This window comes from Rutidosis leptorrhynchoides, chromosome 3 (genome assembly GCF_046630445.1).
Source record: "Rutidosis leptorrhynchoides isolate AG116_Rl617_1_P2 chromosome 3, CSIRO_AGI_Rlap_v1, whole genome shotgun sequence".
In the NCBI taxonomy this organism is placed as follows: domain Eukaryota; kingdom Viridiplantae; phylum Streptophyta; class Magnoliopsida; order Asterales; family Asteraceae; genus Rutidosis; species Rutidosis leptorrhynchoides.
The window spans coordinates 72,611,129-72,683,217 of NC_092335.1; positions in this window are offsets into that span (position 1 = coordinate 72,611,129).

A 72,089-nucleotide genomic window follows, 5' to 3' on the forward strand; every position below is an offset into this window, starting at 1 on the left:
CGAGGGTTACGTAATGTCCAACAGTCCCGTAATAATCTAAAAACCTCATTTCTTACCCCAATTACCGACTCCGTCACTTGTGGAAACGTTTTGTTTAATAGTTGTAGCCCGATGTTCTTGTTCTCACTTTGGTGAGAAGCGAACATTACTAATCCGTAAGCATAACATGCTTCTTTATGTTGCATGTTAGCCGCTTTTTCTAAATCACGAAGTCCAATATTCGGATATATTGAGTCAAAATAATTTCTTAACCCGTTGCGTAAAATAGCATTTGGGTTCCCCGCAATATATGCGTCAAAGTAAACACATCGTAACTTATGGGTTTCCCAATGTGATATCCCCCATCTTTCAAACGAAAGTCTCTTATAAACCAAGACATTCTTGGAACGTTCTTCGAATGTCTTACAAACTGATCTCGCCTTAAATAGTTGTGCCGAAGAATTCTGGCCGACTCTAGACAAGATTTCATCAATCATGTCTCCGGGTAGGTCTCTTAAAATATTGGGTTGTCTATCCATTTTGTGTTTTTAAACTGTAAAATAGACAAGAGTTAGATTCATAAAAAAAATACTTATTAATACAAGCAATTTTTACATATATCATAAAGCATAAGAACACTATATTCCATATATTACACCACACGAATACAACTATCTTATTCCGACTCGCTCGTTTCTTCTTCTTCGGTTTTGGTTCGTTTTGCCAAGTTTCTAGGGATATATGATGTTCCCCTAATACGAGCCGTCGTTGTCCACATTGGTTTAGAAAAACCTGGTGGTTTAGAGGTTCCCGGGTCATTGTTACAACTTAAGGACTTCGGGGGTTGACGATACATATAAAGTTCATCGGGGTTGGAATTAGATTTCTCTATTTTTATGCCCTTTCCCTTATTATTTTCTTTTGCCTTTTTAAATTCAGTTGGGGTAATTTCTATAACATCATCGGAATTCTCGTCGGAATCCGATTTATCGGAGAATTGGTAATCCTCCCAATATTTTGCTTCCTTGGCGGAAACACCATTGACCATAATTAACTTTGGTCGGTTGGTTGAGGATTTTCTTTTACTTAACCGTTTTATTATTTCCCCCACCGGTTCTATTTCTTCATCCGGTTCCGATTCTTCTTCCGGTTCCGATTCTTCTTCCGGTTCCGACTCTTCTTCCGGTTCCTCTTCGGGAACTTGTGAATCAGTCCACAAATCATTCCAATTTACATTTGACTCTTCATTATTATTAGGTGAGTCAATGGGACTTGTTCTAGAGGTAGACATCTATCACATAATATCAAACACGTTAAGAGATTAATATATCACATAATATTCATATGTTAAAAATATATAGTTTCCAACAAAAATGTTAAGCAATCATTTTTAAGGAAAACACGGTCGAAGTCCAGACTCACTAATGCATCCTAACAAACTCGATAAGACACACTAATGCAAATTTTCTGGTTCTCTAAGACCAACGCTCTGATACCAACTGAAATGTCCCGTTCTTATTGATTAAAAACGTTCCATATTAATTGATTTCGTTGCGAGGTTTTGACCTCTATATGAGACATTTTTCAAAGACTGCATTCATTTTTAAACAAACCATAACCTTTATTTCATCAATAAAGGTTTAAAAAGCTTTACGTAGATTATCAAATAATGATAATCTAAAATATCCTGTTTACACACGACCATTACATAATGGTTTACAATACAAATATGTTACAACAAAATAAGTTTCTTGAATGCAGTTTTTACACAATATCATACAAGCATGGACTCCAAATCTTGTCCTTATTTAAGTATGCGACAGCGGAAGCTCTTAATAATCACCTGAGAATAAACATGCTTAAAACGTCAACAAAAATGTTGGTGAGTTATAGGTTTAACCTATATATATCAAATCGTAACAATAGACCACAAGATTTCATATTTCAATACACATCCCATACATAGAGATAAAAATCATTCATATGGTGAACACCTGGTAACCGACAATAACAAGATGCATATATAAGAATATCCCCATCATTCCGGGACACCCTTCGGATATGATATAAATTTCGAAGTACTAAAGCATCCGGTACTTTGGATGGGGTTTGTTAGGCCCAATAGATCTATCTTTAGGATTCGCGTCAATTAGGGTGTCTGTTCCCTAATTCTTAGATTACCAGACTTAATAAAAAGGGGCATATTCGATTTCGATAATTCAACCATAGAATGTAGTTTCACGTACTTGTGTCTATTTTGTAAATCATTTATAAAACCTGCATGTATTCTCATCCCAAAAATATTAGATTTTAAAAGTGGGACTATAACTCACTTTCACAGATTTTTACTTCGTCGGGAAGTAAGACTTGGCCACTGGTTGATTCACGAACCTATAACAATATATACATATATATCAAAGTATGTTCAAAATATATTTACAACACTTTTAATATATTTTGATGTTTTAAGTTTATTAAGTCAGCTGTCCTCGTTAGTAACCTACAACTAGTTGTCCACAGTTAGATGTACAGAAATAAATTGATAAATATTATCTTGAATCAATCCACGACCCAGTGTATACGTATCTCAGTATTGATCACAACTCAAACTATATATATTTTGGAATCAACCTCAACCCTGTATAGCTAACTCCAACATTCACATATAGAGTGTCTATGGTTGTTCCGAAATATATATAGATGTGTCGACATGATAGGTCGAAACATTGTATACGTGTCTATGGTATCTCAAGATTACATAATATATAATACAAGTTGATTAAGTTATGGTTGGAATAGATTTGTTACCAATTTTCACGTAGCTAAAATGAGAAAAATTATCCAATCTTGTTTTACCCATAACTTCTTCATTTTAAATCCGTTTTGAGTGAATCAAATTGCTATGGTTTCATATTGAACTCTATTTTATGAATCTAAACAAAAAAAGTATAGGTTTCTAGTCGGAAAAATAAGTTACAAGTCGTTTTTGTAAAGGTAGTCATTTCAGTCGAAAGAACGACGTCTAGATGACCATTTTAGAAAACATACTTCCACTTTGAGTTTAACCATAATTTTTGGATATAGTTTCATGTTCATAATAAAAATCATTTTCTCAGAATAACAACTTTTAAATCAAAGTTTATCATAGTTTTTAATTAACTAACCCAAAACAGCCCGCGGTGTTACTACGACGGCGTAAATCCGGTTTTACGGTGTTTTTCGTGTTTCCAGGTTTTAAATCATTAAGTTAGCATATCATATAGATATAGAACATGTGTTTAGTTGATTTTAAAAGTCAAGTTAGAAGGATTAACTTTTGTTTGCGAACAAGTTTAGAATTAACTAAACTATGTTCTAGTGATTACAAGTTTAAACCTTCGAATAAGATAGCTTTATATGTATGAATTGAATGATGTTATGAACATCATTACTACCTTAAGTTCCTTGGATGAACCTACTGGAAAAGAGAAAAATGGATCTAGCTTCAATGGATCCTTGGATGGCTCAAAGTTCTTGAAGCAAAATCATGACACGAAAACAAGTTCAAGTAAGATCATCACTTGAAATAAGATTGTTATAGTTATAGAAATTGAACCAAAGTTTGAATATGATTATTACCTTGTATTAGAATGATAACCTACTGTAAGAAACAAAGATTTCTTGAGGTTGGATGATCACCTTACAAGATTGGAAGTGAGCTAGCAAACTTGAAAGTATTCTTGATTTTATGAAACTAGAACTTTTGGAATTTATGAAGAACACTTAGAACTTGAAGATAGAACTTGAGAGAGTTCAATTAGATGAAGAAAATTGAAGAATGAAAGTGTTTGTAGGTGTTTTTGGTCGTTGGTGTATGGATTAGATATAAAGGATATGTAATTTTGTTTTCATGTAAATAAGTCATGAATGATTACTCATATTTTTGTAATCTTATGAGATATTTCATGCTAGTTGCCAAATGATGGTTCCCACATGTGTTAGGTGACTCACATGGGCTGCTAAGAGCTGATCATTGGAGTGTATATACCAATAGTACATACATCTAAAAGCTGTGTATTGTACGAGTACGAATACGGGTGCATACGAGTAGAATTGTTGATGAAACTGAACGAGAATGTAATTGTAAGCATTTTTGTTAAGTAGAAGTATTTTGATAAGTGTATTGAAGTCTTTCAAAAGTGTATAAATACATATTAAAACACTACATGTATATACATTTTAACTGAGTCGTTAAGTCATCGTTAGTCGTTACATGTAAGTGTTGTTTTGAAACCTTTAGGTTAACGATCTTGTTAAATGTTGTTAACCCAATGTTTATAATATCAAAAGAGATTTTAAATTATTATATTATCATGATATTATGATGTACGAATATCTCTTAATATGATATATATACATTAAATGTCGTTACAACGATAAACGTTACATATATGTCTCGTTTCAAAATCATTAAGTTAGTAGTCTTGTTTTTACATATGTAGTTCATTGTTAATATAATTAATGATATGTTTACTTATCATAATATCATGTTAACTATATATATAACCATATATATGTCATCATATAGTTTTTTTTTACAAGTTTTAACGTTCGTGAATCACCGGTCAACTTGGGTGGTCAATTGTCTATATGAAACCTATTTCAATTAATCAAGTCTTAACAAGTTTGATTGCTTAACATGTTGGAAACATTTAATCATGTAAACATCAATCTCAATTAATATATATAAACATGGAAAAGTTCGGGTCACTACATCAACCGTAAGAACGGTGGTTGCATAGCATGGTCGAAGACAGGACCTTGTGCCAGACCGAAAAATCATAAGGGTGAGCTTTACTATTGCTCCTACAAAGGATAGTAATTGCGTCCGACACGTTATAGACCATAATTAAAAGCATGTCAGGGGACATTGCCTTAACAGTTGCTTGTTCAATGCTTTCCTTTATAACCGGACGGTAGTTTACCGAAAGGTAATATACGGAGCAAGTATACTGGATGTGTTACTTTCCTAATACAAGGTTAGCAAGTGGGTGACACAAAACCACAAGTTTTGAGCTAAAATTTTCAAATCTGAAACCCACAAGCCCACAAAAATATTTTGCAAACACCGGTGAAGGGTTATTCCGGAAAACTTATCTAGGGTAAAAACTAGATTTAATTTTCAAAAGATCAAATGTTTTCATAAAGATCCAATTTCCTTAATGGATCTAAATTTTATAGTCATGTGGGACTGTAAGCCACATCGTTACTACCATGTTTATACCGCCGTAAAGAAATCACTGATGTACAAGTGTGAAGAATAAAGAAGTGATTCTAGTATTTCAAGACTATATTGCTTGAGGACAAGCAACGCTCAAGTGTGGGAATATTTGATAATGCTAAAAACGAACATATATTTCATAGCATTATTCCTCAAGAAAGACAAGCTTTTAATTGCAATTGTCCTATTTACAAGTGATATTCGTTTAAATAATAAAAGGTGAAGACAAAAGACAGATTCGACGAATTGAAGACTCAAACGACCAAAAAGCTCAAAAGTACAAAATACAATCAATGAGGTTCCAATTATTGATAAGAAACGTCTCAAAATTACAAGAGTACAAGATTCAAAACAAAAAGTACAAGATATTAAATTGTACGCAAGGACGTTCGAAAATCCGGAACCGGGACCAGAGTCAACTCTCAACGCTCGACGCAACGGACTAAAAATTACAAGTCAACTATGCATATGAATATAATATGATATATAATTAATTCTTAAAATTAATATATATATTATATTATATTTAAATAAACGTCGGCAGAAGAAAACAACCAAAAGTGGCTCTCCCCAGCTGGCCATGCAATCGCATGGCCTGGAAGGCATAAATCCATGCGATCGCATGAGCCCCTTTTCCAGATCACAGGCCTATAAAAATCGAGCTTTGGTGCACCATTTTTCCATCCATAATATCAATCTCTCTATCTATATACGTAGTATATATTTATATTTATATTTTAATTTTAATTTTAATTTTAATTCTAATAATAAGGGTATGTTAGCGAATGTTGTAAGGGTGTAAGTCGAAATTCTGTCCGTGTAACGCTACGCTATTTTTAATCATTGTAAGTTATGTTCAACCTTTTTAATTTAATGTCTCGTAGCTAAGTTATTATTATGCTTATTTAATCCGAAGTAATCATGATGTTGGGCTAAAAATATTAAAATTGGGTAATTGGGCTTTGTACCATAATTGGGGTTTGGACAAAAGAATGACACTTGTGGAAATTAGACTATGGGCTATTAATGGGCTTTATATTTGTTTAACTAAATGATAGTTTGTTAATGTTAATATAAAGATTTACAATTGGACGTCCCTATAAATAACCATATACACTCGATCGGACACGATGGGCGGGGTATTTATATGTACGAATAATCGTTCATTTAACCGGACACGGGAATGGATTAATAGCCACTAGAATTATTAAAACAGGGGTGAAATTATGTACAAGGACGCTTGGCATAATTGATAACAAAGTATTAAAACCTTGAGTTACACTCAGTCGACATCCTGGTGTAATTATTAAACAAAGTATTAAAATCTTGTTACAGTTTAAGTCCCCAATTAGTTAGAATATTTAAACTTCGGGTATAAGGATAATTTGACGAGGACACTCGCACTTTATATTTATGACTGATGGACTGTTATGGACAAAAACCAGACGGACATATTAAATAATCCAGGATAATGGACAATTAACCCATGGGCATAAAACTAAAATCAACACGTCAAACATCATGATTACGGAAAGTTTAAATAAGCATAATTCTTTTATTTCATATTTAATTTCCTTTATTTTATATTTAATTGCACTTCTAATTATCGCACTTTTATTTATTGTTATTATATTTAATTGCAATTTTAACTATCGTACTTTTTAATTATCGCAAGTTTATTTTATCGCACTTTTATTTATCGCAATTTCATTATCGTTATTTACTTTATGCTTTAAATTAAGTCTTTTATTTATTTAATATTTTACATTTTGTTTTAACTGCGACTAAAGTTTTAAAATCGACAAACCGGTCATTAAACGGTAAAAACCCCTCTTTAAAATAATAATATTACTTATATATATATTCGTATTTTTATAAATTAAACTAATATAGCGTTAAGCTTTGATTAAAAGATTTTCCCTGTGGAACGAACCGGACTTACTAAAAACTACACTACTGTACGATTAGGTACACTGCCTATAAGTGTTGTAGCAAGGTTTAAGTATATCCATTCTATAAATAAATAAATATCTTGTGTAAAATTGTATCGTATTTAATAGTATTTCCTGCTAAAATTTAATAGTATTTTATACCCCTTAGCTTTAACCATCAACTGTAATAAAAATTCTTTTGTACAAAATATTACTTGTGAAATTTTATTTTAACGGGTAGGTAATACCCGAGAAATACTTAAGTTCACATTAATATGTTACGCTGATGTTTTGACAATTGTTTGAAGGTATTTCGTATGCCCGAGAGACATATTAAATTAATGTGGCTGACGTGTTATGATCCAAGTCGGGTCATACCCAATAACAAACTTACCGACACCTTATTTGTATTTGATTTTAACGATTGGTTCATTGATCAAATACGCGACACTTGAACTTTAAGAAAAATGGTTTTCTTAAATATTATTTGATGTGTATTATATAAATTATGGAATAATTTATATATTATGGATTTAATTATTTATAGGTTAAATAATTAATTTATTTATGTTACATTTTATATATAAATTGGTTTTATATAATAAAATGTATATAATAATATGGAAGTTTTATAAAACTAGTTTTATAAAATTTAAATTTTATAAAAACTATTCTTTATAAAATATAATGGGAGTGACATGGGAGTTAGAGCACACATGCTAAGATCCCTTTTCTTGGTCAATTACAAGGGCCATACTTCTATAACATGCAAGACTTGAATTATTCCAAGGACACTCTTGCACATACACATCAAAAATAAAGAAAAAAAAACTGCACAAAACCCTTGTGGCTGCTGCTGAATGCCGTAGCATTTGAGGGGTCAAAGAGGGTTCAAGTTTTGATCTTTGCAAGCTAAACTCAAGTGTTAGTAAATCCTAACCAAAGTACAAGGTGTTGGTGACAAGTTTGGGGTATTACAACTTGAGGTTTCATAGTTTTGGAGCTCCATTCATCATCATCTTCATCATCATCTACCAACAAGCTAGGAGAAGGTATAATCTCTTTACTTGCTTGTAGTTTGTAAGTATGTTTCACAACTTGATCATAATTGGGATTTAACTTTAATTGGTTAAAGAATAACAAGTATCAAATTGGTAATTAACATGCTTCCGCTTTCTTAATTCTTAAAATGGTTTAAGTATATTATGAACTTGTTAAATCTCAACAATGGTATCTAGAGCCGAAGTTGTTGAAATATGCTTCGAGATGATTATTAAACCCACTATAATTTTGCATTCTATGAACATGCATGAAGTAGAATGTAAAATTTTCGGTTTTGGGTGGTTGTCATTTTGGCCAAAATCACTTGTGATTCTGCATTCTGTACTGCCAATCACTTGTGATTTTGTACTGCCAATCACTTGTGATTCTGTACTGCCAATCACTTGTGATTCTGTGTTGCCGATCACTTGTGATTCTGTATTGCCAATCACTTGTGATTCTGTGTTGCAGATCACTTGTGATTCTGTGTTTCCAATCACTTGTGATTCTGTATTGCCTATCACTTATGTTGATGATGTTCACAATCTAAGCCTTGACCTTGTGTTTGGTTGCATGCATGGTTGATTGATATTTATTCAATTGGTTTGTAATAATATTTATTCATTTGACATGTAATAATTCATTTGGTTATGTAATTTATTTTATATTTGGTATGTAAAATAGATTAGGTTGTAATTTCATTTTTTTAGACAAAATGTATTAGGATATATTTTGTAAAATGATGAAGAATGATGAAGACTTGAAGAACACATGAAGAAGCATTTGGATGCAAGGTTAAGTGGGAGATTTGAAATCTCCTACTTTGTGTTATAACCCCTTATCCGGTGGCATTTGTTTTCGGCTAAACAAATGTCTACCAAAATGGCTTGATTGTGAACATTTTTGTTTTGCATGCATAGTTGTTTATTGTATGATTGTGGATTGTATGGTTGTATGCTACAAGTTAATCACACAAGTTAACAACAAGCAAAATGGCAATTTAATTGGTTAAATTATACATTAATTAACGACATGCAAAACGTCAATTTAAATGGTTAAATTAAAAATGGCTAAAAGGACATTAATAAACGGTTATTAAGATCATGATTAGGATCATATATATATAAAATGGTTTATAGACATGAAATTGGCTTTTCATAATGAACTATACACCAAATGCATGTTGGTGTATGGCAAATGTTTTCTTAAACTAGAATTTATGAAAACTTAAAATCCCTTAACTAAAACAAGGTAAACAAGTTAAACGCCATCCTTTTGTGGAAACACTTAGACATATTAGGAATCTCTTGATGGGATAAAGGTCACCTAACCGTCATGAGTGAACTAATATGAATAAGGTACACTTCGCATACATGTGGGATAAAGGTCACCTAACCACTTGTATGTTAAGTCTACATGTTTACACAAGTAGGACGACTTGATTTAGGAATCATGAACTTAGGGTCACCGAAGCATGAGGAACAAATAGGCGTTGATGGGATAAATATGCCATGCAAAAGGATTGCATGATCCCATAACTTAGAAGTTGCAAAAGGATTGCAATTGTCACATAAATGACTACCTAGCTAAATCAAATAACGGGATAAAGGTCACCTAACCGAAATTTGATTTACCGTTGGGTTCTAAGATTTAATAAAACAATTAAAAATAAAAGGGTATTGTTTATTAAATTTAAAATCGATACTTAAAAGGACTTTTGTTAAATTTTGTAGATGGCCGCAAATAACAACAACATGCAACATGCACCACTTAACCTAAACAACCTATCATTAAGGTCTCTCCTCGAGAAAGACAAACTCAACCATACGAACTTTATGGATTGGTTCCGTAATCTTAGGATTGTCCTCAAACTTGAGGACAAAGCGTATGTGTTGGAGGACCCTATTCCCGACCAACCGGATGAGGAAGATATAGAGGGCATGGCTTATTATGACAAGTATTGCGCCGATTCGGTGCAAGTCGCTTGTCTAATGCTTGGGACTATGATACCCGAACTCCAAAAGGATTTCGAACATCATAGTGCATATGACATGATTACGCAATTGAAGGAGATGTTCCTTCAACAAGCACGTGTCGAGCGCTTCGAAACGGTTCGAGCGCTACATGCATGTCGTATGGATGACACCCAATCCGTCTCCTCTTATGTCCTCAAAATGAAGAGCCTTATTGATCGTGCTAACCGTCTTAACCTAAACATATCAAATGAGTTAGCCACCGATCTTATCCTTAATTCCCTATCAAAAAGGTTTGATCAATTTGTAATTAATTACAATATGAATGGGATGGATAAGAGCATAGGTGAGCTTCACGGTATGCTTAGAACGGCGGAAACTAGCATGGGTAAAAGGGCTTTACCCGTGTTAGCAATCGATCAAGGTGGGTCCAAAGGTAACACCTCTAAGCCAAAGGTGGCTAAGAGAAAAGGACCCGCCTATCAAGGCAAAGGGAAGGGGAAGATGGTTACCCCAACCATCTACAAGGCCAAGAAGCAAAAGGTCACCGAGAAGGCAAACCCCAAGGAAGACCCATGTTTCGGTTGCGGTGAGATGGGTCATTGGAAACGAAACTGTCCAGTCTACCTTAAGGAGTTGAAGGACAAGAGGGATGCAGGGCAAACCTCAGGTAATATATATATGGTATATATAGAGCTAAGTATTACTTCTTCTAATACATGGGTATTAGACACTGGATGTGGAACTCATATTTGCAATTCTTTGCAGGGGTTCAAAAGAAGTGATCATAAGGCGGGAACATCAAGTCTCTATATGGGCAATGGTGCAAAGGTGCATGTTAAAGCTCAAGGAGATTTTATTTTGAAGCTTCCAAGCGGATTGGAACTTATTTTAGAAAATGTTTTGTATGCTCCGGATTTGTGTAGAAACATTATTTCTATTTCTCGCTTAAAACAATGTGGTTACGTTGTTAATTTTATTGATGATGATATTCATGTTTCTAAAGATAATGTATTCTATTTCAAGGCTTCGCCTTCAAATGGAATTTATGAATTGGTTCATGATGACACATCATCTAGTAGCTCAATGTACCATACAAGCACCAAGAAACTCAAAAGGGATTTGAGTGATTCCTACTTATGGCATTGTCGCCTTGGTCACATAAACAAGAACCGAATACATACACTTCAAAAGAATGGACTTTTGAAATCAAATGAAATGGATTCGTTTGAAGTATGTGAATCTTGTTTACAAGGCAAGATGACTAAAGCACCTTTCAAAGGGACCTATGAAAGGGCTAAAGATTTATTGGGATTAATACATTCGGATGTATGTGGACCCTTTAAACCCATGACTAGGAAAGGTGAAAGATACTTTGTTACTTTCATTGATGACTTTAGTCGTTTCGGATATGTCTACTTATTAAGACACAAGGACGAAACGTTTGAAGCATTCAAAGAATATCAAAACGAAGTACAAAATCAACTCAATAAGACAATTAAGGTACTACGTACCGATAGAGGAGGTGAATACCTAAGCGATGCCTTCCAAGATCATCTTAGGAGTTGTGGGATTATCTCACAACTTACTCCACCCGGAACACCCCAACTTAATGGAGTTTCCGAAAGGAGGAACCGAACCCTAATGGATATGGTTCGATCTATGATGGCAAGAAGCTCGTTGCCTCTATCATTTTGGGGTTATTGTCTAAGCTCCGCGGCTCGTATTTTAAATATGGCCCCAACCAAGAAGGTGGAACGAACTCCTCATGAGATGTGGTTTGGAAAACCTCCTTCTCTTTCATACTTGAAAGTATGGGGATGTGAAGCTTATCCTAAGCGTTATGTAGCAAATAAGCTACATGCTCGATCCACAAAGTGTATCTTCATAGGATATCCCAAAGATGACATGGGATATTACTTCTATGATCCATCCGAGCAAACCGTATTTGTTGCTCGGAAAGCGGAATTCCTTGAAACCAAATTCCTTATGGAAGGTGATGGTGAAAGGAAGATAGATCTTGTAGAGGTACAAGATCAAGCCGATGATACACAATTGGTTGGCACTAGTACTCAACATGAGGATGTTGAAAATGATCAAGTGGATGATCAATGTACACAAGACGTTCGAAGATCTAGTAGGATTAGTAATCCTCCCGAGGGATATGGGTTTCTCGTGGAAGGTTGCTATACGGTTGATTTGGATGAACCGACAAACTACAAAGATGCTTTATCAAGAATTGATAAAGATAAATGGCAGGAAGCCATGAACGCCGAGATGCAATCCATGTATGAAAACCAAGTTTGGGAACTTGTTGTGCAACCTCCTAGCTCCAAGCTAGTTGATTGCAAATGGCTTTTCAAGAAGAAAACCGACATACATGGAAACTTGGATACATACAAAGCTAGACTTGTAGCAAAAGGTTTCACTCAAACTCAAGGGGTTGATTATGATGAAACTTTCTCGCCAGTGGCAATGCTAAAGTCTATTAGGATATTATTTGCCATTGCTGCTCACTATGACTATGAAATATGGCAAATGGATGTCAAAACCGCTTTCCTAAATGGATATCTTGAGGAAGATGTCTATATGGTACAGCCCGAAGGTTTTGTTGATCCGAAAAATCCTAAAAAGGTATGCAAGTTGAAGAAATCAATCTACGGATTGAAACAAGCATCTAGAATGTGGAATCATCGCTTTAATGAAGAGGCAAAGAAATTTGGCTTCATTAAAAATGGTGATGAAGCTTGTGTGTACAAGAAGGCTAGTGGGAGCTCTACAATGTTCCTTGTGCTATATGTGGATGATATATTATTATTTGGGAATGATATTACCACAATGCAAGGAGTCAAAACTTGGCTAAAGAGTTGCTTCTCCATTAAGGATCTTGGAGACGCACAATACATATTGGGGATAGGGATCTATAGGAATAGATCCAAGAGATTGATAGGTTTAAGTCAAAGTACATACATTGATAAAATCTTGAAAAGGTTCAAGATGGAAAACTCTAAGAAAGGTTTGGTACCTATTCAAAGAGGAACCGTTCTCAATTCATCTCAGTGTCCTACCACGAAAGATGAACAAGAGAGAATGAAGAAAGTCCCATACGCATCTGCTATTGGGTCTATCATGTATGCGATGATATGTACTAGACCGGATGTGTCATGCGCTCTAAGCTTGACAAGTAGATACCAGAATAACCCAGGAAACAGTCATTGGATTGCTGTTAAAAGTATATTGAAATACCTTAGGAGAACTAAGGATATGTTTCTAATATATGGGTCTGGTGAGGAGGAACTCGCCGTAAAAGGTTACGTGGACGCGAGTTTCCAAACTGATCGAGATGACTCTCGATCACAATCCGGTTATGTCTTCATGTTAAATGGTGGTGCGGTCTCTTGGAAGAGTTCGAAACAGGAGGTTGTTGCGTTATCCACTACAGAGTCGGAGTACATTTCCGCCTCACTGGCAGCTCAGGAAGCTGCATGGATGAAGAAATTCATCGACGACTTAGGAGTGGTCCCTTCCATTCAGGACCCTCTTGAGATCTTTTGTGACAACGAGGGTGCGATTGCTCAAATCAAGGAACCTCGTGCTCATCAAAAGACTCGTCACATTGAGCGGAGATTCAACTACATCAGGGATGAGGTTGAAAAGGGAAAGATATGTATTCACAAAGTTCACACAGATCATAATGTTGCGGATCCACTCACGAAGCTTTTACATGGGCCAAAACATGAGGGACATGTTTGTGCGTTAGGGCTTCGATATTCTAGTGATTGGAATTGATCTACTTTATGTATTGTAACGGAACGAATTAGTTCAAACTCATTAATATAATTATGGTATTAATTTAATTATGAGTCATGTTCCAATTTTGCATATTTTATCCATGAATAAACTATTATTCTAAATTCCGTAGTCGATCACATTTGTGGGAACAAGTGTGAGGTTTAGACTATTATGAACTCGGATTGGTATACATTCATAGGTTGAATGTGGGGCAAGGTTGCAACCAAGGTCCATAGATATTTGTGGGAAACAAATATTGGAAGACCCGCTCTCAAGAATTACTGTATAGAGCCTTTGTGGTTGATCACATGTAATCTTGAGTAAAGGCGAATATCATTGTATCCTCTGACCTGAGATACATATTGGGTTCGGATATTCACCAAGTACTGTGCCTTGATTCTTTCCTTCGCTATTCTAAAACATGGTAGTACATAAGGAAGAACTCAGGTATATTACAAAGTGTATATCTAGGACGTATGTAGTCAAGATGGAATTTGTCCCTCTTATTCGTTGAGAGTCAGATGTCTAAGGCCTGAAAAGTTAAATCTATAAGAGAGTGATCACTCTGTATCTCTTGGATTTAACATGACGTCTAGGACGAAAGGAAATAATGAAAGATTCACCTAATCATATTCGAGATGGGAACTCGAAAGGGATGATGTTATTGAATGGCACAAAGTCATAACATATTAGGGGTGATGGACGGTGTGTTAGGCTGTATCCATCACTTGCATTAATTTCTTATGTTTCTCGTGCAAGTGGGAGATTGAAGGTATTTCGTATGCCCGAGAGACATATTAAATTAATGTGGCTGACGTGTTATGATCCAAGTCGGGTCATACCCAATAACAAACTTACCGACACCTTATTTGTATTTGATTTTAACGATTGGTTCATTGATCAAATACGCGACACTTGAACTTTAAGAAAAATGGTTTTCTTAAATATTATTTGATGTGTATTATATAAATTATGGAATAATTTATATATTATGGATTTAATTATTTATAGGTTAAATAATTAATTTATTTATGTTACATTTTATATATAAATTGGTTTTATATAATAAAATGTATATAATAATATGGAAGTTTTATAAAACTAGTTTTATAAAATTTAAATTTTATAAAAACTATTCTTTATAAAATATAATGGGAGTGACATGGGAGTTAGAGCACACATGCTAAGATCCCTTTTCTTGGTCAATTACAAGGGCCATACTTCTATAACATGCAAGACTTGAATTATTCCAAGGACACTCTTGCACATACACATCAAAAATAAAGAAAAAAAACTGCACAAAACCCTTGTGGCTGCTGCTGAATGCCGTAGCATTTGAGGGGTCAAAGAGGGTTCAAGTTTTGATCTTTGCAAGCTAAACTCAAGTGTTAGTAAATCCTAACCAAAGTACAAGGTGTTGGTGACAAGTTTGGGGTATTACAACTTGAGGTTTCATAGTTTTGGAGCTCCATTCATCATCATCTTCATCATCATCTACCAACAAGCTAGGAGAAGGTATAATCTCTTTACTTGCTTGTAGTTTGTAAGTATGTTTCACAACTTGATCATAATTGGGATTTAACTTTAATTGGTTAAAGAATAACAAGTATCAAATTGGTAATTAACATGCTTCCGCTTTCTTAATTCTTAAAATGGTTTAAGTATATTATGAACTTGTTAAATCTCAACATTGTTAATTATACTCTCTCCTTTCATAGCAATATACATCATTTCACAAAAATCAAGACAACCATTTTCCATGCCAATTCAATTACATATTCTAATTTTGACAAATCAAAATCCAAGTCAAGATTTAAGAATTGTCATCAATCTTAAATTCCTACATCCTTCGAAACCATACTTTGAATTCAAAATGTTATTCATAAAACCGAGGAGAATATTATTTGTATCTTTCATAATTCGCGATGATTTCACCTCCACCATCATATACTAACGGATACAACCTGCGTTCAAACACTTCAATTCAAAATTTTTGAAAGCACCTAAGATTGAAAATCAACGAATCGGACTCGTTATATATGAGAATGCGGATGAAGCAGCCAAAGCTGTTGATGGTCTTAATAGTCAAAAGTTGATAATAAAGAAAAGTATGTTAGAAAAGAAATTTGGAACTGAAAAATGGATTGAGCAAACTATGAAGGAGGCTATTGACAAATCACAACGACTAAACCCGTACCTAAAGAATTTAGATAATTCACTTTCTGATGGAAATCTCAGAAGATATGCAAACTCTTTACGTATTCTAAATCCTTGCGGAAGAATTTTCTTCATCATCCTTTGTTTTTTTTTAAATTCTAAGATATCACCGTATCTTCCATTATAAATATCCTCAATATTTCTGAAAAATATCTCCATAACTATTCTTATCTGAAATTAATTATCTCTTCGCGTTATCTGTATTACATCATAACGAAAACTGTTTTAATTTCAAAATTTTTGTAACATTCGAATTTAAGTTCATTGATATTATAGAGTAGTGTTGGAATGAAAGCATGAGTTAGTGTAATATAATGACGCCGGATCAACATTACCCTCACCATGTACCATGTTACGCGACTCTTTTATTTTACTTAACATCTGAACATACCAAGAATGTATTTTCTTGATAGTTCTATACTTTCCGTGATTCCAGTAGTTTGCTAATATAATTGTGCCATTACATTTTTCTTTCTGCTTATAACACTAGTTATGCTCATTTGAAATCCTATCTATCGTATTTTCGGAGAAATCTTTATCATTTCATTTGTATTTCTCAATAGTGAGAAATTTATTGAACTTGTGCTTATCATAAAACGGAACCCGACCCATTTAGGGTACTCGAAATACTCCATTCATCGATCTTATCGTTTTCTTTGATAATAATTATACTAACAATCGAATTCATTTAAAGAATTCAAGTTATATCATATTTCGTGATACGAAAATATCATCGTTTTTGTTATCAACTTTCATTAGCCAAATTTCGAGACGAAATTTCTTTTAACGGGTAGGTACTGTCATGACCCGGAAATTTCGGTCAAATTTAAACTCTGATAACTCCGACAAGATAAGAAAATTGATGTGTTGCATTAAAATATTTTTTCATACATTTAATTAACCATTGGACTTTACCATACAATTCACGAACAACCTATAATTTAAAACTCGAACCCGTCATGATTTATATATGATTTTACTTTCTTAAATGAAAACGTTTTATGATATAATAATTTCTATTATTATAACCTCTTAATAAAATGATTTTGAATATAATTAGTTCTAGAAAACTAAATTTTATAATATTTATATATGAAATGATAAAAAAAATTTACTATTAAACGATGCTATTTCAAATTAAAAATTTTACGTATTAAGTCGTTTTATTTTTATGATATAATTTTTGTAATTTTTTTAAGAAACGAGGTTAAATTAAAAATGTACAATTTATAAAGCATAACGTACAACAACGTGTAGCATAAATAGTTAAATTTAAATTATTTCATTTACTATTCATTGAATAGTAAATGAAACGAAATTAATTCATTTGCTATTCACATAAAAGCGACATGCTAGAAATTATTAATTATAAGTTACATAATATACCCCTGAAGTATTTAATAAATACGACTTTTTAAAAATTTACGATTCAAATTTGATTCTAAATTTATTATTATATTATTATATTTTATTTCAATATTATTATATTTATTATATTATTATATTAAAATTTATATTATATTATATATCTTTGTCCAGTCAAAAACTAGGAAAACACATATTACGCTTATAAACTTTATAAACGAACCTTTTTACAACTAATTTTATAAAGCTTAAGACCAAAACAGATATATATATATATATATATATATATATATATATATATATATATATATATATATATATATATATATATATATATATATATAAAGTGGAGTTTTTATCCATATTTTTACCCGTCAATTATTAGCAACAGAGTACGAAATACCGGTCCGTGAAAACTGTCGATAGAATGAGACAAAGGCGGCTACTTTTTAAATTCACACGTTTTCAAAATTTAATTTTTTATTATTATATTGAATTATTGATTATTATTATATTATTATATTTTATTTCAAAATTATTATATTATTATTTTATTAATCTATATATATGAATGATCGACATCAATAATTTCACACAACTTCAGTTTCTCGTTCAATTCATTTTCACATAGAAATAGATATTTACTCCGTATCATATTCATCATCACAATTTTATTATTATTATTATCATTAGTAGTATTATTATTATTAGTATACACATAAAATACTACGACGGGGTTATGTTCAAGTGATTTCAAACGGGTTTTCAAATGGGTTATAGCTAAGGAGGTTATGGGTAATGTTCGGGGGTATTGTTCGTGAATCAAAGGCCAACCTTGCATTTATCATTTCTGTTGCGTCTACATACTTTTCCTTCAATATTGAACCACAATATTGATACGTGAGTTTTCATAGCTCCCTTTTTAAATACTTTTGCATTATATATTTTTGGGCTGAGAATACATGCGTATTTTATAACTGTTTTACGAAATAGGCACAGGTACTGAAACTAATTCTACGTGGGTTTAAACTAGAAATATCCCCTTAGCTTGGTAACCATAACTACTGGTGTATGTGTAACAACCCGTCCTTATCCATCTGGACGAAGTCATCAACATTTGGTTCCATTGCGATGATCGACTCCAAGTAATGTCCTTAAATTGAGCAAATGCACAGCGGAAGACTTAATTCGTACCTGAGAATAAACATGCTTTAAAGTGTCAACCAAAAGGTTGGTGAGTTCATAGGTTTATCATAACAATCATTTTAATATATTAATAGACCACAAGATTTCATAATCATAAACATAATACACTCGCAAGTGTATGTAAGGCATTCTAAGTGGTTGAGCACTTGGTAACCATACTTAACTATTAATCAACGTCGCATATTCCCTTTATTATGAAATCTCACTACACTGTACCAAGTGTAGCCTACAAAACGAAGTACTGTGCAACCGTTGAATACTGGTCGTCCAGTCCGGTTGGGGTTGTCAGGCCCGATAGATCTATCAACAGGATTCGCGTTTACAATACCCATGTAAATAGTAGTTACCAAGCTATAGGGAAGTATGCTAGTGGTACAACTCAACGTAGAATATATTTTTTTAAGTACTTGTGTCTATTTCATAAATATTTATAAAAGCAGCGCATGTATTCTCAGCCCAAAAATATATATTGCAAAAGCAATTAAAAAGGGAGCAAATGAAACTCACCATACTGTATTTTGTAGTAAAAATACATATGACGTCATTTAACAAATACAAGGTTGGCCTCGGATTTATGAACCTATATCATTTATATGTATATATATTAACTCATATAATAACACTTAAACAAGTTCATATATTAATATTTGTTAATAAATAACTTAGTTACATCTAATTAGGTATTTTAAACAGATACTTAATTTGTATATTAGATTCATATTAAAGTGTTTTAACTAAAATATATATAATGTATTAAAGTTTATATATATGATTATATTAAGATATTTTTATATATTATATGTAACTTAAATAATAATAAGATTTTAGTTTTAAAAATATTAGTATGTAATATGATATATATATATATATATATATATATATATATATATATATATATATATATATATATATATATATATATATATATATATATATATATATATATATATATATATATATATATATATATATATATATATATATATATATATATATATATATATATATATATAATAAATATAGTTTTATAAAAAACATTATTTGTTTGCTAATATAATAATTTATAATAATACTAAAATAATGATAATTTTAATGATAATTTTATTACTAATAATAATTTTTAATAAAAATGTTACTTTTAATAAAAATGATAATTCATAATTTTAATTATAATGATAATAATGACAATGATAATAATAACTATAATAATACTACCTTTAACTTTAAATGATCAAATAAGCTTCCTAAAAAGAATTGTCACTGCCCAGATTCGAACCCGTGACCTCTTGATTAAACCAACACCTTCTCCAAACCATCCCTCTACTCGCTGTTTTTCTGATTTATTCGATAGCTTTAATATAATTAAGTCGCCCTTCTGTTTCATCCTTGTAAAGTCCATTTAAATTATAAACGGCCCAACAATAGAATTTAATGATCTGTGGCCCAACGCTTAAAACAGATTCATGGCCCATTAGAAGAGACAAGGACATGGTAGACTATTTAATCAAGAAGGAGCCCAACACATTAAGTAACCAAGCCCGCTTTTAGTCAGATTAAATTTAGGGATAAAAGAAGAAAAATAAAAATAAAAGGCGTCGGTGATGACAGTAGAAAACAAATAACACAGCAATCATATACACTGTAGCTTCATCTCCTTCTTTCTTCTTGTTACTGTAACCGAAAATAAAAGCAAGAGGTGGTGGTTTGCAGGTTTACGAAAGAATCGAAACAGAAGGAAAACGTAGTAACAATAGTGATGATTTCGATGGATTGCAGGTGTTTTGTTCGATCAGAATATAGAAAACAAAATATGCAGCAGTATGTCGATAGTAACAATAGAGACGATAGCGATGAAGTGATTCAAAGGAGATGGTGATTGAATAAAGGTTGTGTTTGGATTTTACGTCTGATCGAAACAGAAGTATGATTCAACAGTTCGTGTATTGTGAGTGGATGGATTTGAGGTTTCGGGTGTTGGTTTGTTTTGGTACAATTGAGTGGTCGTTGGAAGTAAGTTAAAAGCAACGAGTAAAAGAATATAGTGGATAGGGTCTTTGGTTTTGCTCGACATCAGACAAAACAGAAAACACATTTAGCAGTAGTAGATTACGGTTTAAAGGGGTGTAGGAGGTTGTGGTGGTGATGTGGTTCGAAGTGGGTGTCGATGGATGGTTTGAAGGTGAAGTGGGTGTTCATGGTGATTGACGACAGCAAACAGAAAAGAAAGAAAACAAGCGAGACAGAACAAATAACAACAATATATGGGTTCTTGTTTGAGAAAAAGAAAGACAAGAATAAAAAAAAAATAAACAGAATACAGAAGTTTTTGGTACGAATTCGGTGATCGTAAATAGTTGTGTGAGTTGCAAACAGGAGGTGAAGGGTTATAGTTGTTGCTCGATGGTTGATTATGGGTTTGAGGTGATGGAGTGGTGGGTGTAAGTATGGTGGTTTGTGATGGTGTCCGGTGAAGAAGGTTGTTTCAAGGTTATCGATGGTGCCGGGTGTTCACAAAGAGAACAAGAAAATGAAATGGGTGTTTGTTCTTATGGTTGTGATACTACGGTGGTGCAGTGAAAGAAGTATGAAGGGATGACAATAAAGTTGGTATGATATTGCTTGTTATCTATCTCATTGAGTATATGTATATTATATATAAATATAAGTTGTAGTGAATGATTGAAATCAAAATGGAAAACACTAATTAGAAATAAGTAGATAGTGCAGACAAAATGGTGGGTTTAGGTGGTTTACATACATGTATCATATATTTATATAAGTAATTCATATTATAATGCTAGCATGAATTCAAAAGTTTAATAGTAATCGAACTAGTATCTCAATTTATCAATTAGACACAGTTAGTGATGGTAAAAGTTGGTTTGTCTTACACAAAATAGGAGAAGTAAAAGAGTGATACATAATTTATCTAACATGTTTGTATTGCTGTAAAGTAACATTAATAACTTAATATAATAATATATATAAATAATAAATAATAAATCAAAGAACGTGCAAATTAAAAATTATTTATTTTCTATTCTATCTATAGTTGTTAGGGATAGTAATTTGTACTCAGTTGTTAATTAGTGGGGAGTATAAAGTCTTTAGAAAAATTTCATATTTTTAAATTAACTATATTTATTTATTTTGGTCATTATGGTATGAAATTCGAGCATTAACTATTAAATAAAAATTACATTAATTAATCATTCCCAACCCCCCCAAGCAAAATATAAAAAGTTTTAAAATTTAACAAACAACATCTAAATATATTATTAATTAGTCTAAAGTTTATAAAACTCATTTTCGAATCACCGTTTATTTTAAAATTACATAAATTTAAATTTAACTTGTTTAATATCGATCGAAACATCAAACGAGTATTACAATGATTTAATATTTATTTTTAATATACTTTTATTTATAGATACTTTGTAAATAAAATTTATTATTTTACAAAATTAATTATAACAATTACAATAAATAATATTTCATATTATTATAGACACACACATATATATGCATATCTATTTACAAGCAATCGTATCGTGAGTCGTCGGAAATAATCAAATGTCAAATGGATTCATAAGAATAGTTCAAAGATTTTGAGACTCAACATTGCAGACTTTTCTTATTGTGTCAAAAATACTAAATCGTATTGAGAGTTTGATTTAAAATTAGTCGAAATTTTCCGGGTCGTGACAGTACCCACCCGTTAAAGAAATTTCGTCCCGAAATTTGATCGAGGTCGTCATGGCTAACACTAAAAATATTTTCATGATGAATATGAGTTGCTAAATAGAGTTTTATCATTATTGAGTAATATAGATAAAACGATTCGGTTAGGTGAAGCGTACGAGTGAAGCTGTCACAACAGATTGAGATAGAGATTTAACTTTTTGCTGTAGTCATGGTGGAATTTAGAAAATAAGGTGCGTCTTAACTTTTGACGTTGTCTTGGTTGAATTCCGGAATTCAAGGGATTAAAGAAAATCTTTAAAATCTAAAAGATTTGCCTCTTCGGCGAATAAGGAAATTAGGATCTCTTCAATTAAATGTGGAAATCTGTCTTGATTTCTTTGTCTAGTATTTTCACTATAAATAGACTTCTTTCATTCCATTATTTTTGCCACTTCAATTCTTTCTTCTCGATCCATACTTTCAAACAATTGTGAAAATGCTTAATCCAGTTCTGATCGTTGTCCTCATCCTTACTATCGCAACATTCATTCTCCTTTTTCAACTTCCACAAGAGGAATCTACTTTCTTCTACTTCGCCTTTGGGGTTATATTGTTTTTAATTCTCCCGTGTCTTTATGTTGCGATAAACATTGATATACACGGTTTGTAATTTATGTGTTGTTATCGGGCTTTATATTCCCCCTTATATTTCGAAGCTCTATGCTTTTGTTTTCTCTTCCCGACTTCAAGTCAAGCGAATAATGGTCCAGAATTCGTAAATATAGAAGTTCGAATGATTATAATGTTCTAGGCAAGAAGGAACGTGATAGCACGATTTGATTTTCAAATTTATCAAAATTATTGAAGATAGAACTGTCAAGAGTATATTTTTCTTGATATGTTCGGAGGTTATGTAGAATGAAAGAGTTAGGTATCATGACACATGATGATGGTACAATCTACTGTGAACCATCATCACATTTCTTTAGAAACTCAGCATGACTTACTGTAATATAATCACGTTGGCCAAGCGCATTATATTATACTAACTCATGCTTCAGTTCCCAACATTTCTCCACAATTCATTCATAATTTATACTTGGATTTTACTGAAATTTCCAATATAATGGGATACTGGAAACACGAAGAGGTAGATAATTTCGGACAAGAATATTTATGTAAATATCCTCAGAAATATCAAAGATATTTATGATGATATTTTGAAATTTCTAAGTTCGAAGGTGAATGAAGAAAGATTTTCCGCAAGATTTTAACACGACTTTGGAGCAAGATATTCTCTAAAGATTTCATCGGATCCAGAATTACCTGGATTCTTTGAATATAGGGTTTGGTATTTGTATTTGTTCTTTGTTTCCTTCACGGTGTGCCCAATCCGATTTTTAGTACCAAATTTTCTATCGAGCGTTCCCAACACTTCCTTCTTTATCATCAACTATTGGCCATTAAGACCATTTACAACATGCTACTTTATCAACATTTTCAAAGTTAACGGATATGGGTCATCGGGTATCAAACTGAGGTGGTTTCAGGAGAATTGTGTTTTTAGATGATTAAACGCTGATGGTAATATGGTGAAATATAAAAGGTTCCCCAGTATCAATAAAGAGTACGCATATATATCGAGGTTATAATAAGGTTGTTTCGGATGAAAAGTCGGAATTGACTTGCTGGAGCTGTGACAAAATTGGCTAATTTGAAAAAGAATTGCAAAGTTATTTTGGGTAATAATAACACTAAAGAAATTAACACAGCTATGTGTTAAACGTTTATTCAGTTTCCGAGGGTTTTTCAGGTGCATAACTATATGCATCAACCTTTTCTTCCGTAGATGAAATGCGGCTGGTTCATCCTCTCGATCGAGGTGTTTTCAAGAGTCATGAAAGATTTGAACGCAGATTGTAATCGTCAAGATACAAATGAGGTTTAAAATGAGATCAAGTGGCAAACTTGAAGAATTGTTTAGTTTCATATGTTATAATCAATATTTTAATTCATTTTAATTGTCCAATGTTATTAGTCCACAGTTAACAGTCCAGTAATATATGTAGTTTATTATATTATATTCGAATTAATTAATACGTGTCGTGACCCGTATACGTCTCAGACTCGATCACAACTCAAAGTATATATATTATTATAGAATCAACCTCAACCCTGTATAGAGAACTCGATCATTACTGCATATAGAGTGTCTATGGTGATTCCAAATAATATATATAGATGTGTCGATATGATATGTCAAAACCTTGTATACGTATCCCGATATTTAAAGTGCGTAAAATAAATACAGAAATTAAATGACGATAAATAAAATGCGTAAAGTAAATAACAGAAATTAAATGACAATAAATAAAATTGCGAGAATGTAAATTGCGATAATTAAATTGCGATAAATAAAGTGTAATCAGTTAGCTGGGAACAATTAGCTAGGAACAGTTAGCGTGGATTCTTAGCAAAATTTCTCATAGTTAATTTGTTTGTTTCTAACAAATTTTATTTTGTCAAATGTTTCCTTCATTAAGCCACTTGATTTTTGATAAATCAAAATCTAAATATGAAATTGGATGAATATGATTATTCTACGGTGAATGGATACGTATATCTGTAGATGTAAACAGGATAGTAAATGACTGTTGAATCAGATTTGAAAGAATGTACAGTGTAACTTATCAATGTGAAATCTAAATATTCCTCGGGTATTACCTACCCGTTAAAATATTTTCACCATTAACAATTTGTACAAAAGAATTATTAATTACATTCTTTATGAAAACATATATACATAGATATTTTCTTCAGATGTAATCATGGATTTAATGAGTCAATAAGATATTAAATTCATTTGATTTATCGTTAATACTAGATTACATAATCTCTAAAACTTTAGAAATTACGTAATCGCCATGTCGAGCGAAGATAATCGATGTAGAATGATATGTAGAACGATGATTATACTCGAGGTTCAGAATGAGATATCGAAGCTGGTAACGCGGATGTTGTTCTTGGTGGTACTAGTGTTGTTGGTGCTGAGGCTGGTGATGTTACTGGTGTTGATGATACTGCTAGTGCTTGCAAATTGTGTACCGTGCTCTCTAAAGTTAACACCCAAGCTCGGAGTTCTTTAACTTCTTCTACTAACCCTGGTTGGTTATCAGTGTGAGGTAGAGGTCGGATATCTTCTCTAGTTCCGTTAATGGTAGCCTCAAGACGAAAAATTCTTGCAAAAAGGGTATAAACGGTGTTGCGAACAGGTTCGCCGGTGAGCGGGTCGAGCACTCCGACGTTAGGTGGTAAGTTCGGCTCGTGATATGGAGTACCTTCTTCATTTCTCCATAGGGTAAGTATTTCGTGAACCCATCCCCACTTTCTAAAGAAATCACGGTAGTTGATCGGTTGGTGTGCTCCCGTCACGCTATCTTCGGAGTTAGAAGAACTTGGTCGATTCGTAGAGGCCATCGTATGCGATCACAGAAAAGATTTTTGGTATGAAAAGCTTAGTGATAGCAAATGATAGTTGGATGGTATTCTCAATGCATAATATACCTAGATATATATAGTACCAGGATCCCTTAAATTACGGAGAAATTTACGGAAGATATCAGGCAAAGTTTACCGTAATAGATACGCTAAGATATAAATTTTTCTATACACTATCTATGCAATAAAGGCAGTAAGGCATGTCTAGACTTAGGAATGATTAGCAGGAAATTTTCCACTAGGAATGATATACAATACTTATAATATGCAGCTAAGGTCGAAGTCCAGACTCGCTAATGCATCCTAACAACTATCAGTTAGACACACTAATGCAAGACCTGGTTCGCTAGGACCAACGCTCTGATACCACCTGTAACAACCCGTCCTTATCCATCTGGACGAAGTCATCAACATTTGGTCCCATTGCGATGATCGACTCCAAGTAATGTCCTTAAATTGAGCAAATGCACAGCGGAAGACTTAATTCGTACCTGAGAATAAACATGCTTTAAAGTGTCAACCAAAAGGTTGGTGAGTTCATAGGTTTATCATAACAATCATTTTAATATATTAATAGACCACAAGATTTCATAATCATAAACATAATACACTCGCAAGTGTATGTAAGGCATTCTAAGTGGTTGAGCACTTGGTAACCATACTTAACTATTAATCAACGTCGCATATTCCCTTTATTATGAAATCTCACTACACTGTACCAAGTGTAGCCTACAAAACAAAGTACTGTGCAACCGTTGAATACTGGTCGTCCAGTCCGGTTGGGGTTGTCAGGCCCGATAGATCTATCAACAGGATTCGCGTTTACAATACCCATGTAAATAGTAGTTACCAAGCTATAGGGAAGTATGCTAGTGGTACAACTCAACGTAGAATATATTTTTTTAAGTACTTGTGTCTATTTCGTAAATATTTATAAAAGCAGCGCATGTATTCTCAGCCCAAAAATATATATTGCAAAAGCAATTAAAAAGGGAGCAAATGAAATTCACCATACTGTATTTTGTAGTAAAAATACATATGACGTCATTTAACAAATACAAGGTTGGCCTCGGATTTATGAACCTATATCATTTATATGTATATATATTAACTCATATAATAACACTTAAACAAGTTCATATATTAATATTTGTTAATAAATAACTTAGTTACATCTAATTAGGTATTTTAAACAGATACTTAATTTGTATATTAGATTCATATTAAAGTGTTTTAACTAAAATATATATAATGTATTAAAGTTTATATATATGATTATATTAAGATATTTTTATATATTATATGTAACTTAAATAATAATAAGATTTTAGTTTTAAAAATATTAGTATGTAATATGATATATATATATATATATATATATATATATATATATATATATATATATATATATATATAATAAATATAGTTTTATAAAAAACATTATTTGTTTGCTAATATAATAATTTATAATAATACTAAAATAATGATAATTTTAATGATAATTTTATTACTAATAATAATTTTTAATAAAAATGTTACTTTTAATAAAAATGATAATTCATAATTTTAATTATAATGATAATAATGACAATGATAATAATAACTATAATAATACTACCTTTAACTTTAAATGATCAAATAAGCTTCCTAAAAAGAATTGTCACTGCCCAGATTCGAACCCGTGACCTCTTGATTAAACCAACACCTTCTCCAAACCATCCCTCTACTCGCTGTTTTTCTGATTTATTCGATAGCTTTAATATAATTAAGTCGCCCTTCTGTTTCATCCTTGTAAAGTCCATTTAAATTATAAACGGCCCAACAATAGAATTTAATGATCTGTGGCCCAACGCTTAAAACAGATTCATGGCCCATTAGAAGAGACAAGGACATGGTAGACTATTTAATCAAGAAGGAGCCCAACACATTAAGTAACCAAGCCCGCTTTTAGTCAGATTAAATTTAGGGATAAAAGAAGAAAAATAAAAATAAAAGGCGTCGGTGATGACAGTAGAAAACAAATAACACAGCAATCATATACACTGTAGCTTCATCTCCTTCTTTCTTCTTGTTACTGTAACCGAAAATAAAAGCAAGAGGTGGTGGTTTGCAGGTTTACGAAAGAATCGAAACAGAAGGAAAACGTAGTAACAATAGTGATGATTTCGATGGATTGAGGTGTTTTGTTCGATCAGAATATAGAAAACAAAATATGCAGCAGTATGTCGATAGTAACAATAGAGACGATAGCGATGAAGTGATTCAAAGGAGATGGTGATTGAATAAAGGTTGTGTTTGGATTTTACGTCTGATCGAAACAGAAGTATGATTCAACAGTTCGTGTATTGTGAGTGGATGGATTTGAGGTTTCGGGTGTTGGTTTGTTTTGGTACAATTGAGTGGTCGTTGGAAGTAAGTTAAAAGCAACGAGTAAAAGAATATAGTGGATAGGGTCTTTGGTTTTGCTCGACATCAGACAAAACAGAAAACACATTTAGCAGTAGTAGATTACGGTTTAAAGGGGTGTAGGAGGTTGTGGTGGTGATGTGGTTCGAAGTGGGTGTCGATGGATGGTTTGAAGGTGAAGTGGGTGTTCATGGTGATTGACGACAGCAAACAGAAAAGAAAGAAAACAAGCGAGACAGAACAAATAACAACAATATATGGGTTCTTGTTTGAGAAAAAGAAAGACAAGAATAAAAAAAAAATAAACAGAATACAGAAGTTTTTGGTACGAATTCGGTGATCGTAAATAGTTGTGTGAGTTGCAAACAGGAGGTGAAGGGTTATAGTTGTTGCTCGATGGTTGATTATGGGTTTGAGGTGATGGAGTGGTGGGTGTAAGTATGGTGGTTTGTGATGGTGTCCGGTGAAGAAGGTTGTTTCAAGGTTATCGATGGTGTCGGGTGTTCACAAAGAGAACAAGAAAATGAAATGGGTGTTTGTTCTTATGGTTGTGATACTACGGTGGTGCAGTGAAAGAAGTAGGAAGGGATGACAATAAAGTTGGTATGATATTGCTTGTTATCTATCTCATTGAGTATATGTATATTATATATAAATATAAGTTGTAGTGAATGATTGAAATCAAAATGGAAAACACTAATTAGAAATAAGTAGATAGTGCAGACAAAATGGTGGGTTTAGGTGGTTTACATACATGTATCATATATTTATATAAGTAATTCATATTATAATGCTAGCATGAATTCAAAAGTTTAATAGTAATCGAACTAGTATCTCAATTTATCAATTAGACACAGTTAGTGATGGTAAAAGTTGGTTTGTCTTACACAAAATAGGAGAAGTAAAAGAGTGATACATAATTTATCTAACATGTTTGTATTGCTGTAAAGTAACATTAATAATTTAATATAATAATATATATAAATAATAAATAATAAATCAAAGAACGTGCAAATTAAAAATTATTTATTTTCTATTCTATCTATAGTTGTTAGGGATAGTAATTTGTACTCAGTTGTTAATTAGTGGGGAGTATAAAGTCTTTAGAAAAATTTCATATTTTTAAATTAACTATATTTATTTATTTTGGTCATTATGGTATGAAATTCGAGCATTAACTATTAAATAAAAATTACATTAATTAATCATTCCCAACCCCCCCAAGCAAAATATGAAAAGTTTTAAAATTTAACAAACAACATCTAAATATATTATTAATTAGTCTAAAGTTTATAAAACTCATTTTCGAATCACCGTTTATTTTAAAATTACATAAATTTAAATTTAACTTGTTTAATATCGATCGAAACATCAAACGAGTATTACAATGATTTAATATTTATTTTTAATATACTTTTATTTATAGATACTTTGTAAATAAAATTTATTATTTTACAAAATTAATTATAACAATTACAATAAATAATATTTCATATTATTATAGACACACACATATATATGCATATCTATTTACAAGCAATCGTATCGTGAGTCGTCGGAAATAATCAAATGTCAAATGGATTCATAAGAATAGTTCAAAGATTTTGAGACTCAACATTGCAGACTTTTCTTATTGTGTCAAAAATACTAAATCGTATTGAGAGTTTGATTTAAAATTAGTCGAAATTTTCCGGGTCGTGACAGTATGACTAGTAGGCGCGAATCCTAAAGATAGATCTATTGGGCCTGACAAACCCCATCCTGACTATGAGATGCTTTAGTACTTCGAGGTTATTTTAAACGCACCTGATCCGGTGTGCTTCAGAGGATAAAATATGAACGTTAAGGCTTGTTACCGGGTGCCTACAACTTATAGAATACTTTTTATACACTTGCGAGTGTATGCTTATTTATGAAACTGAAATCTTGTGGTCTATTACAACTATTGAAAATCATTATTTATGATAAAACTATGAACTCACCAACCTTTTTGGTTGACACTTTAAAGCATGTTTATTCTCATGTATTAAAGAAGTTTCCGTTGTTTAACTGCTATGTGCATGGAGTCTTACATGACATATTTTTCAAGGAAACTTTGCATTCAAACATTAATATGTATTATATTTTGACTGTTTAGTCAACTGATGTATTATTATGAACTATCATTTATTGAGATTGTCTATATGTAGATTTCACCACAAGTCGAAAACATTTATATACATGCTTTAAAAATGTATACAGATTTTAAAACTTTCTTATCTAGAAAGCGCGTCTTTTGAAATGAATGCAATGTTTGTAAAACGTATCATATAGAGGGCAAACCTCGTAATGGGACTGATGAATGATGTGCTGCGTCAATAGGGATTTTGGTGGGCCATCACATATTGATTCATAACTTCATCAAAGAAATATTCTGCAGAGAATATGTAGTTTCTAAAAGTTTTAGAGATTACTTATTCTAGTTCTAATTGTAAACCAGATGAGTGAGCGAATAGAAATGATGAAATAAAACTCTGATCGGAATGGTGCACGATTTACAAGCTAGATCTATTTTAAAGCAGCATCAACAGTACCGTCATCATCACCAGCACCATCAGTACCGTCAGAATCGTCAGCATCAGCAGCATCTACAACATCACAAGATCCGCCAGATCCATAATCACTGCAAACATCATCACTAATCAACAACGCGTATATCGTATCAACGAGTTATGAAGTATTAACTCATTCCCTCTGAAGAAATTATATGTATATTTTATATATATATATGAATTTTCAGATCAAAATAAATCTTTTCGTACTAAGCTATTACGTGTGAATCTTAACTACTCGGTTAGTTCATGTTATTAATATGCTATGATGTACATCCTTCGTTAATGACTTAACAATCATTAACTATAATCTCTGCTTCGACTTATTAGATTCCATTTCATAATAAATCAAGTGTATTATTCAAATACATGTTTAATTTTACACTTTCATTTTCGATGTACTTGAAACTTTCCAGAAAATATCATTTGTACCTTGCGAAGTTAGCAAGAATTCCATAAGCACCAACATGATTCACTGAGGAAATATCAATAAAACTGAATAATGAAGTATTGATTACATTAGTGAAATACTCCACGAAGATTATGAAATCTTTAATATTTTAGAGATTATTCATTTCTAATCCAGCCGAAAATCAAATGAGCTTAATGTGATGACCCGGGAATTTCTGATCAAATTTAAACTTAATTCTAAATTAATTTCGACATGATAAGTAAAAGTCTATAATGTTGAGTCTCAAAAGTTTTGAACTATCTTCATAAGAACATTTAACCTTTGACTATCTCCAACGATTCACGAACAGTTGTTGTAAATAAATATGTAAATATATATATATATATATATATATATATATATATATATATATATATATATATATATATATATATATATATATATATATATATAATTATTAGTGTATATGTTAAATTACATTAATATAATTCAAATAAATCATTCAAATTGAATTACAAATTTAAAGTGATGAATAAAAAAATAATTGAATTATTAATAAAATATCTTATATAATTAGTAAGTATAACATAAATAATAATGTATAATATTATGTACAAGTTAAAATATAGTCGTTATAATTACTCTTAGTATTATCATAAAAATAAACATAATAATATTAACATCAGTGTTAATAATTGTATGAAACCAAATATGAAACCATATATGTATAAATTTTTATATTATTGTTAATATTATTATTATTATCATTTAATGATATCCATATTATTAAAATTAGTATTATTATTAATGTTACTATCCTTATTGCTATTATTAAAATCATTATATTGTTATTACATTTACTTTTATTAGTTATATAAATATTTCGATAGTTATTATTATTAGTAATTAATTTCTATAATTAATAATAAATATTGTAAATATAATCTTTATTAAAATAAGATTAAAATTATTACACATATATATAATTATTATTAATATTGATCGTATATTTTAGAACCACAGATATAAACCAATAATTACAGATAAACAGATAATTTATTTAAACCAAATAAATAATAGATAAATAATTTATTTAGGGTTATATTAGATATATAAATATTCAGAGAAACAGATATATGGATATAGATATAAACTATGATATGCGCAGAATATATAAATACATATACAGACTACTAGATACAAATATATATATAAATATAAATACACGATGTAACTATATGAATACAGAAAAGAGAGTAACCAATTTCAGATCGTTTCCAGCTGTAGATAATTTACTTTGTTAGTATAAATCAGAATCTAAAACAAAGGGATAAATCTAAATTCTGTTAGAACTTGCTTTCACCTTTATTTATTTTATTTATTTTTATGTACTGAACAATTTCTGGTGTCGACTAATTAACCTTTATATCAAACGCATTATTCAGTGAATGTATTTAACTCTCTCTATTTCTTCATTACCAGTATCAATTTGCAATTTAACATCTTTAATTAATCGAATTAAAATAGAAAACAGATGAAGAACAACCGTCTGCCTGTTTTTACTCTTATTTTCCCAAAAACTCGAATTCTTGATAACTTTTAGAATCTATTAAAGCATTCAAGCTATAAACCTTTCATATAAACGATCTGGAAAGTTTCAAGGTTCACTTTATCTTATTACGTTCGAATTTTGGGAGTCAAGGTAATATTTAAAAAGTCAAACGGAATGATCATTGTAAAATTCAAATTTGTGTTAATGTTTTAAGTTAAATTGATCATTCAGAAAGTTTCTATGAGTGATTTGGGACCTTTTTCATGTTATAAGTATTGCATAAAACTTTCTTAATTTCAAAAGTTGAATTCGAGTTCATTAGCGAGAGTTCTTGTCTGTTATGTTTCTTTTTTAATCATACTGTTCCTAATAAAAATCAAACACCAATATAAGTGGTTTCTGTTTCTGTATCAATGCAAAAACAAATTATTAGAAGTGTCGTGAGATGTCTCTGGTCGATTTCCAATTTGAAGAAGAAGATGAAGGAGAAACAAATATTACGGGTTATAAGAAACTGGGTTGGAGTAATAGTCAGAAAAACAGGGTCAGACGATTGGTTAAGGGTGATAGCGGGTATTCGAGGGGTCTCGGGTTCGATCCTCACTTGGTGCAACTATTTTTTTTAAAAGCCTTCTAAGGTAGTTTTTATTTCTAAAATTCATTATTATTAATATCATTGTTATTATTATGTAATATAATTATTGTTATTGTTAGTATTATGATTATTAAGTGTTATTATTATTATTATTATTATTATTATTATTATTATTATTATTACTATTGAGTGCTATTATGATTATTATCATTATTATAATTATAATCATTATATCAGTATCATTATAACTATTGTTATTATTACTATTATCATAGTTGTATTTAGAAGTATTATTAGTTATATTTATGTAAGCATTAAAGACAATGTCATAACTATCATTACCCGTAACATTATTATCTTTATAATTATTATTATTATTCAGTACTGTTACCATTATTAGTATTATCATTAAGATTGATATTAGTATTACCATCATGATTAAAATCATTATGTTAGTATTATTATCAAAAAGTATAAGTTTCATTATCATTATTATTAAATTATTTAAATTATTAAAATCTACTGATATTATCACTATTATGAAATTTATTACTAAAACTATCATCATTATTATTATTGGTAGTATCACCTATAATATTATTATTGAAAATAAATACGTTTATGAAAATAAAAAGTTTTAAGAATATTATTAAGAATATAAGTATGTTTTAAACAAATTAACAGCCTATATATAATTATTCGTATAAAACAAATTAAGTATTTTAAATATATATATTTACATATACATATGTATATACATGAAACTATATAAACAATAATCATTTCCAAATATATATATACAACTTAAATAAATGATATATAAAGTTATAATATATTAAATTGTTCAATTATGATTATAGCTATTAATATATATATACAAATGATATAGGTTCGTGAATCTGAGGCCAACCCTACATTTGTCCGTTGTCGTTATATGTATTTTTACTACAAAATACATTAGGTGAGTTTCATTTGTTCCCTTTTTACTCATTACATTTTTGGGCTGAGAATACATGCAAATGCTTTATTAACTGTTTTACAATAAATATATGCGTGAGTTTCATTAATCCCTTTTTAAATGCTTTTGCAATATATATTTTTGGGACTGAGAATACATGCGCTGTTTTTATAACTGTTTTACGAAATAGACACAAGTAATTGAAACTACATTATATGGTTGAATGATCGAAATCGAATATGCCCCTTTTTATTAAGTCTGGTAATCTAAGAATTAGGGAACAGACACCCTAATTGACGCGAACTCTAAAGATAGATCTATCGGGCCCAACAAGCCCCATCCAAAGTACCGGATGCTTTAGTACTTCGAAATTTATATCATGTCCGAAGGAGGATCCCGGAATGATGGGGATATTCTTATTTGCATATTGTGAATGTCGATTACCAGGTGTTCAATCCATATGAATGATATTTTTGTCTCTATGCATGGGACGTATGTTTATGAGAAATGGAAATATGAAATCTTGTGGTCTATTAAAATTATGAAATGATTATTTATGCTAATCTAATGAACTCACCAACCTTTTGGTTGACATTTGAAAGCATGTTTATTCTCAGGTATGAAAGAAATCTTCCGCTGTGCATTTGCTCATTTTAGAGATATTACTTGGAGTCATTCATGACATATTTCAAAAGACGTTGCATTCGAGTCGTTGTGTTCATCAAGATTATTATTAAGCCAATTATAGTTGAATATATTATGAAATGGTATGCATGTCTGTCAACTTCAGATGTAATGAAAGATTCAAAACGAATGCAATGTTTGTAAAATGTATCATATAGAGGTCAAGTACCTCGCGATGTAATCAACTGTTGGGAATCGTTTATAATCGATATGGACTTCGTCCGGATGGATTAGGACGGGGCATTTCAGTTGGTATCAGAGCGGTGGTCTTAGCGAACCAGGTCTTGCATTAGTATGTCTAACTGATAGTCGTTAGGATGCATTAGTGAGTCTGGACTTCGACCGTGTCTGCATGTCAAAAGTTTTGTTTATCATTAGTGTCGAAAATTAATTGCTTATCATCCTTAAAGTCTAGACACGTCTTACTGCCTCTATTACATAGATAGTGTATAGATAAATTCATATCTTAGCTTATCTGTTATTGTTATCTTTGCCTGACAGCTTCTGTAGATTCCTCCGTAAAGTATGGGATTTTAGTATTATATATGCATATGTAAATTATGTATTGCAGGGTACTAATCTACATCCTATAATCTATTTCTTATTGAAAATCCTTCATCTGATCGTACAAGATGAATCTTGCAACCAGTTTGAGTCCCTCAGATTCCGATAGCTATTCCGATAGTTATTTTGATAGCTATTCCGACATAGATGTTCACCTAAGCTCCGAAAACAGCGTCACTGCATGAATCAACCAATCAGCCATTATCAATTCATCTGATGGGTTCGTAGTCGACTTAATTAATGGAAACGCGCAGAAGGCAATCCCTTCCACCAACCGAATTCACCTCTTGACAATGAACCTGAAGCGTTTACCGGCGAACCTGTTCGAGACACCATTTTCAGTCTCATTTCCAGGGTAACTCGACAAGATTATATTTTGAACACAATTCTGAACCTTATTCATCCACTCGTTCCGACCGACAATCATCCTGGAGTAATAAGTCAACGAACTTCGCGCTCGAATAATCAATTCGGAAAATATGGTGCAAAATGTACCAGCTTCAGCAACATCACCGACACCAACAGTACCATCAATAACAGCACCAGTACCATCAACAATCCATGCTTCAATATCATCATCTGTACTTTGAGTATGATCTTCATTCTACGTATCGTTCTACTTCATTTATCTTCGTTCGACATGGCGAATATGTAATCTCTAAAGTTTTAGAGATTATTTATTCTAGTTCCAACCGAAAAGCAAATGAGTTTAATATCATATTAACTCATTAAATCCATGATTACATCTGAAGAAGATATATATGTATATATATTTTCATAAAGGTTGTAATTGAAAATTCTTTCGTACAAACTGTTAATGGTGAAAATATTTTAACGGGTAGGTAATACCTGAAAAATATTTAGATTTCACATTAATAGGTTACGCTATACATTCTTCGAATCTGATTCAACAGTCATTTACTATCTTACTTACAACCACTGATATACGTATCTGTTCACCGCAGAATAACCATTTTTATTCAATTTCATATTCGGATCTTGACCTATCAGAATCCAACAATTGGTATAATGAAGAAATAATGGACACAATAAAAATTGATTAGAAACAGACTAAGTGACAATATGAAATTTTGTTAAGAAACCACGCTAACAAAATCCTAGCTAACTGTTCCTAGCTAACTGTTAATTCCATATTACATTTTATTTATCGCAATTTAATTATCGCAATTTACATTCTCGCAATTTTATTTATTGTCACTTAATTTCTGTTATTTACGTTACGCACTTTAATTATCGTCATTTAATTTTTGTTAATTATTTTTGCGCACTTTAAATATCGGGACACGTATACAAGGTTTTGACATATCATATCGACGCATCTATATATATTATTTGGAATCACCATAGACACTCTATATGCAGTAATGATCGAGTTCTCTATACAGGGTTGAGGTTGATTCTCAAATAATATAATATACTTTGAGTTGTGATCGAGTCTGAGACATGTACACGGGTCACGATACGTATTAATTAAATTGAACATTATATATTAAACTATATATGAATTATTGAAGTGCAAACTATGGACTATCGACTGTGGACAAATAACATTGGACAATTAAAATGAATTAAAATATTGTTTATAACATATGAAACTAAACAATTCTTCAAGTTGCCACTTGATTTCATCTTAAACCTCAATTGTATCTTGACGATTACAATCTGCGTTCAAACCTTTCATGATTCTTGAAAACAACTCAATCGATAGGATGAATCAACCACACTTCACCTACAAAAAAAAAGAGATTGATACATATAGTTATGCACCTGAAAACACTCGTAACCGAGTAAATGTTTAACACATAGCTGTGCTAATTCCTTAGCGTTATTATTACCCAAGATAACTTTACAATCTCTTTCCAAAATAGCCAGTTTTGTCACAGCTTCAGCAAGTCAACTTCAACTTTTCATTCAAAGTAGCCTTACTATAATCCTGATATATACGATTACCCTTTTGATACCGGAGAATTCTTTTATATTCCACCATATTACCAGCAGACGTACTAGCAACCTCGTTACTACTTGGTTTAAATCTCTCCTACAAATCACTACATTTATCTATTGAAGTCTCATCATGTACTCATCTGCATCTTGTAACAAGAATTGTCATACCAATTACCGGGAATCAGCAATCAGTACTTTGAAAACTCACAGCATATCTATATCAACAGTTATATGTATAACATTCATCTCTTAGAATTATGATCTCTCATTCTGAAATTCTGAAAAGCACTCAGTCACAAATCAATACTCTGAATGTTGAAAAAGCTGAATGAAGCAGCGGAAACCATAGACAACCGTAAACGACCTTAATCATTGAAAGTTTGATGATAAAGAATAGTATGTTGGAAAAGCTCAGAAAAGTTGGAACTGGAAAACGGATTGAGCTAACCACGAAGGAGACCAATGACAAATACAAGGACCATACCATATATTCAAAGAATCCAGGTAATTCTGGATCCGATGAAACCTTCAACGAATATCTTGCTTCGTACTCATGTTAAAATCTTGCGAAAAATCTTCCTCATCAACCATCGAACTTAGAAATTCCAAAATATCATCATCAATATCTTTGATATTTCTGAGGATATTTTCATAAATATTCTCGTCCGAAATTATATACCTCTTCGTGCTTCCTGTGTATCATTATATTGGAAACATTCAATAGAAAATTTAGTATCGAAAAGCGGATTATGCGAAACTATGAAGGAAGCCGTGGACAAATCACAAAGAATAAGTTTGACTTCAAAGAATCTAAATGATTCAATGCCTGCTGAAATCTATAGCGAATATCTTGCTCCTTACTCTAAACCCTTGCAGATAATAGTTTCTATCATCCGCTGATCTTAGATATTCCGAGATATTATCGTATCTTTCATTATAAATATCCTCCATATTTCTGGAGATATTTTTATAACTATTCTTATCTGAAATCATTAATCTCTTCGTGCTATCAGTATTACATCATATAGAAACTGTTAGTTTCTATATTCTGTAAACTTTCGAGCTTAAAATATGAATGTTATTGAAGTAATGTTGGGAACTGATGCATGAGTTAGTATAATATAATGACACTTGATCAACGTGATTATATTACATTAAGTCATGCTGAATTTCTAATGGGACGTGATGATTCACAGATCCTAACGTCATCACGTGCCATGTTACATAACTCTTTCATTATTCTTAACTTCTGAACATATCAAGAAAGTATATTCTTGATAGTTCCATTCTCAGTGATTCTGGTAATTTGATAAATCAAATCGTGCTAATACATTAGTTCTTATTTAGAACATGATGCTTATTCAAAATTTCATACTTACGAATTCTAGACCGTTACTCGCTTTACTAGAGGTCGGGAAGATAATAAAAAGGCAAAGAGCTCCAAAATATAAGAGAAAATATAAAGCCCAATAACAACACTGAAATTACAAATCGTGGATATCAGTGCGTATAGCAATATAAAGACACGGGAGGGTTATAAATACAATAATCCCTAAAGCATAGTAGAAATAAACGGATTCCTCTGGTGGAGGTTGGAAAAGGAGAATGATTGTTGTGATAATCAGGATAAGGACAAGGATCATAACAAGGTTAAGCATTTTCATAAATCTTTTGAATTTGGGAATTGAGTATAGTAGTGGTGAAAATAAATGGAACGAAAAAAGTTTAATTTATAATAGAAATATCAGACAGAGTAATCGAGGCAGATCACTGTATTTAATTATAGAGATCTTAATCTCCTTATTCGCCGAAGAATCATATCTTTTAGATTTCGAAGATTTTCTTTAAATCCCTTGAATTCCGAAATTCAACCCTGATTCTGTCAAAAGTTAAGATGAATCTTTACTTTCGTATTTCACTCTTTGGTGATATCTTCATTCGTACCCTTCGAATAATCGAATTATTTTAATCCATATTACTCAATGATGATAAAACTCAATTTATCAACTCATATTCATCATGAAAATATTTTTATTGTTAGCCATGACCACCTCACTCAAATTTCGGGACGAAATTTCTTTAACGGGTAGGTACTGTGATGACCCGGGAATTTCTGATCAAATTTAAACTTAATTCTAAATTAATTTCGACATGATAAGTAAAAGTCTATAATGTTGAGTCTCAAAAGTTTTGAACTATCTTCATAAGAACATTTGACCTTTGACTATCTCCAACGATTCACGAACAGTTGTTGTAAATAAATATGTAAATATATATATATATATATATATATATATATATATATATATATATATATATATATATATATAATTATTAGTGTATATGTTAAATTACATTAATATAATTCAAATAAATCATTCAAATTGAATTACAAATTTAAAGTGATGAATAAAAAAATAATTGAATTATTAATAAAATATCTTATATAATTAGTAAGTATAACATAAATAATAATGTATAATATTATGTACAAGTTAAAATATAGTCGTTATAATTACTCTTAGTATTATCATAAAAATAAACATAATAATATTAACATCAGTGTTAATAATTGTATGAAACCAAATATGAAACCATATATGTATAAATTTTTAGGTTATTGTTAATATTATTATTATTATCATTTAATGATATCCATTTTATTAAAATTAGTATTATTATTAATGTTACTATCCTTATTGCTATTATTAAAATCATTATATTGTTATTACAATTACTTTTATTAGTTACATAAATATTTCGATAGTTATTATTATTAGTAATTAATTTCTATAATTAATAATAAATATTGTAAATATAATCTTTATTAAAATAAGATTAATATTATTACACATATATATAATTATTATTAATATTGATCGTATATTTTAGAACCACAGATATAAACCAATAATTACAGATAAACAGATAATTTATTTAAACCAAATAAATAACAGATAAATAATTTATTTAGGGTTATATTAGATATATAAATATTCAGAGAAACAGATATATGGATATAGATATAAACTATGATATGCGCAGAATATATAAATACATATACAGACTACTGGATACAAATATATATATAAATATAAATACACGATGTAACTATATGAATACAGAAAAGAGAGTAACCAATTTCAGATCGTTTCCAGCTGTAGATAATTTACTTTGTTAGTATAAATCAGAATCTAAAACAAAGGGATAAATCTAAATTCTGTTAGAACTTGCTTTCACCTTTATTTATTTTATTTATTTTTATGTACTGAACAATTTCTAGTGTCGACTAATTAACCTTTATATCAAACGCATTATTCAGTGAATGTATTTAACTCTCTCTATTTCTTCATTACCAGTATCAATTTGCAATTTAACATCTTTAATTAATCGAATTAAAACAGAAAATAGATGAAGAACAACCGTCTGCCTGTTTTTACTCTTATTTTCCCAAAAACTCGAATTCTTGATAACTTTTAGAATCTATTAAAGCAGTCAAGCTATAAACCTTTCATATAAACGATCTGGAAAGTTTCACGGTTCACTTTGTCTTATTACGTTCGAATTTTGGGAGTCAAGGTAATATTCAAAAAGTCAAACGGAATGATCATTGTAAAATTCAAATTTGTGTAAATGTTTTAAGTTAAATTGATCATTCAGAAAGTTTCTATGAGTGATTTGGGACCTTTTTCATGTTATAAGTATTGCCTAAAACTTTCTTAATTTCAAAAGTTGAATTCGAGTTCATTAGCGAGAGTTCTTGTCTGTTATGTTTCTTTTTTAATCATAATGTTCCTAATAAAAATCAAACACCAATATCAGTGGTTTTTGTTTCTGTATCAATGCAAAAACAAATTATTAGAAGTGTCGTGAGATGTCTCTGGTCGATTTCCAATTTGAAGAAGAAGATGAAGGAGAAACAAATATTACGGGTTATAAGAAACTGGGTTGGAGTAATAGTCAGAAAAACAGGGTCAGACGATTGGTTAAGGGTGATAGCGGGTATTCGAGGGGTCTCGGGTTCGATCCTCACTTGGTGCAACTATTTTTTTTAAAAGCCTTCTAAGGTAGTTTTTATTTCTAAAATTCATTATTATTAATATCATTGTTATTATTATGTAATATAATTATTGTTATTGTTAGTATTATGATTATTAAGTGTTATTAATATTATTATTATTATTATTATTATTATTATTATTATTATTATTATTATTATTATTATTATTATTATTATTATTATTATTTTTTTTATTATTATTATTATTATTACTATTGAGTGCTATTATGATTATTATGATTATTATAATTATTATCATTATATCAGTATCATTATAACTATTGTTATTATTACTATTATCATAGTTGTATTTATAAGTATTATTAGTTATATTTATGTAAGCATTAAAGACAATGTCATAACTATCATTACCCGTAACATTATAATCTTTATAATTATTATTATTCAGTACTGTTACCATTATTAGTATTATCATTAAGATTGATATTAGTATTACCATCATGATTAAAATCATTATGTTAGTATTATTATCAAAAAGTATAAGTTTCATTATCATTATTATTAAATTATTTAAATTATTAAAATCTACTGATATTATCACTATTATGAAATTTATTACTAAAACTATCATCATTATTATTATTGGTAGTATCACCTATAATATTATTATTGAAAATAAATACGTTTATGAAAATAAAAAGTTTTAAGAATATTATTAAGAATATAAGTATGTTTTAAACAAATTAACAGCCTATATATAATTATTCGTATATAACAAATTAAGTATTTTAAATATATATATTTACATATACATATGTATATACATGAAACTATATAAACAATAATCATTTCCAAATATATATATACAACTTAAATAAATGATATATAAAGTTATAATATATTAAATTGTTCAATTATGATTATAGCTATTAATATATATATACAAATGATATAGGTTCGTGAATCCGAGGCCAACCCTACATTTGTCCGTTGTCGTTATATGTATTTTTACTACAAAATACATTAGGTGAGTTTCATTTGTTCCCTTTTTACTCATTACATTTTTGGGCTGAGAATACATGCAAATGCTTTATTAACTGTTTTACAATAAATATATGCGTGAGTTTCATTAATCCCTTTTTAAATGCTTTTGCAATATATATTTTTGGGACTGAGAATACATGCGCTGTTTTTATAACTGTTTTACGAAATAGACACAAGTAATTGAAACTACATTATATGGTTGAATGATCAAAATCGAATATGCCCCTTTTTATTAAGTCTGGTAATCCAAGAATTAGGGAACAGACACCCTAATTGATGCGAACTCTAAAGATAGATCTATCGGGCCCAACAAGCCCCATCCAAAGTACCGGATGCTTTAGTACTTCGAAATTTATATCATGTCCGAAGGAGGATCCCGGAATGATGGGGATATTCTTATTTGCATATTGTGAACGTCGATTACCAGGTGTTCAATCCATATGAATGATATTTTTGTCTCTATGCATGGGACGTATGTTTATGAGAAATGGAAATATGAAATCTTGTGGTCTATTAAAATTATGAAATGATTATTTATGCTAATCTAATAAACTCACCAACCTTTTGGTTGACATTTGAAAGCATGTTTATTCTCAAGTATGAAAGAAATCTTCCGCTGTGCATTTGCTCATTTTAGAGATATTACTTGGAGTCATTCATGACATATTTCAAAAGACGTTGCATTCGAGTCGTTGTGTTCATCAAGATTATTATTAAGCCAATTATAGTTGAATATATTATGAAATGGTATGCATGTCTGTCAACTTCAGATGTAATGAAAGATTGTCTTTTCAAAACGAATGCAATGTTTGTAAAATGTATCATATAGAGGTCAAGTACCTCGCGATGTAATCAACTGTTGGGAATCGTTTATAATCGATATGGACTTCGTCCGGATGGATTAGGACGGGGCGTTTCACTTAATATGATATTAACTCATTAAATCTGTATTACATCTGAAGAAAATATACATATATATATTTTCATAAAGACTATAATAAAATTCTCTGGTACAAAATATTACTTGTGAAACTTTTAACGGGTAGGTAATACCCGAAAGATATATAAATTCACAATTAACATGTTACATTCTTCAATTCTGATTCAGCAAATCATCAACTATACTCACTACTTTCACAACGATATACATTCATTCCTAGAAATCAAACCAACCATTCGCATCCAAATTTGATTACATATTCTAATTTTGAAAAATCAGAATCCAAGTTAAGATTTAACAGAAAATATCACTCTTAGATTCCTATATTTTTCAAAGCTATACTTTGACTTCTAAACTGTGCTAGAACATCACTTCTATTCATAAAACCCAGAAAAATATTTGTATCTTTCAAGACTATAAAACATCATATGTATATTGACAATTACAATCTTCATTCAAACCCTTCGAACTCTTGGAAACACCTCGGATTGATAACCGACGATTCAGTTATGATAACTTTAAATGCTGATGAAGCAGCAAAAACTGTAAACGACCTTAACAGTCAAAAGTTTGATGATAAAGAATAGTGTGTTGGCAAAGCTCAGAAAAAGAGAAGGTTTGGAACTGGAAAACTGATTGAGCAAACCATGAAGGAGGCTGTGGACAAATCACAAAGACTAAACCTGCCTTCAAAGAATCCAAATGATTCAGTATCTGCTGAAGTCATTAACGAATACCTTGCTCCTGACTCTAAACCTTTACGGACAAATCTTCTTTATCATATTTCGATATTAGAATTTCTAAGATATCATCGTATCTTTCATTATAAATATCCTCGATATTTCTGAAGATATTTTTATAACTATTCTTATCTGAAATCATTTATCTCTTCGCGATAACAGTGTTACATCAGAAAGGAAACTGTTTTAGTTTCTAAATTCTGAAAAGTTTGAACTTAAATTATGAATATTATTGAAGTAGTGTTGGGAACTGAAGCATGAGTTAGTATAATATAATGACACTTGATCAACGTGATTATATTACAGTAAGTCATGCTGAGTTTCTAATGAAACGTGATAAAGATTCACAGATCATATCCTCATCATGAACCATGTTACATAACTCTTTCATTCTATTTAACCTCTAAACATATCAAGAAAATATTTTTCTTGATGATTCGGTCTTTTTCATAAATCAAGAAAATAAGTTGGAATATTAATTATTCATAAATAACTTGCAATGTGTATTTTAAAAACTGATTTATGTATATTAAATAAAGATATATACATATATATAATTCCAAGTTATTTAGTAAACGATAGTAACATTCTTTTATTGATTCGATTGATATTTAGATAAGTTAACTAAAACGTTTAAGATGAACAAGTAAAACACTAATTTACTACAGTATTTTCAAATTGCTACAATACCCGAAAAGCTACAGTGTTTTGAAAATCACTATTTGCTACAGTAAAAATCATTTTGCTACAGTGTTTTCAAAAAACACTGTTTGCTACAGTAAAAATGACTTTGCTATAGTAAAACACTATTTGCTACAGCAAAAACGACTTTGCTACAGTAAAAACTATTTGCTACAGTAAAACACTATTTGTTACAGTGAAAAATATGTCGACAAACAAGATAACAAAACATATTGGGTCGTACCAGCTGGCCATGCGATCGCATGGCAAATGGGCATGAAACCCATGCAATCACATGGGGTTGATTTTCAGGACAAGTCTATAAAGCTCGTCGATTTCTGGTTGCAGGCACACACACATATTCTTATCTCATTCTCTCTGTATTATTATTATTTATATTATTATTATTATTATTATTATTATTATTATTATTATTATTATTATTATGATTATTATTATTATTATTAAGATTAATAATATTAATCTTATTATTATTAGTATTAGTATTATCAGATATCATTACCGTTATTATTAGTATTATACATAAAATACTACGACGAGGTCATGAGCGTATTATTTCAAAACGGGTTTTTTCGAGCGGGAAAGAACTAAGGAAATTATGGGTTATAGCTAAGGAGGTGATGGGTATGGTTCGGGGGTATTGCTCGTGAGATCAAACTAATGTTTATCATCTCCGTTGCTTCTACGTACTTTCCTACAATATTGAATCACAATATTGATATGTGAGCATTCACATCTTATCTTTTATATATTAATAGTGTATCCATGTCTAGTGCTCGAGTATATATGTTTATGCATGCTTGTATGCTTTAATTTTTGGTTAGATAGTTTATGATGAATCGCGAATTTGATACATATGTTACTGATATAAAGTATATGATATGCATGTTTTTGGAAAGCTGGCGAAAAATTATTAACTTTTCATTTAGAAATCGCGTGATTTCGATCAACGGATTAAAAGATATGGTCAACTGAATTATGGTTAACGTTAATTGAAATTGTGTTTGAAACTGTAAATTAATATTTAAACAACTTATCTATGAGATTGATAAATTGGATTTTCAAATATTACTAATCGAGTAAATGAATTTCTATATAAAGCATGTCTCGTTTTGTTGAACAATTGTCAAGGTTTACTGTCTTATCATGTTTTAAAGCTTTATAAACACCATAATCTGATTTTACAAGTATTGGAAAACTATGTGAAATAATAAAATATTTTCTATTGCCATGATAATTCAAATATAATACAGCTCCTGAAATAAATAATATTTTGAGTTTGATAAACTATAAATTCGTTCAATTATCAAGACTTATACTATGTTAATAAACATGTAGAGATTTAAAGATTATATTGGGTCAGGTTAACTTTTGAGATGACTTTTGTAAACTTTTGTATGTCGGTCTCGAGCATTAGGATTGTGATACACTATGACCTGACCTAGCTTGTTAGACATGTATTGACCAACATATGTTCTCTAGGTTGAGATCTACGGTTATTTTGCATTTCGAGTTTCGGTCACATTTCGGTGAATGACCTTATGTGCTGCTAAGGTAAGTTTCATTTGCTCCCTTTTTAATTGCTTTTGCAATCTATATTTTTGGGCTGAGAATACATGCACTTTATTTTAAAAGCAATGGACACAAGTACATACTAAATTCTACACTGAGTTTGAACCGAAAATCCCTTAGCTTTGGTAACTAGTAACTGCCAGTTATAAGAACTGGTGGGCGCGAGTAGTTGTATATGGATCCATAGGGCTTGACATCCCCGTCTGTTCCAGGTTTAGAAACCTTAGACTGAACTATAAAACAGACGTATGCTATTTGAGTTTAGTACACGTTGGATTGCGTGTATTGTACATGTTGGTTGCATGTATGTTAAAATAGGGGTACTTATTATAACGTTAAAGTTTAGTTACCAGGGTGCTCAATCTTGTAGAATAATTTGATAAACGTTTCAGATGAAACAACTGAAATCTTGTGATCCACCTTTATATATAGATTATGCGCAATATTAAAACTATGAACTCACCAACCTTTGTGTTGACACTTTTAAGCATTTTTATTCTCAGGTTTCTAGAAGTCTTCCGCTATTTGCTTATACGTTATATGGAGTCATACATGCTTTATTCGAGAAAACTTTGCATTCACAAAATCATCACCATGTATCTTATTTTGACTGTATTGTCAACATATGTAGTATTGTAAACTATTATTTACGGTGATTGTCTATATGTAGAAATCATCAGATGTCAAAGACCTTGGAATTAGATATTCATTTATGGTGTGCCTTTTTAAAAGAATGCAATGTTTATAAAACGTATCATATAGAGGTCAAAACCTCACTATGAAATCAATGAATGATGTATTCGTCCAAATAGATTTGGACGGGTCATCACAGATTGCCATGATAATTCAAATATAATATAACTCCTGAAATAAATAATATTTTGAGTTTGATAAACTATAAATTCTTTCAATTATCAAGACTTATAATATGTTAATAAACATGTATAGATTTAAAGATCATATTGGATCAGGTTGACTTTTGTTAACGTTTTCGAGCATTAGGATTGTGATACACTATGACCTGACCTAGCTTGTTAGACATGTATTGACCAACAAATATTCTCTAGGTTGAGATCTACGGTTATTTTGCATTTCGAGTTTCGGTCACATTTCGGTGAATGACCTTATGTGCTGCTAAGGTGAGTTTCATTTGCTCCCTTTTTAATTGCTTTTGCAATCTATATTTTTAGGCTGAGAATACATGCACTTTATTTTAAACGCAATGGACACAAGTACATAGTAAATTCTACACCGAGTTTGAACCGAAAATCCCTTAGCTTTGGTAACTAGTAACTAACGGTTATAAGAACTGGTGGGCACGAGTAGTTATATATGGATCCATAGGGCTTGACATCCCCGTCTGTTCTAGGTATAGAAACCCTAGCCTAAACTATAAAACAGACGTATGCTATTTGAGTTTAGTACACGTTGGATTGCGTGTATTGTACATGTTGGTTGCATGTATGTTAAAACAGGGGTACTTATAATAACGTTAAAGTTTAGTTATCAGGTTGCTCAATTTCGTAGAATATTTTGATAAACGTTTCTGGATGAAACAACTGAAATCTTGTGATCCACCTTTATATACAGATTATGCGCAACATTAAAACTATGAACTCACCAACCTTTGTGTTGACACTTGAAAGCATGTTTATTCTCAGGTTCCTAGAAGTCTTCCGCTGTTTGCTTATCTGTTATACAAGCTATGTGCATGGAGTCATAAATGCTTTATTCGAGAAAACGTTGCATTCACAAAATCATCACCATGTATCTTATTTTGATTGCATTATCAACGGATGTAGTATTATAAACTATTAATTACGGTGATTGTCTATATGTAGAAATCATCAAACGTAAAAAACCTTGGAATTTGATATTCAATTATGGTGTGCCTTTTCAAAAGAATGCAATGTTTACAAAACATATCATGTAGAGGTCAGTACCTCACTGTGAAATCGATGAATGATGTATTCGTCCAAAGGGATTTGGACGAATCATCACAGTACTTGTGTTCAAAGCATAAAAGTATAATACGTATATGTTTCTCATCCCATGATTTAAAGAGTAAAAGTTGTTGAAAATGTGGGACTATGATCTCACCGTAGTTGCACGCCAAAGTACTTCATTTTAAACGTTGTGCAATGAAAGTTGTTTAGTCTTGACCTAAACAAGTAAGTTATATCAATACCGGGTAAGACACGAGGTCGGTCGAAATGTGTTCAATTAGTCCTATGGCTCGTTACGACTAGATTATATAGCATGTGAGTCACGTTGTCAGGTTCATGTAAGATATAAGTATAAAAGAAAGTTATAACGATTAAACAAAGTATTGGTTAAGTTTGACCAAAAGTCAACTTTGGTCAAAGTCAAAGTCAACGAAAAGTCAACGTGTTCGGGTCGGCTCTCGGACAATTTTTCTAAGCTTTATAATCATATATAAGTATGTTGGAATAAGTTTCATGCTAATCGGACATGTATAGCATAGCGGGAATTAAACGAAAAACGGAAAGTTTGGACAGCCATTTTTCAGGCATGAGCCGTGTCGCGGCTTGAAGGAGGCGCATCGTGGGGTCACTGGGCAGAAATTTCTGGGCTGTTTCCAAGTGTTTAAGTCTCGAACCAATTTTCACCAAGTCACAATTTATGAACCGAAAACACTAAAAACGTATATCATACATCGTTTAAAATGTATTTTAACAAGGAATACAACTAAACACATATCATCAATCAAATCCATCATTTACAACAACTAAATCCTCGTCGAATGATTATTAAATGTTCATCATTAATGTTCTAAGTCCATAAATGCAATTTGATGATCCGGGAAATAAATGCAATTTGATATGGCGTTTCGTATGTAATTACGCATACAATACAACTAAACACTCACCAATAACATCTCATAGCATTCAATGCATCAAAAGTTCATTTTAAAATCTATCAAATCCTAACCAAGAATCATGAATTCAACAATTATGTTAATGAAGTTTTTCTAAGTCAACCTACATACCAAAACGAAGCTAATGATGCAAGTAACACATTAAACACAAAATCATTAACATCTAACAACATTTCATTAACCCAAATCAAGAATTAAACAAACTCGTTTTCAAGTTCATGCTAGTTATACAAAATAACAAGATCGTGCAAACAAATTACATTTTCATGTTAGACTTGAGCCATAGACATTAATTAACACACTTTTAAGTCAAGAACAAGAAATCTAGAGTTTTTAGAAAGTTACCCACTAGAGATGAAATTGAAGTTGTAGAGGATGAAGAGAGGATTCCAAATATGTAATTAGTTTTGTTGTAAGCTTGCTAGATTGAATTTAGATGATGAATCCTTGATGTTGTGAATTGAGAGAAAAGATGGAAGTATTAAAAGATGGGGAGGTGGAATGAATGGTGGGGAAGAGGGTTTGACTAGTTGACCTAGTCAACTAGTTTGGTCCATTGGCAATTTTAGTCCCTCGAGTTTAAAAGCAGGTGCGTGAATTAACCAAATGAACTATTTTAAATACGCAAGAGTAAACGGGAGATGTTATAATCAAATAGCGGAAATATTGAAAAACAGAAGATACAAATTTAGATAACGAAAGATATTATCTAAAAAAAAGACGGACGTTAAAATAAATTAACGAAAAAAGGCGGGTTATTACATTACCTACACCTTAAAAGAAATTTTGTCCCAAAATTTAGTTGGAAGTAGTAGTCGTTGTTCCTTCCTTGAGACCTTACGTTGCCAATTCTACGAATAAGTGAGGGTACTTCCTTTTCATTTGATCTTGTCTTTACCACGTAAACTCAGGTCCTCTTTTGGCATTCCAACGAACTTCGACAATCGGGATTTTACTTTGTTTTAAGGTTTGGTTTCATGATCCATAATTTCAACCAGTTCTCCTATGAAGTGGATTTTGTCATCGATAGTAAGCTTTTCGAAAGAAATAACAAGTTCTTGTTCCGCAAGACACTTCTTTAAGTTTGATATATGGAATGTAGGATGAACGGAAACTTAATTGAGTCGGAAGATCTAAACGGTAAGCAACGGGTCCAATACGCTCCAAGATTTCAAAAGGATCAAAATACCGCGGATTTAGCTTTCCACGTTTCCCGAAACGGATTACAACTTTCCAAGGTGCAACTTTTAACATTACGCGGTCATCCACTTGGAATTCAAGAGGTTTACATCTTACATCAGCATAGCTCTTTTGGCGACTACTGGCCGTCTTGAGCCTTTCTTGGATTTGAACGATCTTAACGGTTATTTCATGAATGAGTTCAGGTCCGGTGGTTTGCTTGTCACCTACTTTGGCCCAACAAATAGGAGAACGACATTTGCGGCCATATAAAACTTCGAAAAGGTGCGTCGTTAATACTCGAGTGATAACTATCATTGTAAGAGGAATCGGCTAAAGGCAACAATACAAGTTCGTAATATGTCTTCCAAGGTTTGAATCGTACGTTTGCTTGGTCCGTCGGTTGGGGGATGATACGTGGTACTCATGTCTAAACGTGTTCCCAAGGCTTCTTGTAAGGCACTCCAAAATCTAGAAGTGAAACGAGCATCTCAATCCGAAACGAGGTACATTTCTTTAAGATATATTTGAACAAGTTTTTCTTATCAGTTTCTGAAAACGTTTGTTAGGACTATTCACCCTCGTGGCGAATACTAGTATAATGTGAAGAGTCTCCCTCTCCATTTAGAATTTAGATAAAAGATTTCCTTATACGGAAGTACGAGTGTAATGCAAGAGAAGTTTTCACCTCGATGTGAGCATATCGAGCATTTTGTAGTTCGTCGATAAAACTGTGCGAAAACGAGATAGTATACGCGTGTAACATATGTTTTGAAGTTGAAAGAATTGGCCATTTATTCAGAAGCATAAATATGGTTTGACAATAATCAGAGGTGTGTCCTTGGTATGATTGTTATCAATATTCTCGGAGTTTTCGGATGGCAATAAAGAAAAATAAAGTCATGTACATGGCACATGGTGGTGACTAGGTTGATCGAGTCCAATCACCATCACGAGTCATTAGAACTTTGGTATGACTTACCATAATATAACCACATTGATCGAGTGTCATTATATTACACTAACTCATACCTCCACTCCCACATCACTCCATAGAATTAAGTTTGTGTAATCGTGAAGATTTAAAATGAACAAAGTGTAACTACATATCTAACGTGACTCGTATTAATCAAAGGAATTAGTGAAACTTTGAAGATGCGTTTCCCGAGGGAGTGTATAACTGGTTGTTCACATCAATGCAATTCAAGTCAAACAATAATGTCTTTAGGTACGAAAAGAGTAACGAATTATGAAAAAGAGTAGTATGCAACCGTAGTGATAAGTAGTGATGACGATACTCACCGAGAGTAGTGGTGGTAGTAACAAGAAGTGGTAGATAGTGAAGAACTCCGGTGTAACATTGGTAGTGGTTAGTGATTGCCATAGTGGTGGAAACTTTACAGCACTTGTGGATAGTAAGTTGGGACGGTGGCGAATAACAACCTGGGAGACAGAGTTCCCGAACCAGTGTAACTAATGAAGTCGTCGTCATCCTTACGCGTATGAATATTGAATTTACGCGTGTTACTAGAAAGTGGCAGAGTACGGGTTCGCATGATGAGAGTTAGGTATAATTAAGAAGTTCACCTAAGAAAGATTCAAGTATAAATGCACAAGTAGTCAAGTAAGTGATACCTATAGCAAATGCAAGCCAGAATGAAATGGTTAACTATCGGGTTGTAGTCTAGACTCACTAATGCGTCCTAACGACTCTATCAGACACATTAATGCATATCCTAGATCCCTACAACCAACGCTCTGATACCAACTGTGACAACCCACCAAAATCGCCATTGACGGTGTCGTCAACTTAGGTCCCGTTACGTGGTCATAGTCCCTAAATGAGACGCGTTTGACCAAAATTGTAGTGACCCGAACTTTTCCATGTTTATATATATTAATTGAGATTGATATTTACATGATTAAATGTTTCCAACATGTTAAGCAATCAAACTTGTTAAGACTTGATTAATTGAAATATGTTTCATATAGACAATTGACCACCCAAGTTGACCGGTGATTCACGAACGTTAAAACTTGTAAAAACTATATGATGACATATATATGGATATATATATAGTTAACATGATACTATGATAAGTAAACATATCATTAAGTATATTAACAATGAACTACATATGTAAAAACAAGACTACTAACTTAATGATTTTTAAACGAGACATATATGTAACGATTATCGTTGTAAAGACATTTAATGTATATATATCATATTAAGAGATATTCATACATGATAATATCATGATAATATAATAATTTAAAATCTCATTTGATATTATAAACATTGGGTTAACAACATTTAACAAGATCGTTAACCTAAAGATTTCAAAACAACACTTACATGTAACGACTAACGATGACTTAACGACTCAGTTAAAATGTATATACATGTAGTGTTTTAATATGTATTTATACACTTTTGAAAGACTTCAATACACTTATCAAAATACTTCTACTTAACAAAAATACTTACAATTACATCCTCGTTCAGTTTCATCAACAATTCTACTCGTATGCACCCGTATTCGTACTCGTACAATACACAGCTTTTAGATGTATGTACTATTGGTATATACACACCAATGATCAGCTCTTAGCAGCCCATGTGAGTCACCTAACACATGTGGGAACCATCATTTGGCAACTAGCATAAAATATCTCATAAAATTACAAAAATATGAGTAATCATTCATGACTTATTTACATGAAAACAAAATTACATATCCTTTATATCTAATCCATACACCAACGACCAAAAACACCTACAAACACTTTCATTCTTCAATTTTCTTCATCTAATTGATCTCTCTCAAGTTCTATCTTCAAGTTCTAAGTGTTCTTCATAAATTCTACAAGTTCTAGTTACATAAAATCAAGAATACTTTCAAGTTTGCTAGCTCACTTCCAATCTTGTAAGGTGATCATCCAACCTCAAGAAATCTTTGTTTCTTACAGTAGGTTATCATTCTAATACAAGGTAATAATCATATTCAAACTTTGGTTCAATTTCTATAACTATAACAATCTTATTTCAAGTGATGATCTTACTTGAACTTGTTTTCGTGTCATGATTCTGCTTCAAGAACTTCGAGCCATCCAAGGATCCGTTGAAGCTAGATCCATTTTTCTCTTTTCCAGTAGGTTTATCCAAGGAACTTAAGGTAGTAATGATGTTCATAACATCATTCGATTCATACATATAAAGCTATCTTATTCGAAGGTTTAAACTTGTAATCACTAGAACATAGTTTAGTTAATTCTAAACTTGTTCGCAAACAAAAGTTAATCCTTCTAACTTGACTTTTAAAATCAACTAAACACATGTTCTATATCTATATGATATGCTAACTTAATGATTTAAAACCTGGAAACACGAAAAACACCGTAAAACCGGATTTACGCCGTCGTTGTAACACCGCGGGCTGTTTTGGGTTAGTTAACTAAAAACTATGATAAACTTTGATTTAAAAGTTTTTATTCTGAGAAAATGATTTTTATTATGAACATGAAACTATGTCCAAAAATTATGGTTAAACTCAAAGTGGAAGTATGTTTTCTAAAATGGTCATCTAGACGTCGTTCTTTCGACTGAAATGACTACCTTTACAAAAACGACTTGTAACTTATTTTCGGACTATAAACCTATACTTTTTCTATTTAGATTCATAAAATAGAGTTCAATATGAAACCATAGCAATTTGATTCACTCAAAACGGATTTAAAATGAAGAAGTTATGGGTTAAACAAGATTGGATAATTTTTCTCATTTTTGCTACGTGAAAATTGGTAACAAATCTATTCCAACCATAACTTAATCAACTTGTATTGTATATTATGTAATCTTGAGATACCATAGACACGTATACAATGTTTCGACCTATCATGTCGACACATCTATATATATTTCGGAACAACCATACACACTCTATATGTGAATGTTGGAGTTAGCTATACACTGTTGAGGTTGATTCCAAAATATATATAGTTTGAGTTGTGATAAATACTGAGATACATATACACTGGGTCGTGGATTGATTCAAGATAATATTTATCGATTTATTTCTGTACATCTAACTGTGGACAACTAGTTGTAGGTTACTAACGAGGACAGCTGACTTAATAAACTTAAAACATCAAAATATATTAAAAGTGTTGTAAATATATTTTGAACATACTTTGATATTTATGTATATATTGTTATAGGTTCGTGAATCAACCAGTGGCCAAGTCTTACTTCCCGACGAAGTAAAAATCTGTGAAAGTGAGTTATAGTCCCACTTTTAAAATCTAATATTTTTGGGATGAGAATACATGCAGGTTTTATAAATGATTTACAAAATAGACACAAGTACGTGAAACTACATTCTATGGTTGAATTATCGAAATCGAATATGCCCCTTTTTATTAAGTCTGGTAATCTAAGAATTAGGGAACAGACACCCTAATTGACGCGAATCCTAAAGATAGATCTATTGGGCCTAACAAACCCCATCCAAAGTACCAGATGCTTTAGTACTTCGAAATTTATATCATATCCGAAGGGTGTCCCGGAATGATGGGGATATTCTTATATATGCATCTTGTTAATGTCGGTTACCAGGTGTTCACCATATGAATGATTTTTATCTCTATGTATGGGATGTGTATTGAAATATGAAATCTTGTGGTCTATTATTATGATTTGATATATATAGGTTAAACCTATAACTCACCAACATTTTTGTTGACGTTTTAAGCATGTTTATTCTCAGGTGATTATTAAGAGCTTCCGCTGTCGCATACTTAAATAAGGACGAGATTTGGAGTCCATGCTTGTATGATATTGTGTAAAAACTGCATTCAAGAAACTTATTTTGTTGTAACATATTTGTAATGTAAACCATTATGTAATGGTCGTGTGTAAACAGGATATTTTAGATTATCATTATTTGATAATCTACGTAAAGCTTTTTAAACCTTTATTGATGAAATAAAGGTTATGGTTTGTTTTAAAATGAATGCAGTCTTTGAAAAACGTCTCATATAGAGGTCAAAACCTCGCAACGAAATCAATTAATATGGAACGTTTTTAATCAATAAGAACGGGACATTTCAGTTGGTATCCGAGCATTGGTCTTAGAGAACCAGAATTTTGCATTAGTGTGTCTTATTGAGTTTGTTAGGATGCATTAGTGAGTCTGGACTTCGACCGTGGTTACTTGAAAAATGATTGCTTAACAAATTTTGTTGGAAACTATATATTTTTAACATGTGAATATTATGTGATATATTAATCTCTTAACGCGTTTGATATTATGTGATAGATGTCTACCTCTAGAACAAGTCCCATTGACTCACCTAATAATAATGAAGGGTCAAATGTAAATTGGAATGATTCGTGGACTGATTCACAAGTTCCCGAAGAGGAACCGGAAGAAGAGTCGGAACCGGAAGAAGAATCAGAACCGGAAGAAGAATCGGAACCGGATGAAGAAATAAAACCGGTGGGGGAAATAATAAAACAGTTAAGTAAAAGAAAATCCTCAACCAACCGACCAAGGTTAATTATGGTCAATGGTGTTTCCGCCAAGGAAGCAAAATATTGGGAGGATTACCAATTCTCCGATGAATCGGATTCCGACGAGAATTCCGATGATGTTATAGAAATTACCCCAACTGAATTTAAAAAGGCAAAAGAAAATAATAAGGGAAAGGGCATAAAAATAGAGAAATCTAATTCCAACCCCGATGAACTTTATATGTATCGTCAACCCCCGAAGTCCTTAAGTTGTAACAATGACCCGGGAACCTCTAAACCACCAGGTTTTTCTAAACCAATGTGGAAAACGACGGCTCGTATTAGGGGAACATCATATATCCCTAGAAACTTGGCAAAACGAACCAAAACCAAAGAAGAAGAAACAAGCGAGTCGGAATAAGATAGTTGTATTCGTGTGGTGTAATATATGTAATATAGTGTGCTTATGCTTTATGATATACGTAAAAATTGCTTGTATTAATAAGTATTTTTTTATGAATCTAACTCTTGTCTATTTTATAGTATAAAAACACAAAATGGATAGACAACCCAATATTTTAAGAGACCTACCCGGAGACATGATTGATGAAATCTTGTCTAGAGTCGGTCAGAATTCTTCGGCACAACTATTTAAGGCGAGATCAGTTTGTAAGACATTCGAAGAACGTTCCAAGAATGCCTTGGTTTATAAAAGGCTTTCATTCAAAAGATGGGGGATATCACATTGGGAAATCCATAAGTTACGATGTGTTTACTTTGACGCATATATTGCGGGGAACCCAAATGCTATTTTACGCAATGGGTTAAGAAATTATTTTGACTCAATATATCCGAATATTGGACTTCGTGATTTAGAAAAAGCAGCTAACATGCAACATAAAGAAGCATGTTATGCTTACGGATTAGTAATGTTCGCTTCTCACCAAAGTGAGAACAAGAACATCGTGCTACAACTATTAAACAAAACGTTCCCACAAGTGACGGAGTCGGTAATTGGGGTAAGAAATGAGGTTTTTAGATTGTTACGGGACTGTTGGACATTACGTAACCCTCGTCCCTTTGACGACGTTACAACACGCTATCTTATCAATGGCCATAACGGTTATGTTCCACAAGACCAAGGATGGGAAGTAATCCTAGTAAAACCAGAATGCATGACTTGTTTCTGGACGTATGAATTACGTGTCTTTATTGCCTTTGCTGAACGACTTGTGTACTAGCTAGAATTATCTTCACAACCATCTTGTATCAAATTTATTGTGTGCTATATTTCATGCTATATATAAAATAAGCGGTATTGTAAGTTTGTAAAATATTGTGTAAAAGTTTGAATGCTAAATATTATTATAATCAGTTTTTCATATAGAATTGTAGTAGTTGAATTGTATATTAGCTACTAAGTATGAACTTAACGGGTAGGTACTACCCGAATTTAAACTTATAAAATGCTAATATGAAGAAAAAGCTTTTATAAATGAGTTCATATTATGCTACGAAATACTATTAACTACTCTTAATATTCTGTATGATTAACTTGTTCCATTTGACTATTTTGAAGGAAATGGCACCGACTACTCGACACACCGTGAATATGAATGAAGAGGAATTTCGTACTTTTCTAGCTTCAAACATAGCCGCAGTACAGGCTGCGCTACATACCAACAATAACCTTGGATCTAGCAGTACAGGAAATCGTGTAGGATGCACCTACAAAGAATTCACTGCCTGCAAACCTTTGGAATTTGATGGAACTGAAGGACCGATCGGATTGAAACGGTGGACCGAGAAGGTCGAATCGGTGTTTGCCATAAGTAAGTGTACTGAAAAGGACAAAGTGAAGTACGCTACGCATACCTTCACAGGTTCTGCGTTAACATGGTGGAATACCTATCTAGAGCAAGTGGGACAAGACGATGCGTACGCACTACCGTGGTCAGCATTCAAGCACTTGATGAACGAGAAGTACCGTCCCAGAACCGAGGTCAATAAGCTCAAGACAGAACTTAGAGGGTTACGAACCCAAGGATTTGATATTACCATGTACGAAAGACGATTCACAGAATTGTGCCTATTGTGTCCGGGAGCATTCGAAGATGAGGAAGAGAAGATCGACGCGTTTGTGAAAGGATTACCGGAAAGGATCCAAGAAGATATATGTTCACACGAGTCCGCCTCCATACAACATGCATGTAGAATGGCTCACAAACTAGTGAACCAGATTGAAAAAAGAATTAAAGAACAGACTGCTGAAGAGGCCAATGTGAAGCAAGTCAAAAGAAAGTGGGAGGAAAACGGTGATAAGAATCACCAATACAACAACAACAGCAATTACAACAATAATCGCAACAATTATCCCAACAATCGCAACATCAATCGCAACTACAACAAACAGCCCAACAACAACAACAACAACAACAACAACAACAGCAACTACAACAATCATCCCAATAACAATAATAACCGCAACAACAACAACAATCAGAAGCAGCTATGCCAAAGGTGTGAAAAGTATCACTCGGGGTTCTGCACCAAATTTTGCAACAAGTGTAAAAGAAATGGTCATAGCGCGGTGAAATGTGAGGTCTACGGACCAGGGGTTAATAGAATGAAAGGAACAAATGGTGTCGGAACGAGTAATGGCGGAGCAAGTAGTGTCAGAGCAAGTTATGCCAATGTAGTTTGTTATAAATGTGGAAAACCGGGCCACATTATTAGAAATTGCCCGAACCAGGAGAACACGAATGGACAAGGCCGCGGAAGAGTTTTCAATATTAATGCGGCAGAGGCACAGGAAGACCCGGAGCTTGTTATGGGTACGTTTCTTATTGACAATAAATCTGCTTACGTTTTATTTGATTCGGGTGCGGATAGAAGCTATATGAGTAGAGATTTTTGTGCTAAATTAAGTTGTCCATTGACGCCTTTGGATAGTAAATTTTTACTCGAATTAGCAAATGGTAAATTAATTTCAGCAGATAATATATGTCGGAATCGAGAAATTAAACTGGTTAGCGAAACATTTAAGATTGATTTGATACCAGTAGAGTTAGGGAGTTTTGATGTGATAATCGGTATGGACTGGTTGAAAGAAGTGAAAGCAGAGATCGTTTGTTACAAAAATGCAATTCGCATTATACGAGAAAAAGGAAAACCCTTAATGGTGTACGGAGAAAAGGGCAACACGAAGCTACATCTTATTAGTAATTTGAAGGCACAAAAACTAATAAGAAAAGGTTGCTATGCTGTTCTAGCACACGTCGAGGAAGTACAAACTGAAGAAAAGAGAATCAATGATGTTCCCATTGCAAAAGAATTTCCCGATGTATTTCCGAAAGAATTACCGGGATTACCCCCACATCGATCCGTTGAATTTCAAATAGATCTTGTACCAGGAGCTGCACCAATAGCTCGTGCTCCTTACAGACTCGCACCCAGTGAGATGAAAGAACTGCAAAGCCAATTACAAGAACTTTTAGAGCGTGGTTTCATTCGACCAAGCACATCACCTTGGGGAGCTCCTGTTTTGTTTGTCAAGAAGAAAGATGGTACATTCAGGTTGTGTATCGACTACCGAGAGTTGAACTAACTTACCATCAAGAACCGCTACCCACTACCGAGAATCGACGACTTATTTGATCAACTACAAGGCTCGTCTGTTTATTCAAAGATTGACTTACGTTCCGGGTATCATCAAATGCGGGTGAAAGAAGATGATATTCCAAAAACTGCTTTTAGGATGCGTTATGGTCATTACGAGTTTATGGTTATGCCGTTTGGATTGACTAACGCACCAGCTGTGTTCATGGACCTTATAAACCGAGTGTGTGGGCCATATCTTGACAAGTTTGTCATTGTTTTCATCGATGACATACTTATTTACTCAAAGAATGATCAAGAGCACGAAGAACATTTGAGAAAAGTGCTAGAAGTATTGAGGAAAGAAAAACTGTACGCTAAGTTTTCAAAGTGTGCATTTTGGTTGGAAGAAGTTCAATTCCTCGGTCACATAGTGAACAAAGAAGGTATCCAGGTGGACTCGACAAAGATCGAAACCGTTGAAAAGTGGGAAACCCCAAAAACTTCGAAGCATATACGTCAATTTTTAGGATTGGCTGGTTACTACAGAAGATTCATCCAAGATTTCTCCAAAATAGCAAAACCCTTAACTGCATTAACGCATAAAGGGAAGAAATTTGAATGGAAGGATGAACAAGAGAAGGCGTTTCAATTATTGAAGAAAAAGCTAACTACGGCACCTATATTGTCATTGCCTGAAGGGAATGATGATTTTGTGATTTATTGTGACGCATCAAAGCAAGGTCTCAGTTGTGTATTAATGCAACGGACGAAGGTGATTGCTTATGCGTCTAGACAATTGAAGATTCACGAGCAAAATTATACGACGCATGATTTGGAATTAGGCGCGGTTGTTTTTGCATTAAAGACTTGGAGGCACTACTTATATGGGGTCAAAAGTATTATATATACCGACCACAAAAGTCTTCAACACATATTTAATTAGAAATAACTGAATATGAGGCAGCGTAGGTGGATTGAATTATTGAATGATTACGACTTTGAGATTCGTTACCACCCGGGGAAGGCAAATGTGGTAGCCGATGCCTTGAGCAAGAAGGACAGAGAACCCATTCGAGTAAAATCTATGAATATAATGATTCATAATAACCTTACTACTCAAATAAAGGAGGCGCAACAAGGAGTTTTAAAAGAGGGAAATTTAAAGGATGAAATACCCAAAGGATCGGAGAAGCATCTTAATATTCGGGAAGACGGAACCCGGTATAGGGCTGAAAGGATTTGGGTACCAAAATTTGGAGATATGAGAGAAATGGTACTTAGAGAAGCTCATAATACCAGATACTCAATACATCCTGGAACGGGGAAGATGTACAAGGATCTCAAGAAACATTTTTGGTGGCCGGGTATGAAAGCCGATGTTGCTAAATACGTAGGGGAATGTTTGACGTGTTCGAAGGTCAAAGCGGAGCATCAGAAACCATCAGGTCTACTGCAACAACCCGAAATCCCGGAATGGAAATGGGAAAACATTACCATGGATTTCATCACTAAATTGCCAAGGACTGCAAGTGGTTTTGATACTATTTGGGTAATAGTTGATCGTCTCACCAAATCAGCACACTTCTTGCCAATAAGAGAAGATGACAAGATGGAGAAGTTAGCACGACTGTATTTGAAGGAAGTCATCTCCAGACATGGAATACCAATCTCTATTATCTCTGATAGGGATGGCAGATTTATTTCAAGATTCTGGCAGACATTACAGCAAGCATTAGGAACTCGTCTAGACATGAGTACTGCCTATCATCCACAAACTGATGGGCAGAGCGAAAGGACGATACAAACGCTTGAAGACATGCTACGAGCATGTGTTATTGATTTCGGAAATAGTTGGCATCGACATCTACCGTTAGCAGAATTTTCCTACAACAACAGCTACCATTCAAGCATTGAGATGGCGCCATTTGAAGCACTTTATGGTAGAAAGTGCAGGTCTCCGATTTGTTGGAGTGAAGTAGGGGATAGACAGATTACGGGTCCGGAGATAATACAAGAAACTACCGAGAAGATCATCCAAATTCAACAACGGTTGAAAACCGCCCAAAGTCAACAAAAGAGCTACGCTGACATTAAAAGAAAAGATATAGAATTTGAAATTGGAGAGATGGTCATGCTTAAAGTTGCACCTTGGAAAGGCGTTGTTCGATTTGGTAAATGAGGGAAATTAAATCCAAGGTATATTGGACCATTCAAGATTATTGATCGTGTCGGACCAGTAGCTTACCGACTTGAGTTACCTCAACAACTCGCGGCTGTACATAACACTTTCCACGTCTCGAATTTGAAGAAATGTTTTGCTAAAGAAGATCTCACTATTCCGTTAGATGAAATCCAAATCAACGAAAAACTTCAATTCATCGAAGAACCCGTCGAAATAATGGATCGTGAGGTTAAAAGACTTAAGCAAAATAAGATACCAATTGTTAAGGTTCGATGGAATGCTCGTAGAGGACCCGAGTTCACCTGGGAGCATGAAGATCAGATGAAGAAGAAATACCCGCATCTATTTCTAGAAGATTCGTCAACACCTTCAACAGCTTAAAATTTTGGGACGAAATTTATTTAACGGGTAGGTACTGTAGTGACCCGAACTTTTCCATGTTTATATATATTAATTGAGATTGATATTTACATGATTAAATTTTTCCAACATGTTAAGCAATCAAACTTGTTAAGACTTGATTAATTGAAATATGTTTCATATAGACAATTGACCACCCAAGTTGACCGGTGATTCACGAACGTTAAAACTTGTAAAAACTATATGATGACATATATATGGATATATATATAGTTAACATGATACTATGATAAGTAAACATATCATTAAGTATATTAACAATGAACTACATATGTAAAAACAAGACTACTAACTTAATGATTTTTAAACGAGACATATATGTAACGATTATCGTTGTAAAGACATTTAATGTATATATATCATATTAAGAGATATTCATACATGATAATATCATGATAATATAATAATTTAAAATCTCATTTGATATTATAAACATTGGGTTAACAACATTTAACAAGATCGTTAACCTAAAGGTTTCAAAACAACACTTACATGTAACGACTAACGATGACTTAACGACTCAGTTAAAATGTATATACATGTAGTGTTTTAATATGTATTTATACACTTTTGAAAGACTTCAATACACTTATCAAAATACTTCTACTTAACAAAAATGCTTACAATTACATCCTCGTTCAGTTTCATCAACAATTCTACTCGTATGCACCCGTATTCGTACTCGTACAATACACAGCTTTTAGATGTATGTACTATTGGTATATACACACCAATGATCAGCTCTTAGCAGCCCATGTGAGTCACCTAATACATGTGGGAACCATCATTTGGCAACTAGCATGAAATATCTCATAAAATTACAAAAATATGAGTAATCATTCATGACTTATTTACATGAAAACAAAATTACATATCCTTTATATCTAATCCATACACCAACGACCAAAAACACCTACAAACACTTTCATTCTTCAATTTTTTTCATCTAATTGATCTCTCTCAAGTTCTATCTTCAAGTTCTAAGTGTTCTTCATAAATTCTACAAGTTCTAGTTACATAAAATCAAGAATACTTTCAAGTTTGCTAGCTCACTTCCAATCTTGTAAGGTGATCATCCAACCTCAAGAAATCTTTGTTTCTTACAGTAGGTTATCATTCTAATACAAGGTAATAATCATATTCAAACTTTGGTTCCATTTCTATAACTATAACAATCTTATTTCAAGTGATGATCTTACTTGAACTTGTTTTCGTGTCATGATTCTGCTTCAAGAACTTCGAGCCATCCAAGGATCCATTGAAGCTAGATCCATTTTTCTCTTTTCCAGTAGGTTTATCCAAGGAACTTAAGGTAGTAATGATGTTCATAACATCATTCGATTCATATATATAAAGCTATCTTATTCGAAGGTTTAAACTTGTAATCACTAGAACATAGTTTAGTTAATTCTAAACTTGTTCGCAAACAAAAGTTAATCCTTCTAACTTGACTTTTAAAATCAACTAAACACATATTCTATATCTATATGATATGCTAACTTAATGATTTAAAACCTGGAAACACGAAAAACACCGTAAAACCGGATTTACGCCGTCGTAGTAACACCGCGGGCTGTTTTGGGTTAGTTAATTAAAAACTTTGATTTAAAAGTTGTTATTCTGAGAAAATGATTTTTATTATGAACATGAAACTATATCCAAAAATTATGGTTAAACTCAAAGTGGAAGTATGTTTTCTAAAATGGTCATCTAGACGTCGTTCTTTCGACTGAAATGACTACCTTTACAAAAATGACTTGTAACTTATTTTTCTGACTATAAACCTATACTTTTTCTGTTTAGATTCATAAAATAGAGTTCAATATGAAACCAAGCAATTTGATTCACTCAAAACGAATTTAAAATGAAGAAGTTATGGGTAAAACAAAATTGGATAATTTTTCTCATTTTAGCTACGTGAAAATTGGTAACAAATCTATTCCAACCATAACTTAATCAACTTGTATTTTATATTATGTAATCTTGAGATACCATAGACACGTATACAATGTTTCGACCTATCATGTCGACACATCTATATATATTTTGGAACAACCATAGACACTCTATATGTGAATGTTGGAGTTAGCTATACAGGGTTGAGGTTGATTCCAAAATATATATAGTTTAAGTTGTGATCAATACTGAGATACGTATACACTGGGTCATGGATTGATTCAAGATAATATTTATCGATTTATTTCTGTACATCTAACTGTGGACAACTAGTTGTAGGTTACTAACGAGGACAGCTGACTTAATAAACTTAAAACATCAAAATATATTAAAAGTGTTGTAAATATATTTTGAACATACTTTGATATTTATGTATATATTGTTATAGGTTCGTGAATCAACCAGTGGCCAAGTCTTACTTCCCGACGAAGTAAAAATCTGTGAAAGTGAGTTATAGTCCCACTTTTAAAATCTAATATTTTTGGGATGAGAATACATGCAGGTTTTATAAATGATTTACAAAATAGACACAAGTACGTGAAACTACATTCTATGGTTGAATTATCGAAATCGAATATGCCCCTTTTTATTAAGTCTGGTAATCTAAGAATTAGGGAACAGACACCCTAATTGACGCGAATCCTAAAGATAGATCTATTGGGCCTAACAAACCCCATCCAAAGTACCGGATGCTTTAGTACTTCGAAATTTATATCATATCCGAAGGGTGTCCCGGAATGATGGGGATATTCTTATATATGCATCTTGTTAATGTCGGTTACCAGGTATTCACCATATGAATGATTTTTATCTCTATGTATGGGATGTGTATTGAAATATGAAATCTTGTGGTCTATTATTATGATTTGATATATATATAGGTTAAACCTATAACTCACCAACATTTTTGTTGACGTTTTAAGCATGTTTATTCTCAGGTGATTATTAAGAGCTTCCGCTGTCGCATACTTAAATAAGGACGAGATTTGGAGTCCATGCTTGTATGATATTGTGTAAAAACTGCATTCAAGAAACTTATTTTGTTGTAACATATTTGCAATGTAAACCATTATGTAATGGTCGTGTGTAAACAGGATATTTTAGATTATCATTATTTGATAATCTACGTAAAGCTTTTTAAACCTTTATTGATGAAATAAAGGTTATGGTTTGTTTTAAAATGAATGCAGTCTTTGAAAAACGTCTCATATAGAGGTCAAAACCTCGCAACGAAATCAATTAATATGGAACGTTTTTAATCAATAAGAATGGGACATTTCAAAAATCATGTCGCATTCTTTTGAAACGTGTAGCACTTGCAAAGTTTTAAGTTTACCAAACGGTTCGACAACAAGTTTAAGTTTACAAAAGTTATAAAGTATAAATGAAATAATTAATATAAATTGAAAATCACGGATGCTATCAATAGCGTATGCATGTATGCTTGACCCCAGGCAAGAAATCAAAGTGTGCGAGGAAGCATGTATCAAGTAGCCAATCAAGAACCTGAGAAACATATAGAAAACTGTCAACGAAAAACGTTGGTGAAATCATAGGTGTATTTGTAAACGTTGTTCTTGAACCACAAGATTTAGTATTTCATAAAGTTGATTATCCAAATCGTTTACATTCCAAAAGTTGTTGTTTGTATCACGAGCACCCAATTATCAAGACTTAACTGTATACGAACCCCGTTATCATAGTGTTAGAACATACACTATACCCGAAAATACGTTTCATCCGCTAACGGTAGCGAACCGTCCGAATGAGGGTTCGTCAAACCCGTATGGATCCACACAACATAAGTTCTTGCTTACACCCTCAAAGTGTAACTAATGATAATTGAATTGAGGCGTTTTGTTCTAACTCGTACGTGAAATGTTTGTTTTCGTACTTGTGTTCAAAGCATAAAATTATAATACGTATATGTGTAATGACCCGGAATTTTCCGACCAAATTATACTTATGAGATTAATATTTACATAAATTAAACCATACCAACATGATAAGCAATCCAAATTGTTGAGACTTGTGTTTTTGAAAAGAGTTTTACACAACGTTTGACCGTCCAATATGACCGATGATATCACGAACTATATAACATACGATAATTATACGTTTGTGTATATATATATATGTATTTATATATATTTAACATGATCTAAGGATGGTTTAACATCTCATTGTGTACTAATGACAATGAGTTATAAGTATATTTTGAAACTACTAACTTAAGTTTTCAAAACGATAACTATACGTAACATTCTTTGATATATATACTTATAATCTATAATGCTTATACATGTATCGTATATATAATGTATTTAATCACTTTTTAAGGACTTAAATACATAAAACAATATAAGTATATTCACAAAAGATAGTTATATTTGAATTCTCGTTCCGTTTCCTCAAGATTTCTATACGTATATCTAGGGTATATGTACCCGTATCATACCCAGCTTCTATATGTATTTACTATTGGTATATACACATCAAATCAACATCCTAATCAACATTATTACTGCCCTAGATATGAGGTAACTAGGATTTGTCAAGTAGTATGAATTATTAGTAAGAAAACAAAATTAGGAATCCTTTTCTTTCTTTATAAACTAAAAACGTTTTTTATAAATGAACACCATTTCTTCACTCCATTTTCTCATACCTACACCCTCATTTCTCTCTCAAAATACTCCTAAATTCATACTTGATCATCTCCAAGCATTTTACCCATCTTTTAGCTTCAATTACAAGCCTTAAACACCATAAGAAAACTCTTTCAAGAACATATCAAAATAACCACCCATTTGAAGAAGTTTACTTTCAACCTTTTGATCTAACTCCACCACTCTATGATTCCAAGATTATTTCTTATCTTTTGCAGTAACTTTGTCCAAGTAACTTGAGGTAGTAACCTTGTTCATAATCTTATTCAATTCATATTTATATAGCTATCTTATTTTGTGGTATAAAATTTTAACAACAAGAACATAGTTTGAATGATTTCAAACTTGTTCGCAAACTAAATAGATCCTTCTAACTTGACTTTTAAAACACTTAAAGACCTGTAATATATCATAATGATATGCTAACCTAACAAGATATAACTTGGTTTTACAAAGAACATCTTAAAAACTGAATCTACGTCGTCAGAGTGCAACCGAGGGCTGTTTTGGGTTGGATAATTAAAAACTATCTTGAACTTTGAATTGGAAGTTCATGTTCTGGAAAAATGATATTTCTTATGAATATGTTAACACATAAAAATTTCATGGTTTAACTCAAAGTGTAAGTATTTTTAGAAAAATGATCATTAAATGTTGTTTTTATGATGGAAAATGATCACTTTCATAAGTTTCACCAAAGTTTGACCTATAACCTATGATTTCGAATACAAACTAAGGTATTTTCAGTTCATATTCTTAAAATTTGACTCGATCCAAGGAAGTGGCAAGTTGAACCAACAAAAACGGAGTTGTAATGAAGAAACTACGACTAAAACAAGATTGGGTATCCGAAGCTAGTTTAGCTACGAAAATATTTGGAGAAAAAGTAAATTAATCATATATTTTTTAATTCATATAATATTTTATATATAATTACTTATGATTTGATTTTATATATTTCAGGACCACCTGTAAACAACACGATAAGATTAATCATAAGACCTCATGATTGTACGCAACACGTCATTTGACAACACGGTACTTTATGTACGTAACACGTCATTTGACAACATGGTACCATGGGTCGAGATTAATTCTGATCAATACGAATACGATGGGGTCTTTATTTATTTTATTTAAGCAACTAATTGTGGACCACTAACATCGGGCTGCAAACTACGGACTAAGAAAATATTAAAAGTATTAAAAGTATATATATATATATATATATATATATATATATATATATATATATATATATATATATATATATATATATATATATATATATATATATATAACGATTACTTAAAAAGAAAATATGTTGATATATTATATATATGGTTAGGTTCGTGATATCTATCGGAGACCAAGTCGAATTAAATACCTTCAAGGCAAAAGTGAGTTTCATTTGCTCCCTTTTTAATTGCTTTTGCAATATATATTTTTGGGCTGAGAATACATGCACTGCTTTTATAAATGTTTACAAAATAGACACAAGTACTTAAAAATATATTCTACGTTGAGTTATACCACTGGCATATTTCCCTGTAGCTTGGTAACTACTATTTACATGGGTATTGTAAACGCGAATCCTGTTGATAGATCTATCGGGCCTGACAATCCCAACCGGACTGGACGACCAGTATTCAACGGTTGCACAGTACTTCGTTTTGGTGACTACACTTGGTACGGTGTAGTGAGATTTCATAATAAAGGAATATGCGACGTTGATTAAATGTTAAGTATGGTTACCAAGTGCTCAACCACTTAGAATGCTTTACATACACTTGTGAGTGTATTATATTTATGATTATGAAATCTTGTGGTCTATTAACATATTGAAATGATTGTTATGATAAACCTATGAACTCACCAACCTTTTGGTTGACACTTTAAAGCATGTTTATTCTCAGGTACGAATTAAGTCTTCCGCTGTGCATTTGCTCAATATAAGGACATTACTTGGAGCCGATCATCGCAATTGGACCAAATGTTGATGACTTCGTCCAGGTGGATTAGGACGGGTCCTTTCATTTGGTATCAGAGCTGGTTTAATGCCGTTTATTAGCGGGTTAATCGTAGAGGGGGTTCTCACAGTGTTACCTGTGATGAAGCATTGGCTCTTACACCTCGCAGTCCCTGTTAGGGTTGGCTGTACATTGCTGAGAGGCGGGCCGTAAAATCAGTGTCTGAGGTACTCTCAGTGGTCACTAAAGCGATTAGCTGAGAAGGCACTGAGTGGGATGCGTCCCCACTGATTTAAGTTGGTATCAGAGCGGTGGTCATAGCGAACCAGGTCTTGCATTAGTGTATCTAACTAGTAGTTGTTAGGATGCATTAATGAGTCTGGACTTAGATCGTGTCTACATGTCAAAAGTTTTGCTTATCATTTCTAGTCGGAAATCATCTGCTTATCATCCTTAGGAAATTACCTACTTATCATTCATAAGTCTAGACACGTTTTACTGCATTTACTGCATTGATAGTGTCTAGACGAATTCTTATCTTAGCATATCTGTTATTGCAAACTTTGACTGATATCTTTTCAAAGATTCTCCGTAATTTACGGGATTTTGGTATTATATATACATATGTAAATTATGTATTGAAGAATACCAAATCTAACTCCTATAATCTATTCCATACCAAAAATTCATTTTCCCCATTATACAAGATGGATTCCGCATCTAGTTCGAATTCTTCAGATTCCGACAGTTATGCCGATATGGATTTCCATTCGGGCTCCGAAAGCAGCGTCACCGGAATGGATCAACCAATTTCCCATCATCTATTCTGGATGAATTGGAGATGGGTTCGTAATATACTAAATCACTGGAGACAAGAAGAAGGTGATCCATTCCATCCACCAAATTTCCCTCTTGGCGATGAACCTGAAGCACTTACCGGCGAACCTATTCGAAACACCATTTTCTCTCTCATTTCTAGAGTATCTCGTCACGATTATATACTATCCCATATTACAAATCTTGTTCATTCACTCGCTCCAACCGCCAATCATCCCGGTGTACTAGCAGAAGGTAACGAACTTCGCGCTCGCGTGACGGCTTTGGAGAACATGGTGCGAAGGTTGCAAACACCAGCAGCAGCACCAGCAGCATAATCAGCACCACCATCAATAACATCAACAATACCATCATCACCACTAACAAACAACATCCGCATCACACGTCTCGACATCATAATATGTCCCACAAACATCAACATCATACGCACCATAGATACCAAGGAGTACCAACAATAATGAACGATGAAGTATTGATCCATAACTTCATTGATATTCTGCGAAGAATATGTGGTTTCAAAAAAGTTTTAGAGATTTCTTATTCTAGCTCAAACCGAAAAGCAAATGAGATTAATATCATATTAACTCATTAAATTCATGATTTCATCTGAAGAAAATATATATGTATATATGTTTTCATAAAGATTGTAATTAAAAGTTCTTTTGTACAAAATATTAATGGTGAAAATTTTTTTTAACGGGTAGGTAATACCCGAGGAATAATTAGATTTCATCTTAATAAGTTACATTGTACATTCGTCGAAGCTGATTCAACAGTCATTTACTATCCTACTTACAACCACCGATATACGTATCCGTTCACCGCAGAATAACCATTTTCATTCAATTTCATATTTGGATTTTGACTTCCCAGAATCCAACAAGTGGCATATGAAGAAAACATATGACAAAATAAAATCTGTTAGAAACAAACAAATTAACTATGAAAAATTTTGTTAAGAATCCACGCTAACTGTTCCAGCTAACTGTTCCTAGCTAACTGATTACATTTTATTTATCGCAGTTTATTTATCGCAATTTAATTATCGCACTTTTATTTATCGTCATTTAATTTCTGTAATTATTTTACGCACTTTAAATATCGGGACACGTATACAATGTTTTGACATATCATATCGACGCATCTATATATATTATTTGGAATCACCATAGACACTCTATATGCAGTAATGATCGAGTTCTCTATACAGGGTTGAGGTTAATTCTACAATAATATATATAGTTTGAGTTGTGATCGAGTCTGAGACGTATACGGGTCACGACACGTATTAATTAATTCGTATATTATATATTAAACTATATATGAATTATTGGACTGTTACTGTGGACTATCGACTGTGGACTAATGACATTGGAAAATTAAAATGAATTAAAATATTGATTATAACATATGAAACTAAACATTTCTTCAAGATTGCCACTTGATTTCATCTTAAACCTCATTGTATCTCGACGATTACAATCAGCGTTCAAATCTATCATGATTCTTAAAAACACCTCAATCGAGAGGATAAACCAACCGCACTTCATCTACGGAAGAAAAGATTGATGCATATAGTTATGCACCTGAAAAACCCTCGGAAACTGAGTAAACGTTTGACACGTATCTGTTCTAGTTCCTTTGACATTGTTATTACCGAAGATCATTTTGCAATCCCTTTCCAAAGTAGCTAATTTTGTCACAGCTCCAGCAAGTCAACTCTGACTTTTCATCTGAAACAACTTTATTGTAACCGCGATATATATGCGTACTCTTTATTGTTAATGGGGAACCTTTTATATTCCACAATATTACCATCAGCGATTAATCATTCTAAAAACACAATTCTCCTGAAACTACCTCGGTTTGATAACCGATGACCCAGATCAGTTAACTTTGAAAATGCTGACGAAGCAGCATGTTGTAGATGATCTTAATGGCCAAAAGTTTGATGATAAAGAAAGGAGTGTTAGGAACGCTCGATAGAAAATTTAGTACCGAAAAGCGGATTATGCGAAACTATGAAGAAAGCCGTGGATAAATCACAAAGAATAAGTTTGTCTTCAAAGAATCCAAATGATTCTGTGCCTGCTGAAATCGTTAGCAAACATCTTATTTCTCATTCTAAACCTTCACAGACAAATCTTCTTCATCATCCATTGATATTAGA